We start from the raw sequence: 52,500 nt of genomic DNA, 5'->3' as shown, positions 1-52,500 counted from the left end.
TTAAGAAGTATATAGGTCTGTCTGGGCACTACATGTGTGCGTGGTGCCCCTGGAGGTTAGGAAAGGTTATTGCTACCCCCTAGACATAAAGTTATACATGATTATGAACTACCCTGGTGCGTGCTGGGAGTTGAACCCAGGTCCTCTGGAAGGGTAACAAGCGCTCTTAATCACTGAGCCATCTCTCCCACCTACTTCCTAACTTAGAACTCGGGTAGTGGAAGTCTGTGAGCAGCTGAATGGTGGGGTCATATTTAGAGAGAATGAGAGTGTTACAGAGGATTTAGGGTTCCCTGTTGTGAGTTCTTAGTCTCATTAATACACTGATTTCTAAAAGATTCATTAGATGGCTGTCGTGGCAAACAGCTTTCATCCCAGTATCTGGAGGTAGAGGCAGGAGGAGCTCTGTGTTTTTGAGGCTAGCCTTATCTATATATAGGGAGTTACAGGACAGGACTACATAAAGAGACTCTGTCCTAAAAACATCAAACTAACTAACTAACTAACTAACTAACTAACTAACTAACTAACTAACTAAGATTCAGGATGCTTGAAGGCCATTTAAAAAAAAAGAATTACTTTTATTTATGTGTGTAAGCATGTATATGTATGTACACAAATGTGCAGTACCTGTGGAGGCCAAAGGATGGTGCCGGAGGCCCTAGAGTTGGAGTTAACCAGCAGTCATGAGCTACCTGACTTGGGTGCTGGGAGTTCCAGCCCTATGGAAGAGCAGCCAGCACTCTTAACTTCCTAGCTGATTTCCCAGCCCCTTGAGACCCACTATATTAGAATTAGAAAGAAAACTACAGGTCAGGCAAAGCCATGCATCATGCATGCAACTGCCAGGAGAAAGGAGCCGGCTGAGAGGAGAGAAAACCATGACTTTTTTGACCTTTGAGTCAGTATCCAGGAAAGTAGTGTCCAGTCACAGACACACAGACACACACACACACAGACACAGACACACACACACACACCCAGAGAGAGAGAGAGAGAGAGAGAGAGAGAGAGAGACCAGAGTATCAAGAAAGGTATACTTATAATTTGGCCAGAAAGATGGAAAGAGAGAAAAAGAAAAAAAAAGTTACGCTTTATGAGTTAGAACTCAGAAAAAGCAGGCAGGCTTCAAGTCCTGCTTGAAGGACTGCAAGCGACTGTGCCAGGGGAAAGCTTCTGGGGGCTCATGAAGGCCATGGTCATTACTCCTACCTCTCCGCATGCCTTCGAATGAGTCAGCTTGCTTGTGGAGTGCTCTCCTCGATGGGTGATTGACAGGCCCCATTGGATTACCTCTTAAGGAAATGACAATCATATGTAATATTCTAATCTTTGAGTCAGACCAGAATGTTTGGTCTCCACCCAGGTAGGACTCAGATTTCATTTTGTTGGCAAGGAGAAAGGAACTTTTCTTGAACATCCCTCGACAAAACCTTGATAGCCTCAGTCTTCATATGATATTTTACAACTAAGGATGGGCACTTACGATGTTTTTGCTTCCTAGATTCACCAGGGGCCAAGACTATCAAGGGTGTCGGTGTGGAGGTCATCCTTACTGGCCTTCAAGATAGGGTGGGCAGACCTAAGAGTAGGGAATTGTGCTAGGAGGTAGGAATTCTGGGACAGAAGAAAAACACAAGCCAGAGAGAGGGAACCTCAGTTGAGAGAATGCCCTGTTGAATTGGTTTGTAGTCAAGTCTGTAGGCATTTTCTTTTTTTTTTTTTTTAAAGATTTATTTATTTATTATAATACTGTAGCTGTCTTCAGAAACACCAGAAGAGGGCATGGGATCTCTTTACAGATGGTTGTGAGCCACCATGTGGTTGCTGGGAATTGAACTCATGACCTCTGGAAGAGCAGTCAGGTGCTCTTAACCACTGAGCCATCTCTCCAGCCCTGTAGGCATTTTCTTGACTGATGATTGGTGTGGGAGTGCCCATCCCACTGTGGACAGTGCCACCCTTGAACAGGTGGTCCTGGGGTATATTACAAAGCAGGCCAGGGAGAGCAAGCCAGTAAGCAGCATTCCTCCATAGCGCTTCAGTTCTGTTCTCTTCTTTTTTTTAAAGATTTATTTATTTTTATATAGGCACACTGTCTCTGTCTTCAGACACAACAGAAAAAGGTATCAGATCCCATTACAGATGGTTGCGAGTCACCATGTGGTTGCTGGGATTTGAACTCGGGACCTCTGGGAGAGCAGGCAGTGCTCTTAACCGCTGAGCCACCTCCCTAGCCCACTGCTTCAGTTCTTGCCTTCACGTTTCTGCTTGAGAGTCTGCCCTGACTTTCCTCAGTATAACATGGAAATGTAAGCAAATAACCCCTTTCCTCCCCAAGTTGTGTCTTTGGTCTTGGTCTTTATCACAGCAACAGGATCTAAACTAGGAAAAGACCCTAGTGGGAGACTTAGACCTTGAGGGAGTGATCTCTGTTCTGAGGGATGATCCTGAGCCCCAGAAGAATTAGTAGCTGAGCCCCAGAGGAATTAGTAGCCTGAACTTGACCCAACGTTCTGGCAACAGAAGATTGCTATAGGGAAGTTTTTGTTTTTGTTTTTAAATTAGGGACTAGACTTAGTCATACAGTTAGCCCTTCAAGAGGAAGAGAGCACCAGAACTGCACACTAGTTATCTTACTCAGAGGCCAAGGTCCTGCTTTTGCATCTTAAGCCGTCCCTCCTTTCTCCAACAGACACGAGGAGCAAAGGGTAACTGAGAGGGAGTAGCAGGTAAAGCCCACAGTGTTCTCACCGGGTCACCCTGAGGACTTCTTAGTTATAGGAGCTGCTTCATTCTCTCCGATCCGTGCTGGCTTCTCTCCCACTCTCACTTGAAGGAAGGGGAAAGCTTTCTAAGTTTAGCCGTCACTCTGGAATTTAACATCATCGATGTTCTACTGTGCAGCGTTGATGGTTCGATGGGCTCTCTCCAGGGAGGACGGAAATCCAGATGCCACTTCCTTCTTCATTTACATAGCATTCATATCACGACTTCCTTCTTCATTTACATAGCATTCATATCACGACTGACGCTCAGGAATGAGTCATCCTGTGTCCCTGCAGGTGGCCGTGGGCACACCTGAGGAAGCAAAGTCCGGCACGCAGCTGGCAGCAGCCATCGCCGCAACATAAGCTCCCGAGGAAGGAGTCCAGAGACACAGAGAGCAAGATGAGTTCCGAGACAGGTAAAGGGATGCTGGCTTCTAGCAAGGCGCTTAGTTGACTTTTTTCCTCTTTACTTTGCTTCTTACTATACAGTTTGTTATGCTACCCCAGGCTGGCCCCCAGATCCTGGCCCTGAGTTATCCTTCTGCTTCATTTGGGTCTTGAGGAGTGCATCAGTTGTACGTGGGTCTGACCTGCTTATGCTTGGGTTCCTGGGTGCTTGCCAACCTTCCTATAATAATTAATAATTAATATTGTTCATAAGATGAATTACTATTCTGAGGAAGTATTTATAGATCCTAATGATTTTGACAAGTAACACTAAGTCAATGTTGGTTTCATGGCAATAAAAAAGAAAAATTAAGTTAGTTAGGTCTGGTGTCATAGGCTGTAATTCTAGCTACATGGGAGACCAAGGCAGGAGAATTAGAAGTTGAAGGTCTTTGTGGATAGTAAGACAAGTTCAAGTTAGGTAACTTAGCAAGACCCTTCCTTAGAAAAGGTGGGAAAGCTCGATGGACAGCTCAGCCGTCAAGAGATTTGCGCTTTTGTTTGATTACCAGCACCCACACAAGGCTGCTCACAGTGGCCTGTAAGTTCAGCTCCAAGGGTTCCAAAGTCCTCCTCTGGCCTCCAAAGGTACCTGCACACATGAACACACATGAACATGCATGCACATGGGCACGTGTGCACACACATATACATCACACACACACCACATACAGCTCACACACATACACACCACACACACACACACATACATACATACATACATACATACATACATACATTATATACATCACACCACACACACGCAATTTAAAAAGATTTAAGTAAGAGGAATAAAGGTATAGCTCGGTGGTAAAGAGCTTGCCTATCATGTTCAGGCTCTCAGTCCTGCCCAGCCTTACCCTCCGCTGAAAAAAAGTAAAACTGTAACTTGAAACCACTAATTAAGATAAAACAGAAGTAGTAATAATGGCTTATATGCTAGTTGGCTGGCTAGCCAATGATTAATAAATGTTAGTTAGGTGTGGTTATTTCTCCTGTTATCTAAAAAGTCTAGAGGCTGGAACAGGAGGCTCACAACGAGTTTGAAGCTATCCTGGGCAGTAGAGTAAGTTACCGAGCAGCTTGGGTTGCAATATGAGATCCCCTTCTTAAACAAGCAGACGGCCTGGGTAGTATAGCTCAGTTGATACAGATTTGACTAGCATGCAGGGTTCCCGGGTTCCATTCCCAGAACCACATACAACAGACTGGGTGGCACGCGCTCGTAATCTGAGCGTTTGACAGATGGTATAATGAGAAATTACAGGATGGAGACCATGCCTAGCTTTGGAAGGAAATGATTTCAGATGAGGTGGGATTGGATCCAACTTCTAAAACTGTTATCATTGTTATTGTTATTGTTGTTGTTTGGTACAGTCTAAATCTTTGGAGATTTTCTGAAATGTTTATCTATCATTTATTGTTGAGACAAGGTCTCATGTAGCCCAGGTTGGCCTCGAACACACTGTGTAGCTGAGGGTGACCTTGAGAATACCTGAAGCGCAGAGATATGACTGAAATAGTGCTCTGAACACGCTTGCCTACTATTTAATTGGTTTGGGGCTGCACACAAACAAACATAAGCCCGGGCAATGATGAAGCCATCTGGAAAAGAATGCACCCTTCCTTCTGTATGCTTGAGTCAGGAGACAGTCGCTTTGGTAACTACAAATCAGATGCCAAAAGCAGCAGGAAAAGGATCAAAAAAATTGTCAGGAGCAAAAGCACTGGGCTTCAGCAGTTTACATATGACAGAAGTGAGGTCAATGTTTTGGGAAGTTCTTCCAGAACAAGGACAGCTGTCTGTGGAAGATGTAACCACGGCGATGCTGTGGAAATCCAGCTTTATCCTTAAAATCTCTAGCTCTGGAAAAGCGGGAGAATATACAGGAAGCAGCACAGGAGACGGTTTATCAACCGTAATGACAGAAAAAGGAGAATGGCAAAGAGTCCACTGACCACCAACACTGTGGGGGACACCTTATCTGAACTGCACCCCATCTTGTCTTCACTGTTAATAATTATAAATTATTCCATGTCTATAGGCTGGACTATAAACACTTGGGAAATTAGACATTGGTTTGTTTTAGAAGCAAACCTGTAAGTCCAAGTTTTACAGAACTCTGGAAAAGGTTTGAAGTTACAAAGTATCATTCACCATCCTTATCATTACGGCTGGAAGAAAGGAGCTGTCGCCTGGGTCTCTCTGGCTTTTTTAGAAAACTAAGTCAGAAAATAGACTCTAATCTTGGATGCGGTGTGTCCAGCTTGTACATCATCCCAAAACAAACTTTAAAAAAATAGAGGAGAAAGCGGGATATGATTGCGGTGGGCCAAAGTGCACCCCATCAGCATTAAACACTCTCTGCATTGCTAGCTAATGTGTTTCGGGTAGAAAGAGATTCAGGAATAAGGTAAATATAATTGATACTTCATACTTCCCAAACTGTACCTCTTGGATCCTTTGGGAAGTCATTTCCCCATTAGAGTGATTAAAACAATTTTTTTTGAGGTCAGATCTCAAAAGTATAGCCTAGCCAGAACTCGAGCTCGCCAGAGTGTCTAGTGTGCTGGGATGAGCGCTGTGCCTCGCTGTGCTGGCTTCTACACGCGTTTTCCCACATGATTTGTAGATTTGGGAGACTAGAGCATGATTTCACAGCAGCTCAATGTGAACTTGTGTGTTATTTGACAAAATCATGTCTTGGTTTACAGGCCCTGTAGCTGTTGATCCCACTCTGAGGTAAGACAAGGCATGGTGCCTCCCAATTCAACCACACAGAAATGAATATTTAAGAATTACAGGACTAGGGGGCTGGAGAGATGGCTCAGTGGTTAAGAGAACTGGCTGTTCTTCCAAAGGTCCTGAGTTCAATTCCCAGCAATATCTATCTCTTTTCTGTCACACAGACAGATCACTCACATATAACTAAAATTTTAAAATGTTAAACAAACAAAAGAGAATTATAGGGTTATAGCCTGCCTTTTGTTTTTATTAAATGGTAAAGTTATATATAATGTATGTATGTATGTATGTATGTATGTGTATGCATATATGTATATACACTAAAATTATTTTAAAATACATTTCTCCATGATGTAAATTTTAGACTGTACATTTTGTGCACATATGTACTCACGGGTCCTGTAAAAATTCCTTGCGTGGCTTGTCTAAGGACATAGTTCTGATTAAAGGCCACACGCTTGTCAGTGCCTTGATCCCATGCAACAGAAGCTACAGAGTTCAGCAGCCTCACACTGGAGACATCCCTGGCCTCTGCTTTGACTTCTGACTTCCTGGCCCTGGTCAACGGTGGGATCTGGAGAGACTTCTCAAAGCTGCCTCTTCTTTCCGAAAGGACCTCAGCCAGTTGTGAGGAGAACTGAGAATACTTAGACCAGTGGAAAAAGAAAACTAGAGGATTTCAAACATCACACACACACACACACACACACACACACACACACACACACACACACTGACACACACATATGCACACACGTGTGCTTATATGTATGCATGACTTTATTTGCTCATTTGCTTTTTCTATACTTTTAAAGTTTGGTTTTTTTTTTTTCAAGACAAGATCTCTCTATGTAACCCTGGTTGTTCTTGAACATTCTCTGTAGATCAGGCTGGTCCCGAACTTACAGAGAGATGTGCCTGCCTCTGCCTCCTGAGTGCTGGGTTAAAGGCCTGCACTGCCAAGACTGGCTGTATGTCATTTTTAAAATAATGCTTTCTGTATGAACGTTATTCTGGATCTCTGGCTTTGACACACATGCTCAGGTGTGCCAAGCCAGAAGTCCCATGCTCCAGTCAGAGCGGTCTTTAGCAGTGCTCTGAGCAAGCACTGGGCAGTGACTCTCTCTCTCTCTCTCTCTCTCTCTCTCTCTCTCTCTCTCTTTCTATCAGCATCTTTAGAGAATGAGACATGCTGAGACATGTATGTCATGGTGCCTCGGTCATGTGGAAAATTGTTTCCTGGTGACACACAATTGCACAGAAGCAAACACAAGCATGTTTTAACCATTTCCTTTGTTTTTTTTTTAAATGTTTATTTTATGTTTATGAGTACACTGTAGCTGTCTTCAGACACACCAGAAGAGGGCATCGGATCCCATTACAGATGGTTGTGAGCCACCATGTGGTTGCTGGGATTTGAACTCAGGACCTCTGGAAGAGCAGTCAGTGCTCTTAACCACTGAGCCATCTCTCCAACCCTCCTTTGTTTTTTTTTTAATCTGCCATTGTGAATAGGTTGGGGTTTTTCTTTTCTTCTTTCTTTTTAAGAAAAATAAACACTCGTAACAGTGTAACCAGATACATTATTACTGCTAAATTTATTTTGTTTTGCAACTTAGCAACCAGCTACACTATGGCCCACTTAATAAAACAAATAGGAAATTCCTTGTGTGAAAGAGATTGGTGGTAAAAGTTTAAAAAGCAGGGCTCAGAGCCTTGTCCTTGCTTTAGGATTCCCCATGTCACTTCCACACAAATCTCACTCTAGTGTGAATGAATGCCTAAAGTGTCGATGTTACCAACCGCTGTGGCCCTGGTCCAGAGCATCTCTCTAGACCCTGCCCACTCCTGCCAGAATCTTCTTCAAAGGTTTATGCAAAGTCCTGGCAGAGGTGTCTATGTATCTGTGTATGTATCTATGTATCTATCTATCTATATCTATCTATGTAGCTATGTATCTATCTATCATCTATGTATGTATATATCTATGTATCTATGTATCTGTCTATCATCTATGTATGTATCTATGTACATATGTATCTATGTTCGTATATATCTATGTATTTATGCATGTATGTATCTATGTACATATTTATGCACGTATGTATATTTCTGTCTGTCTATCTATCTATCTATCTATCTATCTATCTATCTATCTATCTATCTATCTATCTATCCTTATTTTCTGACAAGCTGCTCTTGAAGCCAGAACTGAGTCTAAAGGCTTAAGTCCATGGTGTAGCACTGTTTCCTTTGACTATTTTTCAAGAAGCCCACTATTGCCAGGGTCCAGCCTCAACATAGAATCAGAGTTCTCCACTGGAAGCAGGGATCTGGAAGGCTCAAAATAAATATACACAGACTACTATTTGGGTACAAACTGACAGGTAATTTCAAGGCTTAAAGTCTCTCTCTCTCTCTCTCTTTCTCTCTGTCTCTGTCTCAGCTTGAGGTTGCACACACTCTGCATTCTCTCGTGCACTCTGCTTTTTTTTTTATTGCTGTTTTCTTTTCTCAAACTCCCACGCTCATGCACACCTCTGTTCATTACCCTTTCACTCTCACACACACTCTTGATACACACCTTGCACATATCTCACACACACCACATGCACTCTCCTTTCACACACACACACAATCTTTTTTTTTTTTTTTTGGTTCTTTTTTTTGGAGCTGGGGACCGAACCCAGGGCCTTGTGCTTCCTAGGCAAGCACTCTACCACTGAGCTAAATCCCCAACCCCACACACAATCTTCATACACACCTCACATTCTCTCTTCACTCACTCTTAACGTGTTCTTCTCATGTTCTCTCACTCGCTCTCACATTCACTCTCTCATTCATTCCCTCATGCTCTCTCTCATTTACTCTTCACATGTTCTCTCTCATTCACTCCAGCCTTTCTTTTGCCCCAGTCTTTTATTGATAATTCAAAAGCAGGTAGAAAAAGGACATTGTAGGGGTTGGGGATTTAGCTCAGTGGTAGAGCGCTTGCCTAGGAAGCGCAAGGCCCTGGGTTCGATCCCCAGCTCCGAAAAAAAGAACCAAAAAAAAAAAAAAAAAAAAAAAAAAAAAAAAAAAGGACATTGTATAATCATTGCCAAATCAAATTCAAAAGAATAACCACATCCCACAAAGAACTAAGAATTACAATTGTTCTCCAAAGTTTCAAGCTTCCCTATTCCCAGGCCTGGGACCAAAATAATAATAATAATAATTGTAAACTTATCATTATTTAAACTTTAACTTTTGACTTATTATACTTCAGAGCTCAAAGCTCCGAGGTCAGCTACTTGCATTTTCCTGAGAAGCTCTAATGATAAAGGACATGGGCAAAGCTGCCGGGCAGAAAGAATCAAGTTAACCCTTAACTCAGTGGTTCCGCTAGCTTTCTGTTCCTTGCACACAGTGACTCTCGTAAGAGTCCCAGTATTTTGACTTAGTTTACTAGTATATAATTTTACATATTCTATACTTCCTTATCCAGGAACCACTCTCAAATGTTATGTAAAACTTATTTCCTAACTTCAATAACCTTTTTCTTTCTTAGGGTCCCAATGTTGGCTCTAATTCATTTTCTAATAATTTCTTTAAGGTTTCTTTGCAAGTCAAGCATCAATCTGGGACTACTACTGTGCAGTTATTACATTGTTTCCAAGATGAGAACACACAGCATGCACCTGGGCCATTAGGGCTGTGCTGTGCCCCTATGCCTCAGTTTCCAATTGTTTAAGAATCATTACATCAAGGAACATCCAGTTTCACAAAATTCACCAGAGCAGAAGGAGAAAGAAGTAGGAAAGTCAGATATAAATAGAATAATTATGTACACCAAGGCCAACCGAAAGGCAGTCACAAACAAATGAAATCTATACAGCCGTTGTCCAGGGCTAAGGTTAGGAGAAATGGGAGCAACAAGTTTTTACAGAGAGCTGCTGCGGGCTACTGAGATGTCTCCATCCCTGCCTACTGCAGGCGGCCTCTTATTTCAGATGGTGGGTCCCCTAGAGGGATGTGTCTCCTGCTTCTCAGGGTCCCAGATGCCACCCTACTTTACAAGGAGCTGCTGCAGGCTTCTGAGATGCCTCCATCCTGGCCTACTGCTGGTGGTCCCTGTCATTGTCTGTTGTCCTCAGCATACTTTCTATCATGTGAGGGCACATTTGCGTTTTCCTGGTCCCCGCAGGCTCCAGTAGGGGCTCTCAAACCTGAAGTGTCCTTTTTATGGATTTGCTCTTCTAAAGGGAGCACGAATCTCTGGGCCAAGCCAGTCTGGCATCTCCTGTGTTAGCTCTGAGAGGCTAGGGCTAAAGATTAAGTCCTGACAATTCTGTGCTTTCCCACCTATATTTTTAAAAAAGATTTATTTATTATATATGAGTACACAGTAGCTGTCTTAAGACACACCAGAAGAGGGCATCAGATCTCATTACAGATGGTTGTGAGCCACCATGTGGTTGCTGGGAATTGAACTCAGGACCTGTGGAAGAGCAACCAGTGCTCTTAACCACTGAGCCTTCTCTCCAGCCTCCCCCACCTGTATTTTAAAGCCTTTGTCTGCTGCCTCTTGCTGAAGGCGTTTTCTGAAAAGGATTAATTTGTTGGTCTCTGAAAAACTGGATTTTTATAGATCACTTAGAAATGACTTCAGCAGACTTCTTTGTCTTTTAGTGTATGAATGTTTTGCTAGCATGTAAATCTGTGTGCATGTACTGTGTGAATGCTAAGGGCTGAATGAGGTCAAGAGAAGGTGTCTATCCTGGGGATCTGGAGTTACAGATAGTTATGAGCCTCCATGGGGGTTCTGGGAACTGAACCCAGGTCCTCTGCAAGAGCAGCCAGTACTTTTAACTGCTGAGCCCTCTCTGCCGTCCCTCCAACCTCCAGACTTTCCTTGGTTGGTATTAATTGACTTGTTTTAGTTTTGCTGATAAATCCTGGGGATCTGAAGTTCTGTTCTCACTCTGGGTTCTGACTGGATATGGTTCAGATCATAGTGGAGCTGGGATGAGGGGGCAGGACCTACAGGTTTGCGGGGTTTGTGTGTGTGTGTGTGTGTGTGTGTGTGTGTGTGTGTGTGTGCATGTGCGTGTTTCACTAGGTTACCTACCATTCTTCATCTCTATTTGCTTCCTCAGCTTAATTTCTATGATTACTGTGATTGGGTTTAGCTCCTGTGACTTTTTATTTCTGTTGAAATGACTGTTACTGTGACAGGCCCCCAGGCCCTAGCACATCTGAAGCCATGATGGAAGACCTATTCAGCTTGTAGGCAGCAGTGCACGCCAAAATGAGACCACAGACCTAATCCATCGAACTCCATAGTTCTGGGAAAGGACAACTTCACAGCATTAGTGGAAATCCTGGGAAGTCCTCACAGAGCCACCACATGTTAATGAGGGAATCTGGGTCTCCTCTTGAGGTTCTTAGTCTTGCTAACAAAAGAATTTAAGAAGGCCTCAGGGGAAAAAAAGTACAAGCACAATTTCATGAGAGTTTAAAAAGAAAAACCTCAGGACAGACAAGCTATAAATCTTTGCAGCTGCCCAGAAGGGAAGACGGAGAAGAGAAAGAGAAAAGATATGTGTCTTAGTTAGGGTTTTACTGCTGTGATCAAGGCAAGTCTTATAAGGACAACATCTAATTGGGGCTGGCTTACAGGTTCAGAGGTGGGAACAGGGCAGCATCCAGGCAGGCATGGTGCAGGAGCTGAGAGTTCTACATCTTCACCTGAAGGCTGCTTCCAGGCAGCTAGGAAGAGCCTTAAGCCCACGCCCACAGTGACACACCTACTGCAACAAGGCCACACCTCTTAATAGTGCCACTCCCTGGGCCAAGCATATGCAAACCATCACAGCATGTGATTTAAGTCACTGTGGAGGTCAGCCACAGGATGGACAAGCAACCACAAGTTGTGTGAGGGAGCTGGAGAGAAAGAGCCAGGCCTACCATACTAGGGAAAGCATGTATGGCTCTGACCACATCTGAAAGAAAAGGCAGAAGAGAAGTAAACCAAATCTTGCCACAATAAATATTAATTAATAAAAATTGGTTGGTATTGATTTATTAATATTAGTAATAATATTATTATTAAAATTTTAGTTTTACAAGACAGGGTTTTCTGTGTAGCTCTGGCTGTCCGGAACTCTGTAGACCAGGCTACCCCCTAACTCAGAGCTCCTCCAGCCTCTACCGTTTAGGATTAAAGGAGTACTCTTCGCCCTGTCTCTGTCCTGGAGCACTTTTAATTCCTTGACAAGCACCATAGTTCTGAAAATCCCCAAAACTTTGTCACTCGCAAAACCTAGCTCCACCAGGGTCCTTGTTTCCCATAATTCTTGAAAAGCAGCTGCAGCTGTACATGGGAAACCCTACATTGGCAACACTATTATCCTTTCCTGCCAGCTCTCAGACTAGCCACTCAGGAAAAAAGCTACTTAGCGATGAGGTAGAGAGAGGGACGTAAACACCCATCCTCTCTTTCCTTCTCCCGCATCTTAGGCGTCTTCTCTGGTGCTAGAGGTGCCAGTCTACTCCGCAGAGCAAACTCCCAGCATGCTCTTTGCTATGGAGTAGTACGAGGACACAGAAAGGCAGACTGACCCAACAGAACCTCCCGACATGTCTGGAGCAACTGCATAGGGGCAGGAATTCCAGAATGACAATGACATAATCTCATTAGAGGAATAATTACTCCTTCTAGTCCTTTGGCATGATTTAATGGAGTCTTGCCTCTGCAGGGGATGGTCCCTCGCCAGGTGATTGACTAACTGAATCAACTCTCCCTCCTCCTTTGACTCCTCCCCCTCCTCTTTCTCTTCCTCCTCCTCCTTGTATATATAGACCAGGCTGATCTCTTGAATTCACTGAAATCCATCTACTTCTGCCCCCTCAGTGATGGGATTAAAGGCAAGTGCCTGTGAATATTTATTTTTATTGTTTTTATTATTAATGTGTACGTGCTTGTATCTGTGTGGTTGTATGTGTGTGCAGTAACTGAAGAGGTCTGAAGAGGGCGTGAGATCCCTTGGCACTGGAAATACGGATGATTGCGAGCTGCCATATGGGTGTTGGGAAGTGAACATAGGACCTATTTCTTTGTTCAGCTTTGGAAAACGTTGCTGTTTGAGAACTCTGTATAAGCATATATTGTGTTTTGCTCAAATCCACCCAACTTCCCCTCCCTCAGGCTTCTCCTGCCTCCAGCTCCTCCCCTCCAGCTTCTCCCACACTGTTCCCACTGGATCTCACAGTGTAGTACAGATTCACTTGGAGTTAGAGCCTGGCAGTTTTAGACTTCCCAGTGCTGTGTGTTTTAGACTTCCTAGAGCTGTGAGTACGGCTGGAAGGGATCCTCTGTGAATAATGGGATAGTTCAAGGACCAGGGGGACAAGTAGGACGAAAAACATTTTTGGCGTCATGCTGCAAAGAGGATCCTCCCTCAGTACAGTGCTGAGACAGAATCTTGCTATGGAACCCAGACTGTTCTCAAATGTGTCATCCTCCTGTCTCTGTCTCCTCAGTGTGAGATTATGTGTGCCGCCATACCTGGCAATTTGAAAGATAAAGGTTTAAAAGAGAAGGGTGGAGAGATGGTTCAGTTGGTGGAGCTAGCATGCGTGAAGCCTCGGTTCCCACACATCTTTAATTCCAGTCTTTTGGGTGGAAGCAGGAATATCAAATGTTTTCAATCTGGCCAAGAAGAGGGCTCATTGGGTACAATGCTTAAGTTCAAGCACAAGTACCGGATTTTGAATAGCCAGCACCCGCATATAAGTCAGGCATGGTGGCCGATTTACATAACCTATGTGCGGTAGAGGCAGAGTCACGTGGTTCCGGGAGGCTTATTGACCAATGAGGTTCATTGAGAGACTCTAGCTTTTATATGTGTGCACCTGAGCAACTGCACGCATATGAATCCATAACACACACACACACACACACACACACACACACACAAAATAAAAATAAAAATAGGTCATCTTCAGCTCAGCTCCTGGCCAGCCTGGAATATGTAAGATCTAAAAAAAAAAAAAAAAAAATGGTGAGGGAAAAGGTTTTTTAAGTTTCTTAGATTGCATGGGAGTCTTTTTATGTTTCAGGAGAAGAATTGAGCCCCACGAGTTTGAAGTCTTCTTTGACCCCCGGGAACTTCGGAAAGAGACCTGTCTGCTGTATGAGATCAACTGGGGAGGAAGGCACAGCATCTGGCGACACACGAGCCAAAACACCAACAAACACGTTGAAGTCAATTTCATAGAAAAATTTACTACAGAAAGATACTTTTGTCCAAACACCAGATGCTCCATTACCTGGTTCCTGTCCTGGAGTCCCTGTGGGGAGTGCTCCAGGGCCATTACAGAATTTTTGAGCCGATACCCCCATGTAACTCTGTTTATTTATATAGCACGGCTTTATCACCACGCAGATCCTCGAAATCGGCAAGGACTCAGGGACCTTATTAGCAGCGGTGTTACTATCCAGATCATGACGGAGCAAGGTGAAGACAAAGCGCTCCTGGGAGCGTGGGGATCGTAAAGGGGGCAGACAGAACAGGCGGGTGATGCTGGGATGGAATCCGAGAGGCAGAAAAAGTCCAACCTTAAGTGAGGGAGGAAGGACCTTCCCAGCAAGGGAAGGATGAACAATAACAACTCCTTCTACTCTAGGTACAGCCGCCTCCCAGTCACCTTATCTTCGTTTGATGGAGGGAGACCCCCTCTAGCAGCAAATAGGAGAGCCTTTATGTAGGGCGCATGCCCTGTGGTTGTTGCTACTGGGAATTGAAGTCAAAGCCTTGCACGTGCTAAGCCTACCTACCTGGGAGACAAGCTCGCTACTTCTGAACTACATCTCTGCTCTCTTTAGTGTTTATTGGAGGCAGGGTCCTTAAGTGGCTACCCCTGGATTAGCCGCAGGCTGGCCTTGAATTTGCAATTTCCCTGCTTCAGCCTTCTGAAAAGCTTGGACTGCAGGCATGAGCCACTCTGCCCAGATCATGTTAGGTCATTTACCATTGTGTTTGTTAAATAAATGAAATTCTGTGTTTCTTTAGAGTCTGGCTACTGCTGGAGGAATTTTGTCAACTACTCCCCTTCGAATGAAGCTCATTGGCCAAGGTACCCCCATCTGTGGGTGAGGCTGTACGTACTGGAACTCTACTGCATCATTTTAGTAAGTGTCTTTTGGCTGTTCATTTGTTTCTGTTTGGAGACAGGGTTTTTTTTTTGTTCTTTTTTTTCGGAGCTGGGGACCGAACCCAGGGCCTTGCGCTTCCTAGGCAAGCGCTCTACCACTGAGCCAAATCCCCAACCCATGGAGACAGGGTCTTGTACAGGCTAGGCTGTCCTTGAATTTACTATGTAGTGGAGGATACTCTTGAATTCCTGTTCTGCTGTCCCCACCTTCTGAACCCTGGGATCACGTATAGTCTTGCCCTACCCAGAGTAAGTTCCTCCTGGTCTTTAAAGTGTCTCTGGGTGTTTATGAATGGATGTGCAGGTGCCTAAGGAGGACCCCCTGGAGTGGAGTTAGAGATGGTTGTGAACCTCCTGAGATGGGTGCTGGGAACTGAACTCTGGGTCTTCTGCAGGAGCAGTCTGCATTTGTATTCGTTACTTGTATCAAAAGTACTTTGTATCACAGCTGCCTAGATTAACATCATGACCAAGAGCAGCTGATAGAAGGAAGGTTTTATTTTGTTTGACAGATCCCCCATACACAATGTTGGGGAAGGCATGGTAGCATGTGGATTATATATCTCAACACTACATAGGAGCCAAGGGTCAGCTAACAGGGACTTGAGGGGAGGACAGTGCTATAAACTCTCAGCCCTGCCCCTAGTGATACACTTCCTCCAGCAGAGCTTCATGTTCTAAACCTTCCACCACTTGCATGCCACCAACCAGACATCCATGGTGGATATGTCATTTGAACCACCACAGTGTCCTTAACCCCAGGGCTATCTCTCCAGACCCTCTCATAAGTTTGTTTGTTTGCTTGTTTTTTTTTTTTTTTTTTTTTTTTTTTTTTCAGAGCTGGGGACCGAACCCAGGGCCTTGCGCTTGCTAGGCAAGCGCTCTACCACTGAGCTAAATCCCCAACCCCGCTTGTTTTGTTTTTGAGACAAGGTTTCACTATATAACCAAGGCTGGCATGGAACTCACAGAGATCTCCCAAGTACTGGGACTAAGGTGCACACCCCCACACTCCCATCCCCACGTCCCCGATTCCCCCACCTCTTGATCACTCCTTGTTTTCTTTTAAGCTGTTTAAGAGACAGAGTTTTTCCTTTTTTTTTTTCCTGGAGCTGGGGACCAAACCCAGGGCCTTGTGCTCGCTAGGCAAGCGCTCTACCGCTGAGCTAAATCCCCAACCCCAAGAGACAGAGTTTTGATACACAGACAAGAACCCTTTGTGCTTCTCTTCTGAGGGTTTCCCACATACTCTCATCGCTTTGGGGAGCAGGGGGCGTTTATTCTTATATTTAGTTATTTAACTAGTTAACTCATACTTAAAAAAAAAAAAGAGAAAACAGGGCTGGAGAGATGGCTCAGTGGTTAGGAGCACTGACTGCTCTTCCAGAGGTTCAGTTCCCAGCAACCACATGGTGGCTCACAACCATCTGTAATGGGATCTGATGCCTTCTTCTGGTGTGTCTGAGGACAGCTACTCATATAAATAAAATCATACATCTGAGAGAGGGAGAGGGAGAGGGAAAAAGAGAGAGGGAGGCGGGGAAGGGAGAACAAAATGTTCCAAAGCCAGGTATGGTGATACAACCTGAAATTCTAAATCCCAGCACTCAGGAGGCCGAGTCACGAGGATCCTGAGTTCAAGGACAGTCTGGGCTATAAATCTAGACCGCGTCTCAAAAGTCTGTACCACTTCACAAGAAATCTGTACCAAAAAATTCACAAGAAGGTGTCCTTTAGAGGGGAGTAAGTGCGGGAGGAAATGGGCCAGCGGTGTAAGGTGTGTCTGGGACGCAGGGTGATTTCACTGTATCTTTATTGTTATTATTCCTTTACACTTAGCCCTCCTCAGTGTTGCAGGAAGTCCTGTTTTCCCACAGTGGCAGTGATCTGTCACACTATTGAAGAAAAATGTTATTGTACTTGTTTACATAATAATAGTGTAAATTAATTCTAAGGATAAAATATAATCTTTGTTTCAGGGACTTCCACCCTGTTTAAATATTTTAAGAAGAAAACAACCTCAACTCACGTTTTTCACGATTGCTCTTCAAAGCTGCCATTACCAAAGGCTACCACCCCACATCCTGTGGGCCACAGGGTTGAAATGACTTCTGGGAGTTGGGGATGGATGAAATGACTCCTTGTATGTCTTGACAGCAAGCATTGATTACCCACTAAAGAGCGACTGCCACAAGGAATCTAGAAGTCGATCCGGCCTGTCATTCCTGGGTAGCATGCTAGTTGCACACGAGGCCCTTGGTTTAACTCCAAGAACATCCAGAAAAATGGAGGATCTAGAAATTGAGCCAGGAAGGGTTGTACATTCTTGTAACCTCAGCACTCGGGAGGCAGAGGCATTAGATCTCTGTGAGCTCAAGGCCAGCCTGGTCTATATTGCAAGACCCAGGCCAGCCTTGAACTACACAGTGAGACCTTGTCTAACACTCGCCTTCCTGCCCTATCACCCTCCATCAAGAATGTAGAAATTGAAGACCCGGGTAAGGTGGCGCAGTCCTGTAATCTCAATGTTACAGGAAGCAATTAGTTCCACACTGTAAGGAATTGCAGTAGTAGCAATTGCGTGTGGAGGCAGGAGAATGACAAGGTCAAAGTCCTTTAGGGCTATGCAGTAAGTTTGAAGCCAGCCTTAACAGATAGAAATTCGGTGTGCTAAATTCGTCCATGTATGCCAGGGGCCAGCAGCCAACATCTTGCCAGCTTACAGTCACTCAGTCATCATTTGCCTGCCTGACCTTCCAAAGGCTATTATGACATACAGCAGTCCCTGGGCATTAAAAGAAGCTTAGACCCTATTAACTTCTGATAAAGTCTAGCTATACATCTTAATTTTAAAGATTGTAGTTACTACTATTACTGTGTATGCTGATGGAGTTATGTGTGTGTATTGTGGCACTCCTGTGGAGGACAGCTTTTAAGGTTCTTTCTCTCCTTCTATTAGCCATTCTGAGTGCAGATTGTAAGTTCAAAAAAGCAAATTATCTCCCCTGAGCCGTCTCAACAGCCCTATGTCTATATACAAAGAAAGAAGAAGGAAAAAAAAAAAAACAAACCCTGCAGCAAAAGAGCCACTTACCAATTGTTACTGGGTTTATGGTGTCTGTCTGACCCCCGATACCCACTGGAGTTTGTGAGGAAAATGAAGAAAGACTGTTAGTCCATGTGGGGACCAGGGGTTCCTACCTCGCTAGAGTCGAACAGGATTTTTTTGCTTTGTTTTGTTTCTCCGTTGAGCCAGGGTCTCAACAAGCTTCCAGCTCACTGCTTAGTCCTGGGAGACCTTGAGCCTCAGTGTTTTTTGTCTTTTATCCATCCCTCTGTCTGGGATCTCGAACTCAGCCTTTGTCTCCTCTCTTCAGTTTGCTCTGTCTTAGGTTCCTGCCCCTTTCTGGTTGCTTCATGCCACAGACTCTCTTCAGGCTTTGAGGACAGTTTCTTGACTGTAGTCACGCACTTCTATCTTGAAAGCCATCACAGCTGTGTAGCATCATTTGTTTGCACAAAAGTGTTCCTAAAAAGCAGGAGTTATACCCTCTGATCTCAGTGCTCAAGAGGCTGAGGCAGGAGGATCACGAGTTAGAGGCCAGCCCTTGGACTACCTATCCACGCTCTGTCACAAACAACGGATCAGACAAAAGAGGGGGCGGGGAGATCGCTTAGTGGGCGAAAGCTGTAACCTGACAAACCCATGCAGAAAGCCAGGGGAAGTGACATGCATTGAAATCTCTGAGTCCATGAGCAAAAACAAATGCTCCCTCCTTTAAATTGTGCCTGTCAGGGCTGGAAAGATGGCTCAGTGGTTAAGAGCGCTATCTGCTTTTCCAAAGGTCCTGAGTTCAATACCCAGAAACGACATGGTGGCTCACAACCATCTACATCTATAATGAGATCTGATGCCCTCTTCTGACATATAGGCAGACATGCAAATAGAACATAAGTAAATAAATAATAAGGTATTGTTCCCATCAGACATTCTGTGGTAGTGAAGAGAATAACGACTCAATTGGAAATAAAGACACTTCAACAGGTAAGGGATGAAGTGACTTCCCAGGCTGCCTTTCTCAGCCAGCATCTGGAGGGTTTACTAAGGAGGGGTGAAATACTGGAATTCAGGACAGAATTCAGACAGAAGATAAAACAACAACAACAACAACAACAACAACAAAACAACTTCCCCAGCATGACAGTAAAAGCACAATCTTGGGATAACTCAGTGGACAGAGAGCTCCAGTGAGGTTGGGGATGTGCTCTGGGTACTCTGTGGAAGGTGTTACCTAGAGGATTCAACAAGGCATGAAGACCTGATTAGCCCCGTTCCCATAGGCTGAGGGCCAGGATGGCGTAGAAGGAAACAGCCAGCCAGGGAGGCTATCTTCCCTCTGCTCCCTGACTCCCCGGTGTGAGCTGCTGGTGTAAGACTGGTGTAAATGAGTCTTAACTACCGGGAGACCAACCCCCTCACCCCGCAAGTGAGACACAAGGGTGGAGTTCGATGCAAATGCAAGAGGTTTATTTTCCAGCATGTCCAGGGTCAACCCTCAATCAGCCCTTCATGGCGAGTGACTAGAGGTGACCCCGAATGGTTAAGACAAGCAGTTTTTATACTTTTTAGGGGTACAGGTTACATCAACAAAGACACAGTTTAAAGTTGTTGGCTAAGCATAATGACCTTTGAATCTATTGGTTAGCAAGCATGGGCAGATTATGACATGCATAAACTCTATCTGGGACCATAGGGTCAGGTGACTATCAGTCAGTGCATTCTGCTGTTTTTTGTTGTTGTTTTTCTTTTTTAAGATTTATTCATTTATTATATATAAGTACACTGTAGAGGTCTTCAGACACACCAGAAGAGGGCATCAGATCCCATTACAGATGGTTGTGAGCCACCATGTGGTGGCTGGGATTTGAACTCAGGACCTCTGGAAGAGCAGTCAGTGCTCTTAACCACTGAGCCATCTCTCCAGCCCATTCTGCTATTTTTCTTTTCTTTTTTTTTTTTGGTTCTTTTTTTCGGAGCTGGGGACCGAACCCAGGGCCTTGCGCTTCCTAGGCAAGCGCTCTACCACTGAGCTAAATCCCCAACCCCTCTGCTGTTTTTCAAGAACGTTCCTGCTCCTCCTGAGAACTGTGGGTGGAGAATGGAACTTGGCCTCGTCTTGACCAGAGGCAGGTGGGTGTAAGGCTGGTGAAAGCCTCTAGGGTCCTTCACTGGGCTCCACCACACCCTCCATACTGCAGTGAACTAAAACCTTCACAACCTCCAGCCAGGGTGAAGCTCTCCTCCCTTCAAGTTGGCCTCTGGCATTTGGTCACAGTGATAAAAATCTCACAAGGAATCATTAATGTAGAACAGAGGTTTCCTCCCGGCCTAAGCTTGTGAAACTGAGACTGGCTAGGCTGACTCCAGGACAGGCTTCAAATTGGCAGTTCAGTTAGGCCTAAATATCTGTTTTCAAGAACTAGGCAAGTCAGTTACTGGAAAACAAAAAACAAAATACAGCAACTTCCCCCTCTCCACCCCCTGCCCCCCCAAAAAAAACCCAGGCTTCAGATAGCTAGTCAAAACTACCCTGCCTTCAGAAGCTGACCCAGCATCTGGCCTGAGGCAAGGGCAATGGGTCAGCAACAGTTCTCAGACTTCCTCAGCAACAGTTTCGAGACATCCCCAGCAAGAGTTTCCACCCCCACCCCCAGTAATGGTTCTGGAATGTCCCAAGAGATAGAGCCAACAAATTAAGATAAAGTCATCTACCTCAGAATCCTCCTAATGTGCTTTAAACTGGGCCTCTGAGCTCACGTCTTGGAACGTGGTAGACCCCAGCATGTTGGACTTGTGCAGAATAAAATACTTTTGCATACTATTGGAGTCCAGGGCGTCATTCTTCAGCAAATCATGGAGCCTTACAAAATAACAATGCTGAGATTCAAATATATATATTTGACTTCCTGTTGGAAGTCTCACCTATTTCCTGCCTCAGCTATAGGCTAGTCAACTTTAATTGACAGGTGTTGCATCCACACACTATGTAATTCTGTACACATCCAGCTTAGAGCAAGATGGTGAAGTGATACAAAAAGAACGCAGTTTTCAGAAATCAAATTAAGCTGGACTTGGAGTCACAGGTTAACAATACTAGTAACTCTGTAGGCTAAGGTTAGAAGATCTCAAAAACAAGACTTGCTTGAGTTATAGACTGAGTTCTATGTAGGCCTGGTTGTCCTAGAACTTGTAGATCAGGCTGTCCTTGAACTCACAGAGATCCGCCTTCTGATGAATAAAAAAAAAAAAATGGCACTGTAAGCAGGGTGGTGGAATCCTACACCTCTAATCCCAGCACTTGGAAGGCAGAAGGCTGATGTCTGTGAGTGAGGCTAGCCTGGTCTACGGAAGGAGTTCCAGGACAGCCAGGACTGTGTAGAGATCCTGTTTCAAACAAACAAAACAAGTAAACAGACAAAACAAAAAAGAACTGTTTTATTTATCTGGCATAAGCCCAAGTGTGCATGCCTGGGGCCGGGGCAGCAGAGGACAATGTCAGGTGTCATGCTTTATCACACTCTGCTGTATTCTATGGAGACAGGGTCACTCACTGAACCCAGAGTTAAGCTGGTGGCCAGCAACGCCCAGCAGTCCTCCTGCCTCCCGCAGTGCAAGGGTTAAAGACACATGTGTAGTTGTATCTCACAGAGCACAGTATCATTACAATATCATTAAAGTCCTCTTCCTCCTCCCTTCTTTTTTCTTTCTTTCTTCTTCTCCTCCTTCTCCTCCTCATCCTCATCATTATCCTCATCATCATTGTCGTCGTGGTCATCACCATCATCATCACCACCACCACCATTATCATCACCACCATTATTATCATCATCAGAAACAGGGTTTCTCTGTGTACTCCTGGTTATCCTAAAATTTACTCTGTTGACCTTGGCTAGTCTCAAACACAGAGATCCACCTGCCACTGCCTCCCAAGTGCTGCGATTAAAGGTCTGTGCCACCACCACCACCTAACAATTTTTAATATTATCTATATCCAAAGACACTTGAGTCTCCAGAAAACCGAATCTAGTGATCAGAGGGAGAGAGGAGAGTGAGCAGAAGCAAAGGAGGCTCAAGGATAAGACAAGAGCAGGGCACAAAGAAGGCTGAGGAGAAAGGGATTTTTGAGAGTGGAGAGCAGAGACAGCTTAGAGATGAGAGATTTGAGGGATCGTTGGCTTATTCAGTGGCAGAAGTTGTTGCGATCTGAAAATTTGGAAATTGAATGGTTTTTGTTTGTTTGGCCTTCAAGACTGATTATCTAGTTTATATTGAGGCCAAGCTATTTGTAGTGAGACACCAAGGCTTTAATAAGAATCTCTGAGTCCAAGGAGGAAAGAGATTCGAGAAGGCAGAGGAGGACTCAAGTAAAGGTTGGAGACCGAGCAAACTCCAGGAGAGAGCTGAGATAGGAGCAGGGTGAAGAGGTAGAGGGAGAGGCTTAGGGAAAGGGTTCCAGAGGCCCAGAAGGGTGTAGAGAAAGCTGCTTGTTTTTCCTGTGAAGCTTCTGTACAGCGAAAAGAGACAGACAGCAGGCTCCAGCAAGACAATGAGGTAAACAGAGACACAGGTCGCTCCTAGCGGGAACTGAGGAGAAAAAGAGTTTAGCCACTGTTAGAGACAGAGTGAGCCCCAGGAGGGAGCTGAGAGACACAGCAAGCAGAGAGGGATTCAGGAACTCAGGAAGGGGATGGGAGAGACTTAGAGGGTTGCCAGAAGGAATTCCACCAGAAGGAGGATTCCAAGATAGTGTTGGAGAAACAGAGAGGGTGACTTGCTAAAGGGCAAATGTCATGGGTCAGAATTTCAGTCTGGAGGCATCCCCAGGGGACTTATGTTCATCAGAGAGATACTCAGGATCCGTGGAGAGGCATGAGGGGCACCCAAAAGGTGTAGGGTGGCTGTCTGATGTACCAGCTTGATTTTGTAGCATGCTCCAGGAGCTCTGAGAGAGACACTTACCAAGAAGGTAAGGAGAGACAAGTGGCTAGAGCAGGGGAGGAGAAGTGGCACAAGAGGCGGACCCTAGAGTTTGGAATTGAATAGGGTGGTGGCAGAAGCCAAAAGCAACCCAAGATCTATGCCTCCGGCAACCAAATCAGCTGCTTTGTGCCAGGCCCCTTGGAAGTAGGCGAGTCCCTGTGCCCCTCTCAGATACTCAGCACCAGATGAATGTGAGGAGACACAATAAAGGAACTGTTGAAATGACCACTCCGTGGTTACAGTTTTTGTGGTGGCTAAGAGAGGGAAACTCTCCAGGGGCATCTAAGTCCAGAGCAGAAGGAGAAACAGACTGAACAGAGCTAGGACTAGGGGAGCAGGGATCACGGGGAATATCGAGAGGGGAAACATCAAGAACAGCGGGAGAGAATAGAGGAGATAACGAGACAAGAGAGGGAGACAAGCAAGAGAACAGCCGGCTGTTCGGATCTGGACCCTCCTGCTGCACCCCATCTGTCCACTACTTGCATTGTCCAGAGGAAGAAGCTTTTAGCGAAATTACATTTTATTTATTTTCATTGTGTGCATGATTGTGTGGTGTGTGTGTGTGTGTGTGTGTGTGTGTGTGTGTGTGTGTGTGTGTGCGTGTGTGTGTAGGTCAGAGACCAGCTTTCAGGAATACGAGTTCTCTCTTACCAAGTGAGTCTGTCTGGTTGGCCTCGAACTCAAGTTCTCAGGCTTGGCGGCAGGCTCCTTTGCCCACTGAGCCATCTTGCTGGTCCATAGTTTTCTTGTACTATATGAATACATTTCCAGGAAATTTTATCCGTGGCCACAGTTTCAACTACCACCTATCCCCAGGAGTAACCATCACAATGCATTTAGCAGCTGAGACCCTGCCAGCCCTACGTAAATTAAGACAGAGTGCCAAATGATTAGATAACCAGTCTGGCAATGCTTGAGCTGGCCAGACACAGCTCCTTCTATAATATTTAAACACTATGTAATATAATAGAGTGTTCACACACTCTCTGGTAGCCAGCAGAAGACGCCACAAATGGGTCAAACTCTAACTCTGCTTCTTGCTGAGGGACCCTGGGCACGTGGGTCATCTATTTTCTGTTTCCTCAATAAAATGAGGATGATAAAGTTTCTGTGTCATAGGGACATTGTGAAACACAGCCTAAGCAATGAAGTTATAGATTAGATCATATTTTTCTTCTCTAAATGTACCCACCCTGCTTGGACACCTACTAGGAACCCGGTGTGAACAGGCAGACTCATAAAAGTGCAATCAAGCTTACGTAGTCTTGATTATGTGTACCGCACTGAATGGGAGAAAAAAATATCTATACGGCATTCCCGTCAACCAAGGGCTGAGTGTCTCAAGCATTGAATTCATTTATTTTCCCCTGAAGTCGCCACCACTGGCTTCACTTTGGAAAAGGGGAAAAACTTTTCCAAAAGGCCACCCAGCTGTTGCTGACTCTGTCCCCCACCCCCCCAACCAAGAGGAAGCAGCCTTTTGCAAACAAAAGGGCATTTCTGGCAACTTCCTTTATGTATAGCAGACTTAGTTCCCTCCAGATTTTACAATTCAAAAAATAACCCATGGAGGAAGTCAGCTTCAGCCCTGTTCTGCCTGTGGATGTTCAGCAGTTCAACCTCTCGTTAAACTTGGTGACTAATGCTTTGACCATTTCCAAGGGCCTTCTCCTCCATCCTGAAACACATATACTCACTTTAAAGTATAAGGTGACACGGCTGTGAGTTTGGGTGGCCCCAAGTCCTTGCTCAATTACTAAAAGAGTAAACAAATCTGGCAGGGGTTGGTGATAGGGAAACCAATAAACGTGAGTGACTTCCTGAATAACTACCTTCTTAACCCCAGAGGTCAGGGCAAGCCAATACCCAGATGTGTGCACCGGTGCATGGACTTGGTGGATAGACTTGACCCGCCCACACAAGGTACAGTGTTGTTTACTCACTATAGTTAGAAGGATGCTAATCTGATCTTCAGTACTAAAGGTGTCACCTAGGCTCAGTGGCCAACCTGGCCATCCTGTGAACCAGAGTCTGACAGACTGGACTGAAACAGTGTGGCAAACTGGGGTTCATAAATTCCCAGGGCTGGGGATGGAGCTCAGCCTGTAAAGAACTTGCCAAGCTTTCATGAAGCCCATGTTCCAGTTTTAAAATCGTATAAACCTGGAGTGATACCACAGGCTATAAACCCAGAGGCGGCAGCAGGAGAATCAGGAGTTCAAGGCCATCTTTGGCTCTACAGCAAGTGTGAGGCCAGCCTGAGCTACATTATAAACACAGTCAGAGAGAGAGAGAGAGAGAGAGAGAGAGAGAGAGAGAGAGAGAGAGAGAGAGAGAGAGAGGAAAAACTCAGGATTACAAACACTGTGTCTTCTGGAAGAACTGCCTTTATCTGCCTTTATTTTTGTTATTTTTTCTTGTTCTTCCTTTCTTCTCTGTTTCATTTGAGACCAGGTCTTACTATGCAGCCCAATCTGGCCTCTCTCACAATCTTTCTGCCTCTGCTCCCAGTACAGGCACAGTTTACCATATATACCTTGTCCCCCTCCCCCTTTTTCTCCTGTGTTGGGGAATCGAACCCAGGCCCTCCCCCAGGGTGGGTAGCACTCTGCCACTCAGCTACACCCTCAACTCCTGGAAAAACTTTTGTAGCAGAATCACCCATGTCTAGTGAACCCTGAGGGGCCGTGCTAAGTGCTGCGCTGAAAACAGATTCCTGGGAGCTTAAAGAAATTAATTAATTGAGTAAGTTAACAGCTGAGCTGTGAGCCATCCCCAGACACAGGCTGGGACCTGAGCATCTTTCCTTTGCTGCCTAAGTCACTGCTATGTTTTCTTTGCGGGGGGGGGGGTATTTTGTTTGTTTTTTTGAGATAGGGTTTTCTAGCAGCCTTGGAACTCGCTCTGTAAACCAGGCTGGCCTTGAACTCACAGAGGCCCACTGGCCTCCACTTCCGGAGTGATGAAATTAAAGATGCATGCCGTCACTACCCAGCTGTCATTGTGGTCTTATGAAATCTTGCCTTTGTGTGAAAAGGTTCCATTGGGAGTAAACAGAGCATTGAAGCCTTGGGAAAGAAAAGAAACGACCATGAAAAAGACAGGAAACCAGCCACTGCAGGCGCTTTCCCAGTTTGCTCTTTATACAGACGGTTTTGTGGGACGTTTATGGCGTCCTCCTGTACATCACTGTCTCCTCCTTTCTTACTTCTTTTAATTTTTTTTTTTAAGATTTTATTTATTGTATATGAGTACACTGTCGCTGTCTTCAGACACCAGGAGAGGGCATCGGATCTCATTACAGATGGCTGTGAACCACCATGTGGTTGCTGGGATTTGAACTCAGGACCTCAGGAAGAGCAGTCGGTGCTCTTAACCACTGAGCCATCTGTCCAGCCCCCTCCTTTCTTACTTCTTTCTTTCAGTTTCTTACTTAGATCTCGTGTCTGATAAGGATACATAACACCCTGTGAGATTCAAATTGGAAAGAAGAAACCAAGTGCATGAACCATGACAGTCTTAAGGCCCCAGGGGCCCATTGCATTTGATTAGCACTCAGAGATACTTATTTGTGCTCAGTGGATTTCATGCTCTAAAGACTAGAGCATCTTCCTGTGGATACAGCTTGCCTGGGTTTTCACCTATCTCCCAGATGGCCTGTGTGACTCCAGAAGTTGTCTCTTTATAGCCAACCCTGCCTGTCCTGGTTATCATACCCGACAGAGAGGGTGACAGCTCTTGAGCAATGACTACCCAACGTCTCTCTTCACTAACTCGTTTTCGGCTCCCCCCCCCCCCCCCCCGTTCTGTTTAACTTTATAAATCATTCTCTACTTAAACGTGTACCTAGGTTTCCTAAGTAAAGTTACCTCCTCCAGACAGAATCCTGTTTTACAGCACTGATAGGCAGTGCATTCTTACTCCTCCCAGATTTTGAGGCAGGAATTAGTAATTTGAAGGGAAGGCTGTTTCCATGCACTGTCAAGGGTTCAGGAGCCAAGAAGAAGGCAGATGCTATTTTCAACTTGCAAAGCCATTCGGGATGGGACCCAAAACAACTCTTGTGCACTCAACCATGGAGCAATTCCCAGGAGGCTTTGCACCGTTGTGACGAGTGTCAGAGATAGCCAACAGGTCAGAGGATGGTTGAAGCTGCCTCAGTATCTCTTTTTTGTTCCTCTTTACTGGGGCTGGATGCAGACCCATAGACCAGAAGAGACAGGAGGGGAGTGTTTGAATAGAGAGAGAATCCAAAGGGTCTTGTGGTATAGCCCAGGCTGGCTGGAAACTCCCAGACCTGTCTAAGCCTTCCCAAGTGCTGGGATTACAGGTATGGGCCACCACACCTAGAAACAACAGTCTTAAAGGTCACACACAAACAAAATATTTAATTATCACACATTGTGAAAGTTTAGTCCTCTAAGGAAGTAAAACTAACGAGTGTTAAACCTCAGAATGATCAGCCTGCTGTATACAGTTGTTAAAACAAGGGCCAAGGCTGGGTGTGGGGGTGTGGGTCTTTAATACCAGAACTCCCATCTCACTAAGTAAATAATAAATGAAACAAAGGTTTAATATTGTGTTTTGGGCTGGAGAGATGGCACTAACTGCTCTTCCAGAGGTTCAATTCCCTAGTAACCTTATGGTGGCCCACAACCATCTGTAATGGAAGCTGATGCCCTCCTCTAGTGTGTCTGAAGACAGAGGCAGTGTACTCACATAAACAAGAATAAATAATTTTTTTAAATGTGTTTTACTTTTTTTAATCTTTGTTGTTGTAGAGACAGGCCCTGATTTATCTGTTTTGCTATGTAGCTGAAGACGATTTTAAACTTTTAATATATTAAAACAAACAATACACACACACACACACACACACACACACGCGTGCACACACACACACACACACACACACACACACGTGTGCACTGCAATCCTGTGGAGGTTAAAGGACAACTTGCAGGAGTCTTACCAGGCTTACAAGGCAAATGCAGATTCTGCTATCATTCCCAGCCATCTGCCCCCTGTGGTGAGCTGTCACAAATCCCTGTAACGCAGTGAAATCAAAACTCTAGAGGCTTGTAATTTATCAGTCAGATTTATATCAGTAAATTCTCACCCCACAAAACACCCACTCAGTGAGCTCAGAGCCAATTGATATTGATACGTGCTGCCCGCCTAGACTGGACAAATTCTCCTGTAATTTTCCATCCCTTACATGATATTCATAGCTACCTGGGACTATCTAAAGCCACGCAAAATCTAGGTCATCTTTCTCTCCCTTCTTCTTCCTTCCTTCTTGTGTCTCTCTCCCGTCTCCAAAACTCCCAGACACCTTCGCTGTCCCCTGCCCAGTCACAGGCTCTCTCTCACCTTACCTTGTGCCCGCCCTCACCCGCGTATAGCCAGCAATCCACTAGAATGAGTGAATACTGAGTGGAGCAGTGTTAGTTTTAAATGAAGTCTCCTTAAGAAACAACTGTCATTACCACCACTACAGAGAGAGCGTTAGTGAAATGAAATACAAATTGTGGAGAATGAGCTGGCAAGATGGCTCACTGTGCAAGGGCACTTGTCACGTGGTTAGAATGACAAATGTTCCCACAGGCTCTGATATTCAATGTTGGTTTTAGGTAGGTGGCTGTTTTGGGGGTGTTTAGGAAGTGCAGCCCGGCTGAGGGAACCGATCACTCATGGGCTTTAACATTTTACAGCTCTATTTCCAGTTTGCTCTCTGCTTGACCCTTGCTGTTAAAGACGTGATTACCCAGTTTCCTGCTCCTCACGTCACGGCTGCCACTCGATGCCAGGCCTCCACCCCACAGTGATGGTATCTTAGCTCTCAGTGCGATAAGCCAAGAGAAACTCTCTCTCTTCCTTAAGTTGTCCCCGGTGACGGTGTTTTAATCACAACAACAAAAAAGTAACTAACACTCACTAATGATAATAATAACAATAATAACAACAACAATAATAAATAATAATAATCTAAAATGAATTAGGTAGCACTGGAAGCTAGTTCAGCAGACAGAGCAGCAGGGGTTGGTGACTCGGAGTTTTGTGTGCCAATGGTTTTCAGGAAATGTCGAATGCATTGCTCACTGCAGAGAACGGAGCATACGCTATGCCATGAGAATTCCCAGTTAGAACCAGTTCTAGAGTTCAGGCTTTGGTTACGGGACAGGGAAGGAGGGTTTGTTGCAGACAACGTGAACTCTGTGCCTGGGCTTGTGAAGAAGCCTTTTGTTTATTTAGGGTGTACACCTAGGACAGAATAGAGCTGTGAGTTCACAGGACAGAGGGAGGGAGTGTGGGGTACTTTGTGGGAAGCATAACTTTTGTTTTTTTGTTTTTTTTTTTTTTTTTTTTTTTTTTCGGAGCTGAGGACCAAACCCAGGGCCTTGCGCTTGCTAGGCAAGTGCTCTACCACTGAGCTAAATCCCCAACCCCGGGAAGCATAACTTTTAAACAAAATCACAGAGTTGTTTTAATTTCTCAGACTAACAGTGTCTGAAGCTGGTATCCCATGAGATTATGTTCTACAGGAACCAATCCCCCTTCCCTGTGAGTGTTGGTTGGGACAGCTTGCAACTCCTTGGGGCTTTTCATCTTTCTCAGATGATCCTGGAGGGGTTAGAGAGCTACTTGGGGGCTGGGCATGATGGTGTGCACTCAGGAGATGGAGCAGAAAAACCAGGAATTCAAGGCTGGCCTCAACTACACAGTTGTAAGCTAGCCTTGGTTGTGTGTGTGTGTGTGTGTGTGTGTGTGTGTGTGTGTGTGTGTGAACTTGTCACAAAAACAAACAGCAAAAATGATAAAAATAAAGAAAGAAAGAGAGAAAGAAAGGAAGAAAGGAAGAAAGAAAGAATGAAAGAAAGAAAGGAAGAAAGCAAGCAAGAAAGAAAATGATCCACTTAGAAGCTGGGGTATGGCTCATAGAGTGTTTGCCTAGCATGCAGGGGGCCTTGGGTTCAAATCCAACACCACCAAAACCAGGAGACAGACTTGGAACACAGATTCTCCTGGTCAGGGCTGAAGACTGGACCCAGCAGGTATGACTTTAGGGGCTTGTCTTGTGGGCAGAAAGGACGGCAATGACCCTCTCAAAGACACTGCCAGACAGGTGTGGTATCACACACCTGTAATCCTGGCACTCGGGAGGCACAGACAGGTGGATCTCTAAGTTCAAGGTCAGCCACATCTATATCATAGCAACTTCCAGAACCCTGTGTCAGAAAAACAAATCAATCAATTCATTAAGACAGAAGCTTAAATTCACAGAACTCTAGTAATTTTATTAAAAAATACTTCCCTTTGACAGAATGCTGACACCCACACATAAGCAGATCTTCGTTTCTCTTCCCCTCCAATCCCTGGTAAGCACTTAGTGTCTCTATGGATTTCCCAATTTCGAGTGTTTTCTGTCTCTTCAGGGTTTTTGTTTGTTTGTTTGCTTGTTTGGTGACAGGGTCTCATGTAGCCCACCCTGGCCATGACTTTATTATGTAGTCAAGCCTGGCTGTGAGCTTCCAATCCTCCTGCCTCATCTCCCAAATGCTGGGATGTGCACGGCCACATCCGGACTCCTACTCTGGACATTTTAGGCACTGGAATCATACAACGTGTGGATTTTTGCGTGTTTCTCCCATAGAGCACAATGTTTTCTTTTGAAAAAATTTTTTAAAAGATTTATTTATTTATTTAACATATGTGAGTACACTCTAGCTGTCTTCAGACACACCAGAAGAGGGCATCGGATCCCTATTACAGATGGTTGTGAGCCACCGTGTGGTTGCTGGGAATTGAACTCAGGACCTCTGGAAGAGCAGTCAGTGATCCTAACCACTGAGCCATCTCTCCAGCCCTTCTTTTGAAATCAATTATTAGTTTTCTTTCTTTTAAAAATTGCACTTACCTATTGTACATGTACCGGGGTGGCCTGCAAGCCATGATGCATATGAGATCAGAGGACAGCGTTGAGTTGGTTCTCTCTTCTCCCAGCTCAGACTTGGCTGATGAGGTCCTTACCCACTGAGCCATCCTGCTGGCCCAGCACCATGCCTTCACGGTATATTCATGTTACGGCCAAATCAATTAAATTTCCGCTGTGGGTGTGCCACACTACGTTTGTACGCACTCACCAGCTGATGGGTATTTAAGTTTCGGGGCTATTATGCCGAATGGTATTCTGAATATTGAGGTACATCCTTTTGTTTGACCATATATGTTTCTTTTTATTTGTGGTGTGTGCATGTATGTCTTCAGTCATTCGCATGTACATATGTAGCTAACATTCCTTAGCCATGTGCACATACATGTGTTGGTATCACTTCTCAGCCACATGCATATAAATACGAAGGTATCATTCTTTAGGCTCTAGCCATTTTTTAAAAAAAAAAAAAAATAGAGATTCACTTTGTAGACCGGACTGACCTCAATCTCACAGAAATCTGCCTGTCTCTGCATCCTGAGTGATGGGAAAAGTTGTGTGCCACCAAGCATGGCCCTAAAAGGAAAAGATTCTCTCCATTTCCCTGGAATTTGCCAAGTAGATGATGCTACTGGCCTCAGACCTGGCTGCCTCTGCCTCCTGAGTGCTGGGATTTTGCACCACCATGTGCAGTGTTTTAACAGGGATTCTGGGGATCAGGAATTCTGGGGATCAAACCTGGCTCCTTGTGGTTTCAAGGCAAACACTTTACCAAGTGAGCCATCTGTCTAACTAACTCTTCAAGCTTGTAATTCTTTTAGAAACTCAGCAGGGGGATTGTCTGGTCCAATAGCATTCTCCGTTTAACTTCTGAGGATCTGCAAACTGCTCCCCACATTCCTACATGTCCTCAAGTTCCAGTCATCCCACTGCTTCATTGACGCTGTTTTTTTTTTTTTTTGTTTTTTTGTTTTTTTGGTTCTTTTTTTTTTTTTCCGGAGCTGGGGACCTAACCCAGGGCCTTGCGCTTCCTAGGTAAGCGCTCTACCACTGAGCTAAATCCCCAGCCCCTCATTGACGTTGTTTTTATTGGGTGTCTGTTCCGGTGGGTAGGAATCCAAACCTCAGGAAGATTTCCACCTGTGCTACTTTGAAGGCTTGAACTTTCAATCTCTACATGGAAGTTCTAGCTGTGTGTGTGTGTGTGTGTGTGTGTGTGTGTGTGTGTGTGTGTGTGTGTGTGTGAAGAGGTCCAAATCTGTTCTTTCATTTGTTTCCTTTGTTTAAGATGGAGTCCTTCTTATCCCCATGCTGTCCCGAACAACTGATCTTCTTGACTCAGTCTCCCAAGTAGAGGACAGGCAGGTGACACCTTGCCAACTTCATTCTCTGCACAAAAGGTCAAGTTGCCCCAGCAGGATTTGCTGACTCAGCGTACCTTGCACCTTTATCCAAAAATCAGTTGGTCGTAGATAACCGGGTTAATTTCTAAACTCTCAATTAAATTCTATTTCATCAGGTATTTATTTATCCATTTCTTCCTTTATTTTTTCTAAGACAAGGTCTCTATGTGTGGTCCTGGCTGTCCATGGAGCACTCTCAGGCTGACCTCAAACCCACAGAGATCCTCCTGCCTCTGTCCTCCCACTGCTGAGGCTAAAGACATGTACCACCTTACCCTGTCACTTTAACTTATAAACGCTTTTTTTAAACGTCATTTTATTCAGTAGTTCGTCTCCAAAACTTTCAGATTTTAATCACGTATCCAGTTGATTTAAAATGAGCCGAGATGAACTTGCTGTGAGGAAAAACAAAGGTTCCTAAAATTCGAGAGCACAGCTGCTAAGCCGAACCATTACACTTTCAGATGGTCACAGTCGTGTGCACAGAGATAGCAATTTCTAAAGTTTCAAATCTATGAAACTTCAGGCACCCACTTTAATATTCCGGAAGAGGAAATGACATCAGGAGTATCGCTGGATGATGTGCAGCAAAATATGAAACAGGAACAGATACAGGAAGGGACTGATGATCTTTATTTTTTTCTCCTCTTCCTCAGCAACTTACATACAATAAATACCGATTGCGGGTACAGAATATCCCGTGGGTCTTTTAAGTGCGTTCTAACGGCTACTGGGTAATAGCTGCACAGGGATTTTTTTTCTAATATTTTTCACATCAGCGAAGATAGTTGTTAGGGAGACAAGGCATAAGAGGGACAAATAGGGAGTCTATGTTGGTTCCCTAAATTTTCTTGGGCAAAGCATAATTTCCTTGCCATGGTCTTGTGCCTTGCCTTTTTCCATGTTAAATATTATCTACCCGACCCCAACCCTCGCCATGCTGTTTTAAATAGCATCTCACCTTACAGCCCAGACTGGCCTCAAATTTACAGTCCTCCTGCCTCAGCCTCCTGAATGCTGGAACTATAGGTGAATGCCACTTTTCCTAGCATCGGATATGATTCTATTTTGCCACCCTCTTATATAGTTAACGATCTGGGGGAACAGCACCACACACATATAAAAAATAGAATTTTTTGCTTAACTTTGTGGACATCCATCAAAGAGAATAAATTACTACTCCATATTCAGACAATTGCCAGGTGTCCATTACTAGAAGTTTCTGGTGTTTCTAAAGCACAGGCTGCTTTGAGAATCTTGTTGCCAAGGACACAAGGGAAGGAGAGTAGAAACGTGGGGCCATTTCTGCTGTGTTTCGTCTTTGTGGGCTTTGAAGAGCTTCCAGCCATGTTGGGCCAGAGTATCCAGACATTCACCACCTCTGTGGTCTGTCTCAGCCACTATGAGGAGGGAGGGGGGGCGGGGGGGGCGGGGGGAGAATTGCTCTTTTCTTTTCTTTTCTTTTTTTGGGGGCGGTTGGGGGTGGGGGTTGGGGGTTGGGGTGGGGATACGTGGCAGTTACTGTCTATGATGACTGTATACTTTTGATCTGGATTTTCTGCTCCTCTCCTTACAGTAAGGCACCAGTTACTTAAGAAATAAGGATGTTTAAACCCTTTAACAGAGTTATGGATGTTTAAGGGAAGCGATCTGAAAATTGGATTGAACTCTTGAACTCTCATTCTAGATAAGACTGTAAGTAAACTAATGACATTAAAAACGAAAGAGAGTCTGTGTTTCCAGGGGATTTGCTTCTTGAAGCATGAACTCATTTTCAGAATGATTTCTTTGTAGTCCTCATCTGCATTTTAATATCCTTTATTAAAATCACCCAGAGGTGATCACGCATACTTCAAATCCCACCCCCCCAAACCCTCTCACGTACGAATATAAAAAACAGGACGGACAATGAAAATATATAGCAATATATAGCACATGCCTGCATATTAATGCTTTTGAGAGAATGACTTGTGATGGCTCAGACCGCGACTATAGGACAGCCCCGTGGCCTCGTCAGAAGAGAACCCCTGAAAGTGAGCCCCAGAAGAAAAGAGTAGAAAAATCCGTCACTGATACCCCTGAGAATTCAAATGAATAAAAGAACATAGGGTAGGTGTAACAAACTGTGAGATCGTCTCCATATGTTTTTCTAAGCAATTTCCTTCCGTTTCCATCCTGTTGAAAAGTCCGAGAGAGCATCATATGTGATCCAAAGTCTAGCAGTTCTGCTGTTCCCCAGTAGATGGCGATGTTGTACACAAAGCACAGTTTGCACCATCGCTCTGGAGGGCCTATGCAGCTCAAGTATTTTTAAAAGTCATATAATTTCCCCTCTACACTTATAAGTGAGTACTTAGGAAGAAAAACGGGTAGTTGAAGGATTGTTTTTTCATCCAGTCTCTTCAGCAGAGAAATTTCACTACACGTGACGTTCCAGGAGGTTGCTATCAAAGTCCCAAAATACGAAACGCATCTCTCAAGTCATCGACTTCATACAAGGGCTGCAGAAAAGAGAGATACAAACAGAGTGAATGGATTTAAATTTGAGCTGGGGCGGGGGAAGCGTCTGAACGAAGTGGGTGCTCCAGAGGAAAGTATATTGGGATGAGGTCTAGGAAAAAGAAGGGGAGAATTCTGGCCTGGAAGGAATCCCACCTGAGGGGAGGATAACAGAAAGAAACAGTTATGAGGACTGAGCGAAGAGGAAGCTCCAGGAAAGAGGCTAAGTGGGAGCTCAGCCCTGGGCAAAGATCAAAGAGAAAACTGGAGTGTAAGTGCAGTGAAGTATTCGTCACGTGAAACAACACGAGATACAACTAACTATCTAAGAGGCTGGTGAGTAGGGGGGGAGACAGACACACACACACACACAGAGAGAAAGAGAGAGAGAGAGAGAGAGAGAGAGAGAGAGAGAGAGAGAGAGAGAGAGAGAGAGAGAGAACTTACCAAAAGGATGCGCCGAAGCTGTCTGGTTAGCCTGACGGAGTTTTCATGCAGCCCTTCCCAGGCTTTGAAAGTTCTTTCATGATTTTCTACAAATGTATTCCAGCAGTAAAAATAGTCTTAAGAGAGAAATAAATGCATAAATAAGAAGGTGCGTCTGTGCGCGCGCACATACAAACAGTGTGTAGGTGAAGGTCAGAAAGTCAGACACAATTAGTGAGATTTCTTTTCTTCCACCATGTGGGGTTTCAGGGATCAAACTTGAGCCACCAAGGCAAGTGTCCCCACAGAACCATCTCTCTGACCACCACCACCACCACCACCATCACCATCACCATCATCACCATCATCATCATCATCGTTAATTTGTTATTTGATTGCTGACGGTGGAACGCAGGGCTTTGCACGTGCTAGATAAGAGTTCTGTCACTTAGTGCACCTGTAGCCCTCCCAACTTCTATCTCTCAAATTCTGATAAGTCTGAGATTAAGCATACTTATAGTTCCACCACTCAGAAGGCACAGGGCGGAGAATTGAAAGCCTGAGATAGTGAGACCCTACCTCAAAAAATAAAATAATACATTTGATATCTAGTATGAATTGAGAGTCTTTTTTTTTTCTTTTTTTTTTTTTTTTTTCGGAGCTGAGGACCGAACCCAGGGCCTTGAGCTTGCTAGGCAAGCGCTCTTCCACCGAGCTAAATCCCCAACCCCTCATGAATTGAGAGTCTTGATGTCGCCCTCTGCCCCCAGTGTCCCAGCCGACTCTCACTCTGAGTGACAACTCAGATCTCCTCTCCTGTGCACCCGTCTCACCTTTGAAGGTCATGATCCCGATCTGGACTCCGGCGCGGTGCAGCCTCCGCAGCCCCTCAGGCTCAGCCTTGCGGTCTTCGCAGAAGTAGAGGCGCGCGGTGAAAATCCTCAGGCTGAGGTTAGGGTTCCATCTCAGAAACTCAGCCACGTGCCGCGCACAGTCGTAGCAGGGGCTCCAGGAAGTGAACCAGGTGACACGGTAACACCGGCCGGGGTCCAGGTCCCAGTCCGAGATGTAGCGTAGGAACAACAATTCCACGTGGCAGCCCGACTGGAGAAAGAGCAGAGAGTGCTGGTGACGAGACAGTCAATGCTGTCCTACCCAGGCCATTTGGGATGCTTGTGGGAATGTCGCATGGCTGGCCTGGAACTCGCTATGTAGACCAGGCTGGCCTCAAACTCACAGAGATCCACCTGCCTCTGCCTCCAGAGTTATGGGATTAAGGGTGTGCGCCACCATTCCCAGAATAAAGTTAATTGTCTTGTTAAGAGAGCACTTATTGGAGCCAAATCTTTTTTTTTTTTTTTTTTTTGGAGGGTTTTTTTTTTTTTTTCGGAGCTGGGGATCGAACCCAGGGCCTTGCGCTTCCTAGGCAAGCGCTCTACCACTGAGCTAAATCCCCAACCCCGAGCCAAATCTTTTTATTACATTGGCTCTGTTGGGTCAAGAAAAGCTGCAGATTTATGGGACAAGGGATTTATCACACACCTTTGTGATTGGTTGGATGCCATGTTGTAAAACTGCATCTTGGCCACTAGGTGGCGCCAGGACAATTTGTAAGGAGGGTTAGGGCACAGCTTGGAGGGAAAGCTTATTGAAGAGACTCAAGTCTAACTTCGTGTGTAAGTGGAAGGCAATTAAGTAATGTGTGTGTGTGTGTGTGTGTGTGTGTGTGTGTGTTGCGCGCGCGATCCCAGTGACTGTGATAACTGCAACTGAAATAGGCCCATGTCCTACTGTGAAAATCATTAGTCTAAGACTGAAGATGGTTTTTATTCTACTCATCTTTTTTGCGCTATTTCTTTAGCAGTAAAGCAAACTGGTGTTTTGAGCACTGCGTGCAAAGAGAAAGTACTACTTGACCAAGCCGTCTAAAAATACAGTGCGTCATGACTCCAAGTAGGGAAGAGATTGTGTGTAAAACGATAGTGTTGAAGTAAGTTTTCCCCACAAAAAGGGAACCTTCATTATAAATAGCCAACTCCATGAGCGTGTGCGTGTGCGTGTGCGTGTGCGTGTGCGTGTGCGTGTGCATTGCCCTTGTGGGAAAGCATTGGATTCCCTGGATCAGGAGTTTCAGATGGTTGTGAGTTGACATGGGAATACTGGGAATCTAGCCCAGGTCACGGTGGAGCAGCCTCTGGGTGGAGGGTTTTGGGGGGAGGGGGCTCCTTTACTTAATGGGGGGGTGAAGTGGAATGGGGAGACGTAGAAAAGTTTGGGGACAGTTCTTACTGTCATTGAAGCAGAGTGTGGCAATAGGGTTCCCAGCGTGACTACCAACCTTCAGGCCCAGAATGTGGAAAGAACCCTAGGAAGCTGGTGGAGACATTAATCAAATAATCCGAAAAGGTTCAGTGTGGTGGCACACGCCTGTAATTACAGCACCGAGGCAGGAGGATTGTCAGAGTTGGTCAGCCTGAGAGCACAGGTGCTGGCTCTTTCTCCAACTCCGTTTCTCCTTCTCTCCCCTTTGAGACTGTCTTGTCCCCTAAGCACTTGGCACCAGGGGCTTTAGTGTCAACAGCTACCAACGCTCTGGTACCTTGTTGCGAAGGTGGCCAAAGTCCAGTGAGAAGGAGGTGGCACTATCTCTCCTCTTCACCACATAGCACAGGTAGGTCTCGTGCCGACCCTTAGCCCAGCGGACATTTTTGAAGTGGTAAAGAAACTTCTTTTGCTTCATCAAGAGGCTGTGAATGAGAGAAGAAATTCAGGGCAGGGCCTGTCTGTCCCCACACTCTTCCCTCAGTTCTGTCTGTCCCCACACTCTTCCCTCAGTTCTGACTGTTATTGTTGCCTCTGCTGAGGACTGAACCTGGAGCCATATGCGAGCTAACCACTGAACTGCATCCCCACACCTATTACGATCATTATAATTTTTAAAATTTTAAAATTATCTGGGTTAAACTGGAAAGTGTAGTCTTGTTTCCTTTTCTGGATACCTGAGATGCGCTCAGCTTAAAATCCACCCATCCTTCCCCGCCCACAGTTCACCCCTTCCCCTCCCCTTCACTGCAGCAAACTGGGTAATTAGCCTTGATTATTTTTTTTTAAGATCTATTTATCTATTTTATGTATGTGAGTACACTGTCGCTGTCTTCAGACACACCAGAAGAGGGCATCAGATTCCATTACAGATGGTTGTGAGCCACCATGTGGTTGCTGGGAATTGAACTCAGGATCTCTGGAAAAGCAGCCAGTGCTCTTAACCACTGAGCCATCTCTCCAGTACGGCCTTCTCTCTAACTCTCCTTGATCGCCTTTTCTTCCTCAGTTTTCACATTTAATTAATTGTATAAGTTTGTGAATTCTATTGGAACACAGAAAAAAGAAAGTATGGTGGTTTGACATTCTGAGAGCTTGAAACATGGGAGATCTAAGGCTTTGGACACGGCCTTAGAGACCTTTAACCTTCTGTCCACTACTGCAGTCACATCCCAGAACCAGAACTCCTCCAAAAGCAAGTTATAAAACCTGGCAAGGACCGGGTAAGGTTGCTTGAGCCTGTAACCTTAGCCCTTTGAGGTTGGGTGTGGGTGCGGACTGCTGTAAGTTTGAGCCCAGCCTGAGCTCCACAGCAAGAATATAATTCAGGAGTACAGCAGTTGCCTATGACGTACGAGGCTCTAGGTCTGATCCCTCAGTACCACAAAAGGAAGCAAAGGAAAACAGAAAGTCACACTCTAATTCCAGCACATGAGTCACAGCGGAAGGAAGAGAAGGTTATCAAAGCCACTGAGCTACCGGGAAAAGAAAGGTCACTCTCTTCCTTGAAGAACCATATTCCATGGGTGTCCTGTCTTATATTCAGGAAAAGCAGTGCTGCAGATGGGCCTTGCTGGGTGCCCTTCCTCCTCTAAGCACAGGGTCATATGAGGTCATGTCTACTTGCTATCACTTTGTTACATAGTATCTACCATCCTTCATTGAACAGAAGTATAAGAAACAGTTGCCTCTGTATCTTTAAAAGAAATCACATTTGTTCGTTATTGTGGTGTGAATGGCTGTGTGTGTGTGTGTGTGTGTGTGTGTGTGTGTGTGTGTGTGTGTGTTGTGGAAGTTGGCTCTCTGCTTCCATTGTGTGTGTTCTAGGATCAAACTCAAGACATCAGCTTTGACAGTACGTGCCTTTACCTACTGAGATATCTGACCACCTCAGGTGGGATCCCCCTTAGGTCTCTGAGTTTTCATTCTTGGATTTTGCTTGGTCAGTTTTGTTGGTTTTATTTTATTTATTTATTTTTGTTGTTTGTTTTGAGATAAGATCTCACCTAGCTCAGGCTGGTAGAGAATTTGGCAAGGATGACTCTCCTGCCTCCACTCCCTGGGTCTTGGGATGACAGGTGTGCCCCACCCACTTGGGGACTTAACCCAGGGCTTTGTGGATGCTGCCAAGTTCTCTACTATTAGAACTATACCTCCAGTCCCCAAAGGTTTTTTCCCCTCTTTCTTTAAAAATACAAACTTTATGGGGACTGGAGAGATGGCTCAGCAGTTAAGAGCATGAACTGCTCTTCCAGAGGTCCTGAGTTCTAGACCCAGCACCTGCATCAGGCAGCTCACGACCACTTGTCACTCCAGCTCCCCCAGGTCCAACACTGCTGGCTTTTGAGGGCACCTGCATTGACGCACACCACACTTAAACATAATTTTAAAAATCTTTGTGGTGTGTGTGTGTGTGTGTGTGTGTGCGCGCATGTGGTGGTGGTGGTGGTGGTGGTGGTGGTGGTGGTGGTGGTGGTGGTGGTAGGGTAGAGGCAACACATGCTACAGGACACGTGTGGAGACCAGACTACAACACTGGGTGTAGGTCCTTGACTTCTGTCCTGTTTGAGACTGAATCTCTTGTTCTCTGCTATGCACCTCAGGCTAACCAGCTCATAAGCTTCCCGGAGTTCTCCTTATATTGCCTTAGAAGCACAGGGGTTACAGTTTCCTGCTACGGGGCAGCTAAACTCATGTCCTCTCGCTTTCATGGCAAGCGCTGTTCCCACAGAGCCATCTTCCCAACCCTCGAGTTTCTTAAAAAAAAAATTACAGTTCCTGCTAAAGCTGTGGCCAGCGTAACACGAGTCCAGCGAGGTGAAACAACGGATGATAAACAGCAGTGTGGCTCTCACTTGTAGACATAGTACTGCCACACAGTGGTGCTGGGTGGAAGTGCAGAGATTTTTTTTTTTAAAAAAAAAAGAACTAGTTAGGAATTTGAATAGTGTTGATGCAAGAGAATTGAAACCATTTTTCACTTTTGTTACTGTTGAAATACAATTTACATAACAAACTCCACTCACTTAAAATCTACAGCTCCATGAATGCTGACAGGTCCGCAGCCCAGGCTGCCAGCGCGATCAGAGGAGACAGCGTTTCTAGGCTTCTTAAAACTTCTTAGTCGTTATTTGCTGCTCTTTCTCCTCTTGCCCAGGCAACCGCTGACCTGCTTTCTGTAAATGTAAATTGTTTCTAACTTTCTATAATTTCATATAAGTTACATTTTCCCTTCCTATGTAACTTCTCTCATCAAACTGTAAATTTCGTATCCATCCTTGGCTATCGGTGGCTGCCTCCCTTTTCCTGCTGAGCAGTATTCTATTGTGAGGGCAGACCATGTTTTGTTTATTCATTTATGTGCTGATTGAAATTTGGATATGTTCCACTTTGGTGCCACCATGGTTAGAACCACTGTAAATATTTATATACCATCATTGAATTCATGTAGCTGACAGCTCACGCTCTAATAATAATTCAATACAGGTGGCAGTCGCTGACTTTTGGAAAAACAAATTGTTTTGAGGACATGGTCTCTCTGTGGGATCCATGCTGGTCTGGAAATCTCTATGTAGCTGCAGTTGACCTCAAACTCATGATCCTCCTGTCTTAGCCTCTAAGGATCATAGCCTTATTTTGAAATAACAATTTACCATGATAATCATCATAGAACCTCCATGTCTACCATTCATCACTAGCGTATAAAACCCTTTAGCAACTGGGCATGGTGGTGGCGCACACCTTTAATAACAGAATTTGCGGGGGCAGAGGGGGGGTGCACAGAGGCAGGTGGATCTTTGTGTAGTGAAAGCCTGATTTACATAGAGAGTTGCAAGTCACCCAGGCTATGTGGTGAGACACATCATCATCACAATCACCGCGGCCACCTCTGTCATCGTCGTCATCATCGTCATCATCATCATCGTCATCATCATCATCATCATCATCATCATCATCGTCATCATATACTCAGCATATTATAATAAGAAGCACAGGTCTCTCTTGAATCCAGCTAGTCTTAAACACCTTAATCTTCATCTCTTAGCAATGAATTGGTTTTTTATTTAACTAAATTGTCTGTGTTACCTAGACGGGAAAAGTAGAGAACCTTTTTCAGTGGGTTGAGCCTGGAGCCTCGTACATGCTAGTGAGTGCTTTGCCGCGGAGTCGTACCTCGCCCTAGAAAACTTTTCTTTTTCCATAATACTGTGGGTAGCAAGTTTATGAACATGTGTGTGTGTGCGTGTGTGTACGTGTGTGTGTGTGTGTGTGTTGTGTGTGTGTGCGCGCGCGCGTATTTATGAGTGTGTATTGGGGGCGGGTGCCATTATTATGAAGGAAAGGGATCCTTGGAGTTTAGAAAAGAAGGATCTGTCACAAGTAGAAGAATTATGTCTGCACCACAGGAAAATGTCATAGGCCGTTTCTGTCTTAAGAGTCCAGCCATGGTGGGCGGAGCTGCGCAGTCCTGACCTATGGATTGGTCGCCTTGACCCAACACTTCCCCCAACTCTAGCTAGGAGCCTATCTCCAGCTCCCTCTCCTCAGGATGTCCCTCCCCGTAGGGAGGACTTTGCTGAGCAGTGTTTCAGACCTGTAGGCTGCCAGCTGCTGAGACAGCTGTGCTCCTTGAGGCAGAACATTAGTCGCTTCCCTAGCAATGCAAACCAGACGCAAAGGGTTAAAAATAATCATAGCAAAGTACAGTGAGTTCTCGCTACATGCTGCCTTTACTCCCATACAGTGCACCTCTCCACTTTCTGGTTTGCTTCTCCCGGAATCTTAGCCTTGCCTTTGTCTTTGCCTTGCATTTTGCTAGGCTCGCGCATATCTCCCGGCCCCTTCTCCATCAGGGCATAGATCTCAGATTTGTTTCAAAATCCTATAAACTCAGAAGTAGTTGATGCTGTCTGCCTGCCCGCTGTGAACATTTGTTTGTTTGCCTGGTTGTTTGTTTGTTTGCCTGCTTTCTTGCTTTTTGAGGGCTCAGGATGTAATTCAGTGGCAGAGTACTTGTCTAGCATGTACAAGGCCCTCAGTGTGGTCCTTAATAGGGGTGAGGGAGAGTGGGGGGAGGAGGGAAAGGACAGGGAGGAGGGGAAGGAGGAGGGAGAGGAGGAAGAGAAGAAGGGGAAGGAGAAGGGGGAGGAGGGGAGGAAGATAAGGGGGAGGAGGGGGGAGGAAGATGAAAGGGGAAGACGGGGAGGAGGGGGAAGAAATGAGGGGGAGGAGGATGAAGGGATAAGAGGAGGGAGGAGGGAGGAGGGGGAGGAGGGAGGGGAGGAGAGGAAGAAGGAGGGAGAGGAGGAAGGGGATATGGGGGAGGAGGGGAAGGAAGATGAAGGGGGAGGAGGAGAGAAATAAAAAAGAAAGAAGGAAGACAAGAAAGGAAAGATCTGGAATCTGAAGAACAGCCATGCTGCCACTAACTACATTAACTCCATATTCTAACCTTCATAGCCAACTGGAAGTGAACTCAAGTGTATGGGTTTCAGGCATAGTGACTCACACACTGGCAATAAATGTAGAAAAATGAGAGAGACATTTCTGATAATGGCTTGTCACGAACCACATATAAGAGCCCAAAAAGCTTTCAAGAAGCTAAGAACTCTCTGCACAGATGAATTAAGCAGTAAGAATGCCACAAACTGTCTAACAGTTGAGCCTGTAACACTAAATTGCCTGTTTTAATGAAATTCTCTCCTTCAATAGACACCATTGTAATGAGCTGCCAGCAATTCATCTCAGATGTTTAGCATTTTTAAGAAGTACAGATTTCATTGCTATAGCAAAATAACCCCAGTAAAGACTCCCCATGCGAGCCTTCAGATGTTGGCTATTTGCCAAATAATTATGAAAATAACCACTACTGTTTTTAGTAAGGAGTTGATATGATTGTGTGTGTGTGTGTGTGTGTGTGTGTGTGTGTGTGTGTGTGTGTGTGCCAGGAGCCTCTAAGCCTTTGCTTTCGTGGCCACAAGCCAACTCCAGCTCTGTCCAAATTTCAGGCCAAGTCCAGACTTCCTATCTCTTTTGCAATGCAGAGAAGAGAGCGACCAGGAGAGGTGAAGAACCTCAAGGGTTAGAGTTAGGTCCAGAACCAAAAGACCTGAGCAGAGAGTGATGAACAGAATAGAAAATGTGCACACTGACAGGCAAGGCTGACAGCCAGACAGCCAGGCAGCAATACTGGAACACACACACACACACACACACACACACACACACACACACGCATATGAAACTGTCCTGTTACCTGTCCATTTCGGTCTCCAGCGTGACTTTCTTGTTTCCCTCAAAGTCTTAGGTCAAAGGGAGCTTGCTTCAAGCAAGGCTGCTTCAGTGCCGTTGTGTGACAGAGCACTGGCCCCTGGCATTCAAATTTGAGCTTGCTCTTGTAGGTTCCTCCCCCAATGATAGCATCACTGCCACCAGGTATCCAACATCTGCCTCCTCCTGGGTTGGGTCCAGTAAGGAGGGGCGGGGCCATGGTGCGCAGAGCCACATAGATTAAATGATTGACAGTTCTGCTTATGCTGAATGGCCAGCTTCCTTTGAGGCTGCTCCTCTAAAAAGCTAGCCCAGCCCAGGTACCGCAGGTAACAAAGATCAAGAGACAATAGCACTGGACATTTCTCAAATTAGTATCATGTTAATGAGCAATGTGTGTGTGTGTGTGTGTGTGTGTGTGTGTGTGTGTTCCTGGGTATTATACCTAAGGCTTGTGCATGCTTCCTAATTTTAAAACTATGATAACAATAACAACAATCATGGTGACTTAAAGTGGCATTAAATGGCTGTTCAGTAGCACCTTGTGCTTCATGACCTTACAGTATTTGTTCCTTCAGTTCATTACACTCGGTTTTGTGCCTCAGTAGAGACGGGAATTGACCACCCTGCTTTCTGACAGCAAGCTCAGCCACACAGCATCCAGAGAATGAGCTTTGACCTCCCAATCCTAATATTTTTCTTTGTAAAAATGACATTACAAGTTAGCTAGAAAGACTAGCTGCTTGCACCGAAAAGCTATTTGTTTTAGTGTGTGTGTGTGTGTGTGTGTGTGTGTGTGTGTGTGTGTGTGTGAAAAAGTGATTTAAAAAAATGAACTCTTTTTTCTCATTATAAATATCTTGCTGGGGGCCTGGAGAGCTGGCCCAGTGGTTAAGAGCACTGTTGCAGAGGTCCAACAGGTGGCTGTAAGTCCAACCCTGATCATCTGGAAGAGCATCCTTTTCGTTCTTCCTTCCATTTCTTCCTTCCTTTCCTTTCCTTCCTTCCTTCCTGTTTTTAGACAGGGTCTCATTGTGTAGCTCATTATGGCTAGTCTGGAACTTTCTATCTGGACAGGCAAATCTTGAGCTACAAAGACTGGAGCCCAGTGCGTACACACAGCGCATGCCCCTGCTCCATGCCTCCAGCTGTTGTTACTAAATCTCTCCGTGCAAAGCGTCATAGTTCGAGCCCTCGCTAACTCCACGTCTTCATTCGAACACTGCCCGGCAATGGAGACTTCCCTGGATATCATATTTGAAATGTGAACGAGCCTCCATCTTCCTCTAATTCCTTTTTTCTCATTATCATATCACTCAATTTCACTCACCGGAGAATTAATGAATTCCCGGGGAAAAATTTCAGGGCTCTGGGAGTAAACAGCAGCAGCAGGGACTTTCCTGGTTTAAGGGAACCCAGGTGACAGGTGGACATTTGAAATCCAATCCCTCTAACTTGTCCAGGGAATGACATCCTGAGAACATGCACACACGGGTCTCTCTAAGGGTCAAGCTAACTGACATTGTCAGAGATGATGTTATTTCTTTACATTTTTAAAAATTAAAAAAATTTTTTTGCCCTGTTTGGCAATAGAGGGGTTTATGAGGCAGAAGTGCCAGAGCTCCTGTGTAGATGTCAGAGGACAATTTACAAGACTTGGTCTTCCCTGTCCACCATGTAGGTTCTGGGACTCAAACTCAAGTATTCAGGTTTGACAACAGGGGCATTTATTCATTGAACTATCTTGCCTGCTCTGACTGACACCATTTCTTAAAAGGGGGAGGGATGAGAGTGGCAGGGGCTGGAGAAACGGTTCCATATTTAAGAACACTGTCCTTTCAGAGGACCTGGGTTCAGTTCCCTGCATTTGCATGGTGGCTCACAACCATTTAAAATGGAATCTGATGTCCTCTTCGACAAAATACAATATACATAACTAACTAACTAATCTTAAGAAAGGAAGGAAGAGAGAGAGAGAGAAAGAGGGAGAGAGAGAGAGAGAGAGAGAGAGAGAGAGAGAGAGAGGTATTCCAGACCAACCAAGGGCTACGTAGTGGAAACCCTGTCACCAAACAACAGAAGAACAAGCACTCTTGTCCCCATGACAACATCAGAATGAATGGCAGCTGTACATGATCAGAATTCCAGCATTCTGAAGGTTAAGGCAGGAGGTTTCCTGAAAGTTTGAGACCAGCCTGGGCTATATGTTCAGTTCCAGGACAACCTTGGAACTCTGCTAAAAAACAGAAATAAAGAAAGGAAATGTTTTCTTGTCTTCAAGGAGTTTTTCCTTCACTTGTTTTAAGTGCAGGATTCCATGGCAATGGTTACACTTGAAACCCAAAATTTCCTTATCCTTTTGTGGAGCAGAGACATCTCAGGAAGCTGAGTTTCTGCTCCCCTTGCCTCTGCTTCCCGAGTACTCAGAAGTCATGCTTGCATAGCACGACTGCATGTTTCTAAAACGTAAACCAATCGGTACATTTTAGTTTCCAATTAGCAATAATTGAGCCTGGGATAAACCTCATTGGTTACAATACTGCCACTTCGTAAAGCTGTAAATTTTATATTTAGTGTGTGTGTGTGTGTGTGTGTGTGTGTATGTGTGTACATGCAGTTGTGAGCTGTGAGTTGTGGGTGCTGGGATCTGAACTAAAGTCCTCTACAGAATACGTGCTCTTAGCCACTGAGCGGTCACCAGACCCCTCCCTAAAACTTTCATTGCATCCATCAACCAATCTGTACGTAAACGCACCGGTATAACAGTTACGCAGCCAGTAGCGCTCCCTTAACTCGTAGCGACCTCTAACCTACTTTCCATTTCTGTGAATTATCCTGTTCAAGATAATTGGAAGGCAAAGTCGCTTGCCCAGGTATGTTTGCTTCCTTTCTTTTTCTCTTTCTTCCCTTTTCTTGATTGTGCTTTGTTTTCAAGAAAGATTCAATATGTAGTGAATGTTGGCCTCGTGCTTGCAGTGCTGCTGGCTGCTTTCGCCCAATGTCTTTAAGAATAGCCCAGGTTAGACCACGTATCACAATTTCATCCCTTCCTGTGTTTTGCTCACACCTTCATCTGCGGGTGAAGACTTGAGCTGTCGCTGTCTTTGCTTACCATGGATGATGCAACAAACAAGCAAATAAACGTCTGGTGGGCCGGGTCGCCTGTTCTTTTGGATGTGTACCTAGCCCTCGATCCTTCCTTTTGATACTGGAGATTGAATGAGGGTCCTTATTGTTATACTTTTATTTTCAGGTTGCTATTTTTTTTTCAGATGAAATTGCATGTGCTTGAAGTATACAGTAGTTTACAGACGTTGAAGTGGTTACTACAGTCAGACTGATGAACGTGCCGGTTTCCTTGAGTAGCATCCTTCCGGTGGTACACAGTTGTTATCTCATACGATAGCTCTCTGGGCCTGCATCCCACACAACTGCAACTCTGTGCAGTTCTTGTTTGTTTCAGAAGGTCTTACTATAGGGTCCTGGCTGGCTTCAAACCCACAGAGATCTGCCAGCATCCCCGCCCCCCATCAGCAGACACTTCTATTGTTTGCTTCTCTGTGTTGACTTTTAAGATCCCACATAGAAGTGAAGTGATAGGGGCTGGGGATTTAGCTCAGTGGTAGAGCGCTTACCTAGGAAGTGCAAGGCCCTGGGTTCAGTCCCCAGCTCCGAAAAAAAAGAACCAAAAAAAAAAAAAAAAAAAGAAGTGAAGTGATGCAGCATCCCCTCACCGTATCTTTATTAGTTCCTTCAGATCATCACCTCACAAATGGCAGGATCTCTATTATTATTATTATTATTATTATTATTATTATTATTAAAAAATTTGCAGTGCTGGGAAACCAAACTCCACGATTTTGTGCATATCAGAAAAGTATTCTGCAAACGAGCTGTACCCTAACCCACGATCTCCTTTGATAAGACCAAAGGACAATCCGTGCTGATACACCCACGGGTGTCATTGATGATGTGCACTGTGCTCTCCAGGCAATGGACAGTGTTATCTGAGGCTTTGGATGTGATGTCATGTGACAGTATAAAATGACCAGCCAGGCAACTTTCGCTCACACCTCTAATCCCAGCACTCAGGAGACAGAGGCAGGTGGATCTCTCTGAGTTTGAGTTCTACAAAACGAGTTCCAGGACAGTGGGGGCTACACAGAGAAACCCTGTCCTGAAAACAAACAAACTAATTAAAAAAAACAGCAACAAAAAGGAAAAGAATTAAATGACATTAGAAGACAGACCTGAATGATTAAAAGGATTGTGGCATTTTGAAGTTCAAGGAGCATTAAGGAGTGTGTGTATCTGGAGGTTTGCCTCAGTCAGAGCCCATGGGAACAGGCTAAGGAGTTCCCACAGCACAAAGCAGTAAGGAAGACATTATTTTGATTTTCTAGTGGTTGTGTGAGGGCTGGGAATGAAGTCCCATGACAAAGCTTTTGCCTAGCAGATTGGAGGCCCTGCATGAGTGGAGGGCACACACACACCATACATACATAAACACACACACACATACACACACACATACATACACACATACACACACCCACACATACACACACATACACACACACACATAAACACACACATACACACACACACACAAGCACACACACACATACACACACAGGAGCACACACACACAAGCACCCACCTACCCACCCCCACACACCCATGAATTTGGAGCTGGCAGGATGACTCAGTGGATAAAAAGCACTTGATGTGCCTGACAACCTGAACTCAATCCCCAAATCCATGGGAAGACAAGGAATCTGGCATGCATCTGCAGCTGCAGCTGCCCTCCATTCCCACACAGAGATAGTGGGCGGAGACAGGAGACCTGCTGGAAGCTCTCAGGCTAAGCCATCCCGGAGCACCAAGGACAGATCCAGGGCAGCTCCTACCTCAGCAAAGTGGAAGGAGGTGATGCCTCCTGAAAGTTGTCTTCTGGCCTTCACACATGTGCCTGTACACACACAACACACACACACACACATACATACACACTCACACACACCAACACACACACAGTCACATGCACACACACATACACATACACACTAACACACACACACCAACACTCATACACACTCTCACATACACACACACACTCACACACACTTACACTAACACACATACACACTCACACACACACACCAACACTCATACACACTCTCACATTCACATACTCACACACATACACCAACACACATACACACTCACACACACACATACACACTCTCACTCTCTCTTCCCCATCTCTCTCAAGCACACACACACACACACACACACACATACATACACACTCACACACACACACCAACACACACACAGTCACATGCACACACACATACACATACACACTAACACACACACACCAACACTCATACACACTCTCACATACACATACTCACACACATACACCAACACACATACACACTCACACACACACATACACACTCTCACTCTCTCTTCCCCATCTCTCTCAAGCACACACACACACACACACACACACACACTAAAATTAAATAGTAGGCTCACATGTGGACCCTAGGAATATGGTCTCTAACAGTGTTCGCAGATCATAAACATAAGGTATGAATCCCAGGGAATTTTCAGCATGACACAGGTGGTTTAGAGTTACACCTTCAGGGAGTACACCCTCTTCCTTGGTTTTATTTGTGCATTTATGCATGTATTTATTTGTTTTATAATCTTGAGACAGGGTCCGTGTAGCCCAAAATGGCGTCAAATTCACTCTATAGATGAGGTTGACCTTGGGATTAGAAAGCTGCCCACCATGCTAGCTCTGCTTTTCCTCTTATTTACAGGACAGATGGGGGTGTAAGGGGAGGTGTGAAATGGAGGAATCTCCATAGACAGCAGGAGTCCTCGCTGGGTGTGGCATCAGGCACCAGTAATCTCCCCACTTGGGAAATTGAGGAGGAGGAGGATGAGTTTGAGGCCAATCTAAGATACGCTGAGGTGGGGGAAGACAGAGATGGGGCAAGAACATAACTTACAGCCCTTTCTTATCCTGTGTTTCAAAACCAGAGCAGGACGCACCATTCCCTATGTGAGACCAGTTCAGAAGAATAAGGGGACATTGCATTGGAAGTCATTGAAGGTTTCCTGACAGTGCGTCAGGTAGGCCTCAACGAACGAAACAGTTTATTTATTTTTATTGTTAATTGTTTCCTGTGTATAGGTGTTTTGCCTGCATGTATGTGTGTGTACCATGCTGTGTTTGGCCCCCTCCAAGGCCAGAAGAGAGAATCTGACCCCTCGCACTGGAGTTATAGATTCTTGTGAGTCATGGATAGTGGGAATTGAACCTGGGTCCTCTGGAAAAGCATCCAGTTCTCTTAACTGCTGAGCCATCTCTTCGGTTGCCATTTATTTATTTTTAGAGATTCATATTTTAAAAATTATGTGTCTACCTCTAAGTATATGCGTGTGAGATTTCTTGGGATTGGCATTACACGTTCCACTCTAATGCCAAATTTGAGTCTACTGAAAGAGCAGTGCGTGTTCTTAATCTCTTCAGCCTCAAGATTTTAGGCAAAAACACTTTTTTTTTTTTTGGTTCTTTTTTTCGGAGCTGGGGACCGAACCCAGGGCCTTGTGCTTCTTAGGCAAGCGCTCTACCACTGAGCTAAATCCCCAACCCCATCAGCCTCAAGATTTTAATAAACAGTAAGGATAGGCCAGGGTTCTCAACCTTCCTAATGCTTGGAATGTTTAATATAGTTTCTCGTGTTGTGGTGACCCCCTGCTCACCATAGAATTTATTTTTGTTGCTACGTCATAACTGTAATTTTGCTACAGTTGTGAATCATAGTGTAAGCATTTGGTATGTAGAATATATCATGTGCAACCCCAAAGGGGTCTCAATCCACAGGTTGAGACAGCTGATGTAGAGATTTGACACCGGCAAAGAATTTGAAGACAGAGCCTTGGGCCCCGGACCTGGTCCATTCACTTCTGAAATGCTCCGAGAAATCTACTGAGCGGCCACATGTGAACCTGCAGGCAACCATCTTTATCGCATCGCATCTGCGGAGTAAAGCTTCAGCCCTTGCAGCGGGAGCTGAGGCGGGTCTGTGAGGCTCTGCTTTTCAAGTTTCGGAGTAGCTTAGCTGGTGTGAGCGATGGCGCTTAGCAAGGCAGCGAGGACAGAGAAACGAGACTGTTTCGTCTCTCATTTCTTCCTTCTCGAGGCCCTCTATGATGCCCACCAGGCTGGCCCCAGGTTCAAAGGGGCTTCGAGTCTCAGCTTCCAAAGTAGCTGGGCCTAGGGTTGTTTGACACCTGATCCAGCTTTCAGGAAGCTTCCCAATGAAGTCAAGAGCTAAATAACTTGTATGTGGCTGTTAAAATCTTTAGGTTAACCTGTATGTTTTCTCCAGTATAAAAACATAATTTGGGCCAGAGAGATGACTCAGTCAATCAACGTGCTTGCCAGGGAAACCCGTCCACCTCACTTCAGTCCCTCGAGCCCAGGGTGCAAGGAGAGGGCTGACTTTAGCAAGTTCTCTTCTGACCTCCACACTCGAGCTGTAGCACACGCACGCCCACACCCTCTCTTTCAGGCGCCCGTGCACATGCTATAGGAAAAAAAAATACAAAACCCTTGACTTCTAAGAAAGCCAAATTCTCTCGTTCGCCTTCTTCTAAGGGAAGGAAAGAGATCTCGCTTAGTTACAAAAGCATTTTCCAGTCCTGGGACTTTGGAACTGGTACAGCGGCAAAACCATTTTATAGGGTTTCAATCGACTTTTCTTTTCTTCGTTAACTTTTCTTTTCCCTCACTGACTTCTATTGAAAAACCGCAGCCCAGCCTGGTCACATTGTTTTTTACAGAAATACCGTGACTTGGAAGTTGAGTCGCTTTCGGCCGGGCTGAGTTTTGGACATCTGGAGTTACCACCTAACCTTCCCTGTGAGAAGCCCAGGTGAGGTTTCGTTAGGGCCAGCATGGGGGGCCTCTGGGAAGCCTCTGGGGCCTGCATTCCTATGTCTCAGAGCCAGCACTCTCAGACATGCCTCCTCGGGGCACTATTTTTGGACACCAGCTAGATTGCTCAATATGATACTGGTTGTTTTTAAAGGGATCCAAAAAAGGCTTCGTGTGGGTGAAAATGTGGTTGTTGGATTGCTTCAACTTCTGCATTCCCCGATTTTTGTTTTTCTCACTTTGCTGCCCTGGAGGTTACTGCATCCCTCTGGGGTATGAAAAGCCAAGGGACAGCCCTCTAAACACGGGGCAGAATTACTCAGCTTCTGCTGCTGGGATGCCCAGGACATTTCAAAGAGAACTGTAAACAGGCACTTGTCAAAACCTTAGGTCTATGGGGAGGTGGAGGCAGGAGGATTGAGGTTCAGGGTCATCTTCTGCCACTCACTGGGTTCAAGGCCAACAGCCTGTCTTGAAA

General features: G+C 45.2%; 3 protein-coding genes and 3 pseudogenes across 22 annotated transcripts in view; 3 read left to right on the top strand and 3 right to left on the bottom strand.

The window, feature by feature from the left end:
• The window catches only part of Dppa3 (developmental pluripotency-associated 3), a 40,894-nt gene extending 37,910 nt beyond the window's left edge, over nt 1-2,984 (bottom strand). For 2 of the 7 annotated variants that reach the window (XM_087656984.1, XM_087656985.1), the window contains exon 1: nt 2,755-2,939. The gene's annotated coding sequence lies outside the window, so the exon portion shown is untranslated. Of the gene's footprint in view, nt 1-2,754 lie in introns of all 7 variants that reach the window. The other 5 variants (XM_087656986.1, XM_087656987.1, XM_087656983.1 and 2 more) reach the window with 5 other exon arrangements.
• Apobec1 (apolipoprotein B mRNA editing enzyme catalytic subunit 1) overlaps nt 1-17,360 on the top strand; it is a 29,128-nt gene extending 11,768 nt beyond the window's left edge. For 7 of the 11 annotated variants that reach the window (XM_087656124.1, XM_087656125.1, XM_087656126.1 and 4 more), the window contains 5 exons: nt 3,066-3,187; nt 5,934-5,961; nt 14,068-14,465; nt 15,021-15,139; nt 17,142-17,360. In XM_087656124.1, coding sequence (XP_087512250.1) covers nt 3,172-3,187; nt 5,934-5,961; nt 14,068-14,465; nt 15,021-15,139; nt 17,142-17,270 — 690 coding nt within the window. In that variant the 5' untranslated portion in view covers nt 3,066-3,171 and the 3' untranslated portion in view covers nt 17,271-17,360. 11 annotated transcript variants of the gene reach the window in all.
• LOC147995054 (BBSome-interacting protein 1 pseudogene) lies at nt 4,725-5,297 on the top strand (annotated as a pseudogene).
• A 16,529-nt stretch (nt 17,361-33,889) lies between the features above and the next one.
• LOC148006339 (cytochrome c oxidase subunit 7C, mitochondrial pseudogene) lies at nt 33,890-34,144 on the top strand (annotated as a pseudogene).
• Nucleotides 34,145-34,408: 264 nt separating this feature from the next.
• On the bottom strand, nt 34,409-44,160 carry Aicda (activation-induced cytidine deaminase). Of its 4 annotated transcripts, none has more exons than XM_087658387.1 (6): nt 44,046-44,160; nt 40,816-40,965; nt 38,067-38,214; nt 36,301-36,571; nt 35,489-35,604; nt 34,466-35,043 (listed from the first exon to the last, which is right to left on the bottom strand). In XM_087658387.1, the coding sequence occupies exons 3-6, from the start codon at nt 38,205-38,207 to the stop codon at nt 34,990-34,992; spliced, it is 582 nt and encodes a 193-aa protein (XP_087514513.1). In that variant the 5' UTR covers nt 38,208-38,214; nt 40,816-40,965; nt 44,046-44,160; the 3' UTR covers nt 34,466-34,989. The 4 variants fall into 4 exon arrangements, with proteins under 4 accessions (NP_001094249.1, XP_087514513.1, XP_087514514.1 ...); XM_087658388.1 differs by lacking the exon at nt 44,046-44,160 and adding an exon at nt 41,531-41,875; XM_087658389.1 differs by lacking the exon at nt 44,046-44,160 and adding an exon at nt 41,677-41,875.
• Nucleotides 44,161-46,503: 2,343 nt separating this feature from the next.
• LOC120102557 (U4 spliceosomal RNA) lies at nt 46,504-46,616 on the bottom strand (annotated as a pseudogene).
• Nucleotides 46,617-52,500: the final 5,884 nt, after the last annotated feature.

The sequence above is a fragment of the Rattus norvegicus genome, chromosome 4 (assembly GCF_021556685.1).
Source record: "Rattus norvegicus strain SHRSP/BbbUtx chromosome 4, alternate assembly SHRSP_T2T, whole genome shotgun sequence".
Lineage (NCBI taxonomy): Eukaryota > Metazoa > Chordata > Mammalia > Rodentia > Muridae > Rattus > Rattus norvegicus.
This window is presented reverse-complemented; position numbering and strand designations above follow the sequence as displayed.

Bases quoted from the DNA above. Each gene is read 5' to 3' on its own strand.
- Aicda (NM_001100779.2), bottom strand. The intron at 36,572-38,066 runs GTACCAGAGCGT...CTCTTTCTCCAG, and splicing joins TTGGCCACCTTCGCAACAAG to TCGGGCTGCCACGTGGAATT. The intron at 35,044-35,488 runs GTAAGTTCTCTC...TCTTTTCTGCAG, and splicing joins AGCTTCGGCGCATCCTTTTG to CCCTTGTATGAAGTCGATGA.